Source organism: Miscanthus floridulus, chromosome 16 (assembly GCF_019320115.1).
Source record: "Miscanthus floridulus cultivar M001 chromosome 16, ASM1932011v1, whole genome shotgun sequence".
Lineage (NCBI taxonomy): Eukaryota > Viridiplantae > Streptophyta > Magnoliopsida > Poales > Poaceae > Miscanthus > Miscanthus floridulus.
The window spans coordinates 116,709,933-116,782,021 of NC_089595.1; the positions used below are offsets into that span (position 1 = coordinate 116,709,933).

Here is a 72,089-nt window from a genome sequence, read left to right on the forward strand (position 1 = left end):
GATTTGGAGCGATCAAGGCTGGGTATTCTTGTTGTAGTGGCGTCTTAAACCTTGGAGGTATCTGGCTGATTGAAGGGTAGCGTTTACTCTGACTTCTTCTATACTATCGAGTTCTAATCTTCGGGTGTGTTCTGCTTCTCCTTCGTCATATTGTTCTATCCTTGGTGATGTCCAGATCAAGTCGGCAGGTAGTACGGCTTCTGATCCGTAAACTAGGAAGAAAGGTGAGTATCCGGTGGCTCTGCTTATTTGAGTTCGTAGCCCCCATACTACTTTGGGTAATTCTTCAATCCATTTGGATCCATAGTCCACTAGTTCTTCATACAATCTTGGTTTTAATCCGGCTAGTATGAGTCTGTTAGCCCTTTCTACCTGTCCGTTGGCTTTTGGATGTGCGACTGATGCGTAATCTATGCCGAAGCCACAATCCTGTGCCCAACTTTGGAATTCTGTAGCTGTGAAGGGGGAACCCAAATCTATGATGATTCGATTAGACATGCCGAAGCGGTGCATAATGTCTTGGATGAACTCGACTGCTTTGGCTGCGCTGTATTTTGTGAGTGGTTTGTATTCAATTCACTTGGTGAACTTGTCAATTGCTACAAAGATGTACTCGAAACCGCCCTTTGCTTTCTTGAGAGGTCCTACTTGATCCAGCCCCCAGTAGGAGAAAGGCCAAGCGGGAGGGATGCAGATGAGATTATGAGCTGGTACATGAGCTTGTCTTGCGAACATTTGACAACCTTTGCATTTTCTGACGAGTTCTTCTGCGTCTTTCAAAATGGTTGGCTAGTAGAATCTAGTGTGGAATGCTTTGCCGACTAGTGTTCTTGAAGCGGCATGATTTCCACAGCAACCTGAGTGTATTTCGTCTAAGATCTCTTTGCCTTTTTCAAATGAGACACATTTTAGGAGTACTCCTGATGATGCGGCTCTTCTATACAGCTTGTCCCCTACTAGGATGTAGTTCTTGCTTCTGCGAACAATTTGGGTAGCCTCTGCTTTATCTGCTGGCAACTTGTTCTCTTTGATATAATTGATAAAAACCTGGGTTCATGAGGTGGTGATTACCAAAATCTGGGTGCCCTTAGCTGGGAGTTCAGGGGTTATCTCACCGGGTTGTTTGATAGAGGGAGCTGATAACTCCTCTATGAAAATGCTGGGTGGGACCTTTGCCCTGTCCGATCCGAGCTTGGCGAGGACGTCTGCTGCAATATTAGAATCACGCAGGACATGTAGAATTTCTAATCCTTGAAAATGTTTTTCGAGTTTTCGTATTTTAGCACAATAAGCGCCCATGTTTTCTTTGGTGCAGTCCCAATCTTTGTTGACTTGGTTGATGACTACTGCCGAATCGCCATATACGAGTAATCGCTTGATTCCAAGGGTAATTGCCACTCGGAGCCCGTGGATGAGGGCTTCGTATTCTGCATCATTGTTTGTAGCTTGCCATAATATCTTAAGGACATACTTGAGTTGTTTTCCATCTGGAGAGATGAAGAGAACGCCTGCACTAGCTCCGCCTAGCTTGAGTGATCCATCAAAGTACATCTTCCAATGGTCAAGGATGGTATTTGACATAGGTTGTTGAATTTCTATCCACTCGGCAACAAAATCGGCAAGGGCTTGAGATTTAATTGCCTTCCATGGGGTGAAATCGATATTGAGAGCACCAAGTTCAACTACCCACTTAGATATGCACCCTGTTGCGTCTCTATTGTGTAGGATGTCTCCGAGTGGGAAATCTGTCACCATGGTAATCTTGTGGCTTTCAAAATAGTGGTGAAGCTTGCGTGAAGTGATCAGGAGGGCGAAGAGTAGTTTTTGCACATGCGGGTACTGGATTTTTGATTCTGACAGTACTTCACTGATGTAGTATACTGGGCGTTGTACTTTATATACGCGCCCTTCTTCTTCTCTTTCTACGACTATCGCTGTGCTGATCACAGTAGAAGTTGCCATAATGTACAGCATCATGTCTTCGTATTTCTTTGGAGGTGTGAGAATGGGCGAGGAGGTGAGGTATGCCTTAAGTCTTTTGAAAGCTTCGTTGGCTTCTTTTGTCCACTCGAACTTGTCTGTCTTCTTTAGTAGTTTAAAGAAATGTAACCCTTTTTCACCGAGTCTTGATATGAAATGATTGAGGGCCACCATGCAGCCTGTTAGTTTCTACACATCTTTGACACTTCAAGGAGGGCCCATCTCTGTAATGGCTCGAATTTGCTTAGCGCTGGCTTCGATTCCACGATGACTGACCAAGAATCCGAGTAGTTGTCCTGAAGGAACTCCGAATACACACTTGTTTGGGTTCAATTTCCACCTCCACCTTTTCAGGTTTTCGAAGGTTTGCTTTAAGTCTTCAATTAGTGTGTCTGGGTTCTTTTTTTTTACTACTACGTCATCCATGTATGCCTCTATGTTTTCGCCGATCTGATCACCAAGTAATATTTGGATAGCTCTTTGGTATGTGGCACCAGCATTCTTAAGTCCAAACGACATGGTCTTGTAGCAGTAGGCACCGAACAGAGTAATGAAAGATGTCTTGCTCTGGTCTTGTTCCTTTAATGCGATCTGGTGATATCCTGAATAGCAATCAAGAAAGGATAATAGGGTAGATCCTGCTGTTGAATCAACTATCTGATCAATGCGTGGTAGCCCGAATGGATCTTTTAGGCAGTGTTTGTTGAGATCTGTGTAGTCGACGCACATGCGCCACTCGTCCATATTCTTTTTTTGTACTAGAACTGGGTTTGCTAGCCAATCTGGATGAATGATTTCTCTGATGAATCTGGCTACCATTAGCTTTGTGATTTCTTTTTTAATTGTTGCCTTCTTGTCGGGTGAGAATCATCGTAGCCGTTGCTTCACAGGCTTGGAGCCTTCATTGATATCGATTCTGTGCTCAACCAACTCTCTTGGGACACCTAGCATGTCGGCCGCCTTCCAAGCGAAGATATATTTGTTGTCCCAAAGAAAGTTGGTGAGCGCGAGTTCCTATTTTGCCGAGAGGTGGGCGCTGATGGTTGCCGTTTTGGAGGGATCACCGGTGCCCAGGTCGATTTGCTTAACATCGGCTTCTTTTGGTGGTGCGAGGATGCTGGGCTTTTTAGCCGGTATCTCTAGTTCTTCTGGGCTTATTTCTGTGGCAATAGTGGCTATTTCTTTTCTACCATTGGTGGCTTGTGCTTTGGCTGCAATTTGAATTGCCTGAACGTCACAGTCAAAAGCGCGCTTCAAATCACTTCGAAGGGAAAGGACACCGTTAGGCCCTGACATCTTAAGCAATAGGTACAGGTAATGCGGTATCGCTATGAATTTTGCTAGTGCTGGGCGCCCGAGGATTGCGTGATATGATGAATTGAAGTTTGCAACTTCAAACTTGATGAACTCTGTTCGGTAGTTTGAGGGAGTTCCAAAAGTAACCGGTAGAGTTATTTGTCCAAGTGGCATGACTGCCTTGCCGGGTACTATCCCATAAAAAGGGGTGCTCGTTGGTGTAATCATCCTAGCGAGTTTTAGTCCCATCTTCCTTAGCATTTCGGCGATAGTTGGATCTAGAACCAGTGGGTAATGGCCTACGTTTTCTACGCTAGTCCATTGGTCTTCTCTTGAAAACTGGATTGGATACTGTGACCAATTGAAATATCTTGGAGTAGCCGGTTCTGCTGCCATGATGGTTCGTAGAGCTAGCTTTTCTTGATGTTTGCTTCTGGAATCTAGGGCCCCAGCGAAGATCACTGCTACTGTCCCCCTAGATTTTTGGAATCCCTTGTCTTCGTGGTTGTCTTCATCTTTTTTCTGATTGACTTCTTTAGTGTTTACCTTATTATCTTTTCTTGTGTATCGATCGTTGAAGGTGTAGCAATTTCTGATGGTGTGATTTCCTTTAGGGTGTTAGATGCAATGCATGTTTTCAATGTTGTCATACCTTCTGTGTTTGGAAAACTTCCTTGATTTGTCAGCCACCGCTATGGTGTTGTCTGGTCTACGTTTTCTTTCCTAATGTCTGATGTTTCGATGATTTTGCTTGTCCGGGTTGTCTTGGTGAGAGTAGTTATGTGGGGCTATCTGAATAGGTACTTTGCTTCTGATCTTTCTTGGTTGTTCGACTCGGTAGTTTTGACTATGGTCCCTTCTACTTTCTCTATTGTGACTTCCACTTGGTCCAAGTCTCTTGAAAGCGTACTTCCTTTGATTTTGATCTTCCTGTCCATGAGATGTTGACCTGGCAGGTAGTCTTGAGCGGGTCCTTCCATTGTGTGTCCTTAGGTCTATTGACCAGAGAAGGTCCCGGAGCTGTTCCTGTCTTTCGCTGGGATGTGAGGTCGCTCCGATTTCTTCTAGTGCTTCTCGGATCCTATTGTAGGGTGTATTCGCCGCGTGTCTTTCTTTGACTTCTTGCTCTGATTTTCTTCTATTGTACTCGGCCAGATCTGATTCATATTTGATCCAAGCTTCCTTGCGCTGCCTAGCACGGCGTTGGCGTCCTTGTTTTAATTTATTTCTTCTTTCTCTGGCTTGCTTCTGATTCTCGGTCTCACCATCGTGCCCCTGGATAAAGGGTGATATGTTGGACTCAGATTCATCCGATGACCTGATGTCGGGTGCTTCTGGGGGGACCAATGGTGATCGAGGACGTCGAACCATGAATACTTCTCATGCGTGAATTGTTCTGTTATCGGCGTCGATTTCCACACTGTCGTAGTCGTTGATAACTTTAGTAGAGGCTTCAAGGTCACGGATCGAGTCTCCTTCTTGGTAGGGTAGAATTGCTGTTGTCGTCGTGCCGACTAGTCGGGTACCGCTATCCTCAGGAACAGAACCTGGCCAGTGGACGATGCAGTCTTGAGATGTTATAGTTAGTATGAGACCTTCCTGAGCTCCTTTCAGTGGCATTCTAAGCACCGGATCGAGGGATCCTTTGGGCCATGCCTGATAAGATTTTGCCATGTTGTGGAGTCCGAACGGAAAAGGACCCGACTTCTTGAAAGGATTCTGAGTGTACTCCAAGTTGTATTCTTGATAGGCCGAAGCCGCGTTCTAGAACCCTGCCAGAAAAGAACTTGGTATCTCGAAAGAGCTCGAGTAAGACTCCATCTCGAATGCGGAGCCTGAGTTTGAGTTGGATGCGCAAAGCCACGAAATCTGAGTTGGATCGGACATCACGAGCTACGCTAATCTTCCGGCGAGTTGATCTGTCGTAGTCGCCAAAATAGAAAGGTCTTCATGGTGATCCGAATCTTTGAGGAGATGGCTTTGGAGCTTGCCATCATTGCCTACCTTGCAGATCCATGAACCGAAGATGAAGGTTGATCCCGTCGAGAAGATCATGTTGTCGAGGTCCATCGAGCTCTCGGATGCAGATTCACCGAAAGCCCCTACCTGGCGCGCCAGCTATCGATGTTTCACCACCGATAGCCTGCCATGGGGGTACCTGGGGCAGTTTGTTCAGGCTTCAGCGTATGCAGAACTCGACGGTAAACACAAGAGACAGTTGATTTATCCTGGTTCGAGCCCTCGACCGTGATCGAGTAATAGCCCTACGTCTAGTCGGCATTAGCCTTTGCGTTAGATTGATTGTAAAGTGTTGTCTCTAATTCTCTTCTCCAGGAACTCCGCCCTCCTTTATATAGTTAGGAGGCCAGAGTCCTAGTCGGTTTATAATGAGAGTTCCTAGTAGGATTACAAAATAATACTACTACTAAGATTACATGGAAAGAATCCTAGTTAGACTAGATCTTCTCCCTTCCTTCAGGGGTATCCCATGGGTCCCGCATCGACAGTAATCTAAGGAACATTTGAGATGCTTAGTTGAAGCAAATCAAAAGTGTTGATCAAGAAAGCAAGCAACACCCAAAAGAGATCTAGTTATGAATATTCAAGTGTTATTCTCAAATAGTTCTCTCATGCAAACATTGATCAAAAGAAGAAGCAAGCCAACCACAACAAGAAGTGCACTTGATCATAAGTGGTTCTCATTTCATATGGATGAAGAATGGAATTCAAATATTGATATTGGTCTTCACCAAGTTATAAATTAGACTTCACATTGCTATTGGAAAAACGAATTATAATCTATATGACTATCCTCTTCTCCAACAAAGCAAAGGTGAAATTGTTTGACATATGCATACATATATTGTTAAGGACATGATAGTGCATATAGTCATATATAGGGTTCACTCATAAAAATCAAATGATGTTGATGCTTATATGGTACCACTATTGCTTCTATGCTTGATATGATCTAGTGGTGGCATATGACATGTTTGTGAGATTGTGAACCTAGTGTTTGATCTAGAAAATGAGCTATCAAGTGTTTAACTCAACATAGGCAAGATAACCATTGAAAGATGTGCGAAGAAGCCTGTCTTTGGATCAAACCGAGTTAAATGTCTTATGCAAGTTGACTAGATTAAACCATAAGGACCATTTGTGCTTTGCTTGACCCTTTATGGAGATAGATGACAAAGAGGGAGAGAAAGGATTAAAGCTTCAGGAGTGTAGCTTCATGTTTAGCTTTTGTTTGTGGACTTGAGAAATCCTTGTGATGAATGCTATGTGTGTGATATATATGTTGTATTTACTTTCATAAGGACCATGCATGTTTTAGAGTGACTTTGTATGGTGTGATGCTTTCTATTTATTCCTATGTGGTATATTATGTCATATGCATCATGGTTTTATTTTGTCACACACAGTTGCACCCCACGGATGCAATGATTTAGGGGGAGTCTCCTATATGTTTTAATATGTGCAAATTGACATTTGAGGTCATTTATGAATTCGATTCATATTGCACATATTAAGGGGGAGCCTCTCATAAATCATTGAACCCAAAAGCCTAATTTTCTTATATCTTTTTATAAGCTTTAATCGGGTTGTCGTCAATCACCAAAAAGGGGGAGTTTGTAAGTGCATCTAGCCCTTTAGTGGGTTTTGGATGATTGAATGACAACACGATTAAAGGTCTAACATATTTGCTAAGTGGGAAACAAAAAATTGAAAGTCTCACATACACTTGAGTTCAAATATAAAGCCAAAATAATGTGTTGTTGAAATAAGCAATCTAGTTCAAGCACAAGACAACAATGCAAATGTAATTCATGCAAGGATTATTTATTGTGGGATTTCTATGATTTATGTGAAAGCAAGCACGTTGAGATTGATCAATAAGACATGATGCATTGCATATGAAATGGTCTCGGTTGAAAAGCTTGCTACAATATCAATGATTGATGAAGATGGTGTTCTATGGAATTCATTGTATGAATCAAAACAAGATATGACTTGATGGCTTGAGATGGTGAAGATAGCAAGGAAAGGCTTCAAGGTACTAAGCAAGGGTGAAGGGCAAGTGATGGCTTGGCGGCCGAAGAACCTAGCTAGGGTGAAGAAGAAAGTACTTGCATTTAGTTGAGGTACTAATCAAGCTATGAAGGTCATGTTGATGTGGAGGATCAAATCACTATTGGATTGTTTGATGAAAGTGACTTGGTACCTTTGGAATTATCTACATTTGATGAATGGAATCAAGTCACGTGCTGAAGATGGCTATGCTCAAAAGGAAAGATCAAAGTTGACATGTTGGCACCCTCACTTGATGAAGATTGAAAGACACGGCACTGATTGAAAGAAATCAACTCAAGAGGTTTAAAATTTATTTTTCATTTAATCTTGAGTTTATAGGAACACCGTACTATAAAGAGGGATGCATCATGTTGATAGATAAATATTCATAAGTGCTCAAGCCAACCCATGGAAGTTTGAGATTGAGAGAGACCTAAATCGCTAACTTGTTGCGCACTGCCAGTACATACCGGACGTGTTCGGTATTAGCAAGGTGCATAATTTTGTGTCTGTGGTTTTGGGTGGTTGAGATAGTCGGAAGTTCTGACAACCATCGGGAGGTCCGGGGGTCGGAAGTTCCGACAAGCATCAGAAGTCCCGGACTTTACTCACTTGAGAATTAACTGTCCTGGTCATACCGGACGTGTCCGGTATAGTCGACCAGAGCCCAACGGCCAGTTTTTCAAAAGGGCTAAGGGTCAGAAGTTTCGACAAGAGTCAGGAGTTACGGGTGTCAGAAGTTCCAACAAGAGTCAGGAGTTACGACGCCTCGCACGCTTTTAACTCTCTAACCTTTGGTGCAATACAGGTCACACCAGACGTGTTCAGTGTCCCAACGGCTAGTTTTTCAAACAGGCTATAAATACCCCCAAGCCTCCACCTTTGGAGGCTGCTAATTCTGCTAATACACATACACATTTTTAAGCCTTGAGAACACTTTCCAACCCTCTCTTTGCGAGTGTGTGATCCAATTTCCAAATCCAATTGTGGGTTGAGTGAAATTTGTAAAAGAGAGCAAGCCATCCACTTGAGCACTTGTGCATATTATCGATCTCATGATTTGCATTTGTTACTCTTGGACTCTTTGGTCCTAGATGGCTAGGCGTCGCCGAAGAGCACCCAAGAGATTGTGGTGTGCCTCGAAAAGTTTGTAACGGTCGATCTCACCGCCACAAGGGAAGAGATCAAACTAGTGGAAGGAGGAAAAACAGTTAAAAAAGACCGCGGCTAGAGTTGACCTTTGTTGGGTCCTCTAGAGCTGACCTTCGCTGGGTCTCTCGCAGCCCTCTCAACGGAGAGTGGGACTCGACGGAGTCTGAACTTCGGTTAAACAAGCACGTTGAGATTGATCAATAAGACATGATGCATTGCATATGAAATGGTCTTGGTTGAAAAGCTTTCTACAATATCAATGATTGATGAAGATGGTGTTCTATGGAATTCATTGTATGATTCAAAACAAGATATGACTTGATGGCTTGAGATGGTGAAGATAGCAAGGAAAGGCTTCGAGGTACTAAGTAAGGGTGAAGGGCAAGCGATGGCTTGGCGGCCGAAGAACCTAGCTAGGGTGAAGAAGAAAGTACTTGCATTTAGTTGAGGTACTAATCAAGCTATGAAGGTCATGTTGATGTGGAGGATCAAATCACTATTGGATTGTTTGATGAAAGTGACTTGGTACCTTTGGAATTATCTACATTTGATGAATGGAATCAAGTCACATGCTGAAGATGGCTATGCTCAAAAGGAAAGATCAAAGTTGACATGTTGGCACCCTCACTTGATGAAGATTGAAAGACACGGCACTGATTGAAAGAAATCAACTCAAGAGGTTTAAAATTTATTTTTCATTTAATCTTGAGTTTATAGGAACACCGTACTATAAAGAGGGATGCATCATGTTGATAGATAAATATTCATAAGTGCTCAAGCCAACCCATGGAAGTTTGAGATTGAGAGAGACCTAAATCGCTAACTTGTTGCGCACTGCCAGTACATACCGGACGTGTTCGGTATTAGCAAGGTGCATAATTTTGTGTCTGTGGTTTTGGGTGGTTGAGATAGTCGGAAGTTCTGACAACCATCAGGAGGTCCGGGGGTCGGAAGTTCCGACAAGCATCAGAAGTCCCGGACTTTACTCACTTGAGAATTAACTGTCCTGGTCATACCGGACGTGTCCGGTATAGTCGACCAGAGCCCAACGGCCAGTTTTTCAAAAGGGCCGAGGGTCAGAAGTTTCGATAAGAGTCAGGAGTTACGGGTGTCAGAAGTTCCAACAAGAGTCAGGAGTTACGACGCCTCGCACGCTTTTAACTCTCTAACCTTTGGTGCAATACAGGTCACACCAGACGTGTGTTCAGTGTCCCAACGGCTAGTTTTTCAAACGGGCTATAAATACCCCCAAGCCTCCACCTTTGGAGGCTGCTAATTCTGCTAATACACATACACATTTTTAAGCCTTGAGAACACTTTCCAACCCTCTCTTTGCGAGTGTGTGATCCAATTTCCAAATCCAATTGTGGGTTGAGTGAAATTTGTAAAAGAGAGCAAGCCATCCACTTGAGCACTTGTGCATATTATCGATCTCATGATTTGCATTTGTTACTCTTGGACTCTTTGGTCCTAGATGGCTAGGCGTCGCCGAAGAGCACCCAAGAGATTGTGGTGTGCCTCGGAAAGTTTGTAACGGTCGATCTCACCGCCGCAAGGGAAGAGATCAAACTAGTGGAAGGAGGAAAAATAGTTGAAAAAGACCGCGGCTAGAGTTGACCTTTGTTGGGTCCTCTAGAGCTGACCTTCGCTGGGTCTCTCGCAGCCCTCTCAACAGAGAGTGGGACTCGATGGAGTCCGAACTTCGGTTAAACAAGCACGTTGAGATTGATCAATAAGACATGATGCATTGCATATGAAATGGTCTTGGTTGAAAAGCTTTCTACAATATCAATGATTGATGAAGATGGTGTTCTATGGAATTCATTGTATGATTCAAAACAAGATATGACTTGATGGCTTGAGATGGTGAAGATAGCAAGGAAAGGCTTCGAGGTACTAAGTAAGGGTGAAGGGCAAGCGATGGCTTGGCGGCCGAAGAACCTAGCTAGGGTGAAGAAGAAAGTACTTGCATTTAGTTGAGGTACTAATCAAGCTATGAAGGTCATGTTGATGTGGAGGATCAAATCACTATTGGATTGTTTGATGAAAGTGACTTGGTACATTTGGAATTATCTACATTTGATGAATGAAATCAAGTCACGTGCTGAAGATGGCTATGCTCAAAAGGAAAGATCAAAGTTGACATGTTGGCACCCTCACTTGATGAAGATTGAAAGACACGGCACTGATTGAAAGAAATCAACTCAAGAGGTTTAAAATTTATTTTTCATTTAATCTTGAGTTTATAGGAACACCGTACTATAAAGAGGGATGCATCATGTTGATAGATAAATATTCATAAGTGCTCAAGCCAACCCATGGAAGTTTGAGATTGAGAGAGACCTAAATCGCTAACTTGTTGCGCACTGCCAGTACATACCGGACGTGTTCGGTATTAGCAAGGTGCATAATTTTGTGTCTGTGGTTTTGGGTGGTTGAGATAGTCGGAAGTTCTGACAACCATCGGGAGGTCCGGGGGTCGGAAGTTCCGACAAGCATCAGAAGTCCCGGACTTTACTCACTTGAGAATTAACTATCCTGGTCATACCGGACGTGTCCGGTATAGTCGACCAGAGCCCAACGGCCAGTTTTTCAAAAGGGCCGAGGGTCAGAAGTTTCGACAAGAGTCAGGAGTTACGGGTGTCAGAAGTTCCAACAAGAGTCGGGAGTTACGATGCCTCGCACGCTTTTAACTCTCTAACCTTTGGTGCAATACAGGTCACACCAGACGTGTTCAGTGTCCCAACGGCTAGTTTTTCAAACGGGCTATAAATACCCCCAAGCCTCCACCTTTGGAGGCTGCTAATTCTGCTAATACACATACACATTTTTAAGCCTTGAGAACACTTTCCAACCCTCTCTTTGCGAGTGTGTGATCCAATTTCCAAATCCAATTGTGGGTTGAGTGAAATTTGTAAAAGAGAGCAAGCCATCCACTTGAGCACTTGTGCATATTGTCGATCTCATGATTTGCATTTGCTACTCTTGGACTCTTTGGTCCTAGATGGCTAGGCGTTGCCGAAGAGCACCCAAGAGATTGTGGTGTGCCTCGGAAAGTTTGTAACGGTCGATCTCACCGCCGCAAGGGAAGAGATCAAACTAGTGGAAGGAGGAAAAACAGTTGAAAAAGACCGCAACTAGAGTTGACCTTTGTTGGGTCCTCTAGAGCTGACCTTCGCTGGGTCTCTCGCAGCCCTCTCAACGGAGAGTGGGACTCGACAGAGTCCGAACTTCAGTTAAACAAGCACGTTGAGATTGATCAATAAGACATGATGCATTGCATATGAAATGGTCTTGGTTGAAAAGCTTTCTACAATATCAATGATTGATGAAGATGGTGTTCTATGGAATTCATTGTATGATTCAAAACAAGATATGACTTGATGGCTTGAGATGGTGAAGATAGCAAGGAAAGGCTTCGAGGTACTAAGTAAGGGTGAAGGGCAAGCGATGGCTTGGCGGCCAAAGAACCTAGCTAGGGTGAAGAAGAAAGTACTTGCATTTAGTTGAGGTACTAATCAAGCTATGAAGGTCATGTTGATGTGGAGGATCAAATTACTATTGGATTGTTTGATGAAAGTGACTTGGTACATTTGGAATTGTCTATATTTGATGAATGAAATCAAGTCACATGCTGAAGATGGCTATGCTCAAAAGGAAAGATCAAAGTTGACATGTTGGCACCCTCAGTTGATGAAGATTGAAAGACACGACACTGATTGAAAGAAATCAACTCAAGAGGTTTAAAATTTATTTTTCATTTAATCTTGAGTTTATAGGAACGCCGTACTATAAAGAGGGATGCATCATGTTGATAGATAAATATTCATAAGTGCTCAAGACAACCCATGGAAGTTTGAGAGTGAGAGAGACCTAAATTGCTAACATGTTGCGCACTGCCAGTAAATACCGGATGTGTCCGGTATACATATCGGACGTGTCCGATATTTGCAAGGTGCGTAATTTTGTCTCTATGGTTTTGGGTGGTTGAGATAGTCAGAAGTTCTGACAATCGTCGGGAGTTCCAGGGGTTGGAAGTTCCAACAAGCATCGGGAGTCCCGACACCTTACTGACTTGAGAGTTAACTGTCCTGGTCATACTGGACGTGTCCGGTATAGTCGACCAGAGCCCAACGGCTAGTTTTTCAAAAGGGCTAGGGTCGGAAGTTCCAGCAAGAGTCGGGAGTTCCGGGTGTCGGAAGTTTTGGCAAGAGTCGGGAGTTCCGACGCCTCACGCGCTTTTAACACTCTAACCTTTGGCGCAGTGCAGGTCACACCAAACGTGTACGGTATGCATACCGTGTCCGGTATGTCCCAATGATTAGTTTTTCAAAGGGGCTATAAATACCCCCAAGACTCCACCTTTGGAGGCTGCTAATTCTGCTGATACACATACACGTTTTTGAGCCTTGAGAACACTTTCCAACCCTCTATTTGTGAGTGTGTGATTCAATTTCCAAATCCAATTGTGGTTGAGTGAAATTTGAAAAAGAGAGCAAGCCATCCACTTGAGCACTTGTGCATATTGTTGATCTCATGATTTGCATTTGTTACTCTTGAATTCTTCGGTCCTAGACAGCTAGGCATCGTCGGAGAGTACCCGAGAGATTGTGGTGTGCCTCAGAAAGTTTGTAACGATCGATCTCACCGCCGCAAGGGAAGAGATTAAACTAGTGGAAGGAGGAAAAGCGGTTGGAAAAGACCACGGCTAGAGTCGACCTTTGTTGGGTCCTCTAGAGCTAGCCTTTGCTGGGTCGCTCGCAGCCCCCTCAATGGAGAGTAGGACTCGACGGACTCCGAACTTCGATAAAACAAATACCATGTGTCATTTCTATTCCTTTGGTATTTGTGATCCACTTGTGGTGGTTGAGCTTGTGTGAAGGTTCTTTGTGCATTACATATCATCTAGTAGGCACCTACAGCTTGTGTGGAAGTTTGGAATCAAAAGAAGCAAGATTGAAGTTTGGTGTTGTCTGCTCGTGTATACCGGACGTGTCCGGTATTGCCCCCGCGTTGAATTTGTTTAATCTCTATTCTAATATTTGTGGTGAAGGGTTGTAGCTCCCAGGCTCATTTAGTATCTTTCTTATACTTAGTGGCTTATTTGTGAGGGGTTGTATTACTCTGATTTAAAGTTTCCATTTTCATTCTAATCGTTTCCGCATTTTAAGGTGTTGAATTTTCAGAAACGCCTATTCACACCCCTCTCTAGGCGGCATCCTCAGTCCTTATAGGGTTGCATAGTACGACTGCCCAGTGCGATGTTGGGACTTGGGAGTGAATGGAGCCACGCATGGTAGATGGTGCCGAGGCAAACATCTGAATAAGTCATAGCTTCAACAGCTACCAGATAGTAAGCAAAATATAGAAAGTGTTAATCTAGTTCTAGTTTCACATAAATCATGGCAAATATATTTCATCAAGTTGCAAACATATGAATCTTTTGTAGTTTCATCATAGCAGTTAATGCTCTAATCGCCTGGGAGGGAAATTGTGACACTATAAAACAACTGGAAATATTCTAGGAGCTTCATTGCTGATGGAGCTACTGCAACACAGCAAGGCGTTTCTCCACCAGAAGGTTCACTTGTTTGCACAATCTGTGAAAATGTCAGCTATCAATACACTAATGGGCTAGCTATCACTGAACTAATTCTCATCACCGCTACTATCACTGAACTAATGGGTTAACTATAAGTATCACTCTACTAATTCTCACTATATAGCACACAAATAGCATTTCCTCTCACTGAACTAATAAATCCATATTAAATCAATTTATATCCCTCAAGATAAGTGTTGACAACCAAAAATGTTCATTTTGTGAAGTTGTCAAAATGTGAAACAGACTTCACCATTGTGTTCCTCTCGTCGAGACGGTCAAGAAACATATATGGAATGTCTAATTCGGAGTTCGGTTGAAGAAGTTATGCCCTTGGAAAGATGCCTCGGTGTCGGGAGTTTCGACGTGTGTCGGGACTTCTGGGAAGCCTAAAGAAATCTGCTCGGGTGTCTAGGGTTATCCCTACGTCGGGAGTTCCGACAAAAGTCGGAAGTTCCGACTATTGGGAGTTCCAACCTAAGTCGGGACTTCCGACTAGACTTCCGACATACCTGACATAAAATCATGTTTGGATCTGGCCTTTTGGATTCCGATCCGAACTGTTCCAAACTCATGGGAAACTTGGAAAATAAGGCTTGGAGAGGTTTCCTACTGGGATAAGACCACCCCCCTCTATATATATGAGAGGATCATGGCCGATTGAGTTACCCATCTATCCAATCATCAAACAAATTAATCTATTACCTCTACCCCAACCCTTTTACCCTCTTCTCCAACCCCTATGCTGTTCATCTCTTGATCCGACGACCAAGGATGGTGCCCTAGGCTTGCCGGCCGACCTAGGGCAACCCGACGACGTCCTTGCCCTGACGGGGTCCCTCCCGGGCGAGAGCTTCGATGGTTTCTTTGCTAGTTTGCCTGAAAACTAGACGGTTCTTCATCACGTAAGCACGTTGGTTATCCTTTAGTGGTTTGCTTGTAAACCTCTCCATTCTTCACCACGAAAGAGTGATATCCTCGCTGCGTTCTTTGGTCCGTAGCGACCCGGGCGTCCAAGGCCCTATTGGTGTTTGATTCGGATCACTTCCGACGTCAACACACTTTTTGGCGACTCCGCTAGGGACGATTGGTTCGGCTATCTCTTATAGCCGATCTCTCTGACCTAGCCTTACTCCTCGTTGATCTATCTTCTTGAGCTTGCCATTACCATTGCATCTGGCCCAAAAGGCTGATCGCATCTGGTTTTGACCCCTTGTGATCTTGTTTGCGATTTTGCAACAAGTTGCGCTGCTTATCGAAAAATTCAGCAAGGCGGTCAAGTTATAAATCATGAAGTACCAAGGTGTTGCATCATAATATTACTACAATCACCCTGAGGTACAACTTACAAATGCATCTTATGATCCTAATAGTTATTTTGCAAGTTCTATGAGCTCTCATGTTGGTGTTGCTAGCTGTAATGATACTAGATATGTTACATCGGCTAATACTTTTGTTAATGCTCCTCATCATACACATCATAATTATGAATATTATGGTCAAGAGCCGACGCATGTTGTAAATTCTTCAAGTTTTGATGCTACTAGCAACATACAACATGTAAATTGTTATTCATCGGCTATAAGTTCACAATATATGGTTCCACCACAAGACATGCCGATGAATGAGAGAATTGGCTATAACAATGCTAATTATTTAGCCAATTGCCCTAAAAATTTAGCACCATATGCCAATGCTCCTATTCATAATTCGGCTCCATATGTTACTCCCAACTCAAGCCGAATTAATGAAAATTCAGCAAGGTGTTTAAGTGCTAATACTTATGATTCGGCTTCACGTGTTACTAGTAACCATAGCCGAATCAATGAAAAATTCAGCACCTTATGCAAAGATCAATGCTCATAATTCGGCTTTGTATTTCGCTCATGACCATAGCCGAATTAGTGAAACTTCAACAAGGCATTCAAGTGCTAAAACTCATGATTCAGCTCCACATATTGATAATAATTGTAGCCGAATCAATGAAAATTCAGCAATGTGTGCACTTGCAAACAATTAAGATTCGGCTTTATTTGTTGCTCTCAAATCAAGCCGAATCGATGAAGATTTAGCCCATGCTAGGAATCCATATGGTTCCTCTAAATGGAAGGTGCCCACTTATCATAGACCGTACCCATTATGCTATGATTACTTGAAAACTCCTAATGGTTCGTGGGTACCTGATTTTTATGAATTTAGTGGTGAAGATGATAAAACCACTATGGAACATATTAGTATATATCTCTCACAGCTGGGTTTTGCCGGTAAAGAAGACTATATGAGTGCGAAATTTTCCTTTATCTCTCACCGGTATTGCCGTTGTATGGTTTACATCTTTGCCACAATGTACTATTGGTTCATGGTCTCAATTAGAGGAGCAATTCTATGAATATTTTGGAAAGACTAATGAGAAAAGGCCGATCACAGTTGAGTCATCGGTTCAAAGAGGATTGCTAGTGGGCATGAAAGAAATAATTGATTCGGATGTAAGCAAAGGTTCGGCTACAAAAGCCGAACAATACAATATCCTTTCGAATCAATCACATCTCAAAAAACAAGTCTTGCTATAGAAAAGCATGGGAAACGCCAGAAACTAGCTAGACTTGATTTTTTAGGAGCTGAAGGGGTTGTACACTTATCTAGTAATTACCGCATCATTGATGGAGATCAAGCCCCTACAAGCAACAAAGGAGGGCTGCCTGCCTACACAGAATCGGCTGAGCCGACTTCAAAGTTAGCTGAGCTTATTGCTGCCTGCCCTGAGTCAGCTAAGCCGACTGCCCCTGCTAGTGCCCAAGTCGGCCTAGCCGACTTCCAGTCGACTAAACTGACTTTCTCAGTCTCGGCAGCTGCCGATGCATCTTCAGATGATTCAGCACCTATTGTTGATCATTCTCTGGAGATGAAGAGCAACATCATGCAAATCAAGGACGTGCACTTTTCCAACATGATCAACAAGGTAGAAAACACAAATATTTTGCTCAAATTCCAATCTGGTCATACTATTTCAATTTCTGCATCTATTAGAGATATCCTTGCTAATTGTTATAATAGACCGATTGAGAATAGCAATTTATTTGTTGATAATAAAATAAATTCAGATTCTATCAGCCAAGACATTGTTCCATATGGCAAGGCCGATAGTGGTAATTCATCAAAGCTAAAGCTTCCTATAAGAAATTGCAAAGGTGTGGCCGAATGGATTGATAATAAATCCGATCCATTCGTTTGCCTAGCTTTAAAGCCGACTCCACAAAAGAACCGGCTAAAGAAATCAAAGTACACCTTTGACTTTACTTTTTGTGATCATGTCTTTGATGTCTTGCTCAAGAATAATTTTATTAGAATCATTGATCACAATGCTTTGCCATCTATTCAAAACATAGAAGAGCTTACATATTGCAAATGGCATAATTCATCTGATCATAATACTTCTGATTGCAACATGTTTCGTTGAGTCATCCAATCGGCCATTGATAAAGGATGATTGAGATTTTCTGAAGCTCAACACATAGACCAATTGAATTCAATTGGTCTTGATGGCAAACAGGTTTCGAATCGGCTTGCATTAGCCGATTCACTCAAAGCCCAAAGCTTGAACACCCAAGAGAGAGATGTGGAGCCCTCAAGTGAAGGCAAGGTTGTTGTTGATGAATTGCAAATAGAAGATATTCTAGAGGACAACAAAGTTATCACAGTTCCAGAAGACACTGGGGGGGCAGCTGAAATCTCTCCAACCAAAGCAAAAGCCGATTGATCTCGTTGAGCAAGGGGAATCGGCTAAGGATCCTTCTTTGGAGCATGTCTATCAAGATGGGGAGAAGGAGGATGCTCCTAAAGCTAATGGAGGTAAAGGCCGTGACAAACAAAGAAGTAGAAGGCCGAAGCTTAGCTTCAAGGAACTTCTAGCTAAATATGAGAAGATAGCAAAAACAAATGTCACCAATCGGCCAAAGAAAATCCAATTATCAAAATTGCCTCCAAAGCACAAGTCTCAAGAGTGGAATTGGCAAGGAGATAGATCTCACGCAGCAACAACATATTCTCCTTTTGAGCAGCCAATTACCATGTCATATGGACCACAACCCGTATATTTTCATCCTTATTCATCTTGGGGCTGGTTTGATCAAGAGGCACATGTTTCACCATATTTTAGGCCACAATATATAGAGTATGCAGCTCCTAGACATTCAGAGAGATCATCATCTTGTAAAGACCAGTTTGATCAAAACCGGTCTAGAGCTCAACCAAAGAAGAAAGTGGTAAAACAAGTTTACCGCGTGAAGTATGATGGCCGAAAGAAGAAAAGTTCAGATCTAAATTTAACTATCGAAAAGCCGATTACATTGCTGAAAAATCTGGCTATTGATGGCAAAGAAGTGGAGAAATCATCTATTGATATTGTAGGTGCCAAATCTGAACAAAAGAAGGTGGGAGTGCCCAAAATCAAGAAAGATTTGCCGCTGTCTAAAACAGAAATAAAACCGATATGCTCAATCGGTTTACCAAAGTGGCAAGAGAAGAAGTTACAGAAGCTTAGTGCAGAGAAGCAGAAAGGAAAAGTCTTGGCATGGGTTCCTAAGGGAAGTATTCAAGCTCGGAAGGATGATGTTCAAGCAAGTGGTGCAACAAAAGCAAAGGAGAGAAACAGATTCAAGAAACAATTGCCAAGTTGGAGGTTTGCACCAAATCATCAAAATCATTGGTCATGGCACCATCCATACTCTCTGCCTATGCCTATGTGGAATTCATCCCCTGGTATGCATGGTTATCCCTCAGTTCCTTATTTTGATCCTTGGTGTGGATCTTTATGTTATGGAGGGTTGCCAAATTATTTTACTTACCAATGATCGAGAGCCGAAATATTTTGTTTTGGCTATGCATATTTATGTGGATGAATTCATATGGCCGATATTTTGATATCGCCCTTAGTGTAAAATATAGTCGATGAATGCTTGCAACCATCGTGCTATTACAAAGCCCCCCATGGAATTTACTTTGGTGGCCTTAAGTCCCGGGGGGCATGATATATGCATTTTGATTTACTTCATGGATGTGACAATATGGTTAGTTGGCTTGCAAATAAGGCCAAAGTGTTGGCATAATCATTATTTCTCACAATGGTGCTATTGGAGACATCAAGCCGATTAAAATTATATCTGCACCACCATTTGAGCCGAATGTGAAGTTTTCTTATTCGGCTTGGCCATATTGCAATCCATGGGGTATAACATGTTGAAGCCTATGGTGATTCCTTGCTGGTAGTACAACAAGTTGCTGGTGAATTTCAATGTTTAGAAGGATCACTAAGAGCTTGTCTTGATGCTTGCCTTGATGTTATTGATTATTTTGCCGAATTTCAAATTCAGCATATTCCGAGGCATGAAAATCAAAAGGCCAACATGTTAGCTCAGCAAGCATCTGGCTATGATGTCAGTAGACATAATTTCCATATTCAAGAACAGCCGATGCATGAAGATTTCAATTTTTCCTGTGTAGGTACAGACCAGTCGGCTTAGCCAACTGACTAAGTTGGCTCAGCCGACTACTCTTCTGTTGTGGCCAAGTCGGCTAAGCCGACTACCCTAGTTGGCCAAGCCGACACCTCTAAATCGGCTAAGCCTACTGGCCCAGTTGGTTCAGCCGACTCCCCTGTGACCAACCCGGTCAATTCGCTTGAGAAGCTATCAAATCGACCCGATATAACTTCCAGTGATGTTGGGGCCAATTTAGAAGATTGGAGAACTCCCTTGTTGAGATATCTACGTGATCCAAGTGCCAAAATTGATAAAAGTGTTCGGCGGAGCGCTTTCAAGTATGTATTGCATAATGATGAGCTCTATCAAAGAACCGCCAAAGATTTGCTGCTTAAGTGCTTGGGATCAGATCAGGCAAGAGTGGCTATGGGAGAAGTCCATGAAGGCATCTGTGGTATGCATCAATCGGCCCCGAAGATGAAGTGATTATTGTGTAGAGCCGGTTTCTATTGGCCTACTATGATGGCCGATTGTTTTCGCTACTATAAAGGTTGCGAAGAGTGCCAGAAGTTTGGAAATATTTAGCTTGTGCCTGCTGCTGTGCTTCATCCTATCATCAAACCATGGCCTTTTCGTGGTTGGGGGTTAGACTTCATTGGCCAAATATATCCCTCATCTTCGAAGGGACACCGATTTGTGTTAGTTGCTACAGATTACTTTACTAAGTGGACCGAGGGAGTTCCTTTGAAGAATATGACACACAAGGAAGTAATTAAGTTCATTACTGAGCATATTATTCATAGATTCGGCATCCCTCAAACATTAACTACAGATCAAGAGACATCGTTTGTGTCTAAAGAGGTGAGGGAATTTGCCGAATTATATAATATCAAGTTACTCAATTCATCTCCATACTATGCTCAAGCCAATGGCCAAGCTGAGTCTAGTAATAAGACTTTGATCAAGCTCATCAAAAAGAAAATTGAGGAGAATCCAAGGAGATGGCATGAAGTTTTGTCTGAGGCTCTATGGGCACATCGCATTTCAAGGCATGGTGCTACAAAGGTTACTCCTTTTGAGTTAGTATATGGCCAAGAGGCCGTGTTGCCTGTCGAAGTGAATTTGGATGCATACAGGCTTGCTAAACAAAATGATTTATCAGCTATTGTGTATCATGATTTGATGATGGATAATATCGATGAGGTGACTGATGTGAGATTAAAAGCTCTCAAGGAAATAGAGAAAGATAAAGCTCGAGTTGCTAAAGCGTACAACAAGAAAGTCAGGAGCAAATCCTTCCAAGTGGGAGAATTGGTGTGGAAAACCATACTACCAATTGGATCGAAGAGCAATCAGTTTGGCAAGTGGTCATCGAATTGGGAAGGTCCTTACAAAGTGGTCAAAGTTATATTCGGAAATTCATATGTGCTAGAGACATTGCAAGGTGAACGTCTCACGAGAGCAATCAACGGGAGGTACTTGAAAAGGTACTTTCCAAGTGTTTGGCAAGAAGCCTAAGTGCTCACCAAACAATGGCCGATACATGTATCGCCCTTAGAAAAAATGGCCGATGTATACATCGCCCTTAGCCACTGAGCAGCCGATGAGATGGGAATCGTCGCTGTTTGGTTTTAATTTATTTGATTAAGTGTTTTCAGGTTTATGCATCATTCACCTGAAAACAGGGGGCATATGTTGACAACCAAAAATGTTCATTTTGTGAAGTTGTCAAAATGTGAAACGGACTTCACCATTGTGTTCCTCTCGTCGAGACGGTCAAGAAACATATATGGAATGTCTAATTCAGAGTTCAGTTGAAGAAGTTATGCCCTCGGAAAGATGCCTCGGTGTCGGGAGTTCCGACAAAAGTCGGAAGTTCCGACTGTCGGGAGTTCCGACCCAAGTCGGGACTTCCGACTGGACTTTCGACATACCTGACAGAAAATCCTGTTCGGATCTGGCCTTTTGGATTCCGATCCGAACTGTTCCAAACTCGTGAGAAACTTGGAAAATAAGGCTTGGAGAGGTTTCCTACTGGGATAAGACCACCCCCCTCTATATATATGAGAGGATCATGGCCGATTGAGTTACCCATCTATCCAATCGTCAAACAAATCAATCTATTACCTCTACCCCAACCCTTTTACCCTCTTCTCCAACCCCTATGTTGTTCATCTCTTGATCCGACGACCAAGGATGGCGCCCTAGGCTTGCCGGCCGACCTAGGGCAATCCGACGACGTCCTTGTCCTGACGGGGTCCCTCCCGGGCGAGAGCTTCGACGGTTTCTTTGCTAGTTTGCCTGAAAACTAGCCGGTTCTTCGTCACGTAAGCACGTTGGTTATCCTTTGGTGGTTTGCTTGTAAACCTCTCCGTTCTTCACCACGAAAGAGTGATATCCTCGCTGCGTTCTTTGGTCCGTAGCGGCCCGGGCATCCAAGGCCCTATTGGTGTTTGATTCGGATCACTTCCGACGTCAACAATAAGGCTTAGGGCCAGCCTTACCTCGTGATTAGAAGAGGGCAAAGGCAATCAACGATGCGCTTCTTGAGCATGTGCACAAGCTTGATAATGGGTTAGGCATAAAACTAGCATGGGATACATATTTCCTCAAACTGGCTTACGTATGTGGATTATTAGGCAAATAGATTAAGCCTGGCAAATAGGTTATGTATAGATATAGATGACCAAACAATAATTGGAACGTGCTGCAATGTTATGGGTATAATCATTAAGCTAAGGCGATAACAACTATTCCATAATTATGAACCATACTTTCAGAAACAATCATGCAAGGAAAGAGTCCATGCAGGTTCTTGTTAATAGAATACATGTAAACCAAAAAAAGCACCACGAGCAGCATAGGAAATTCACCAGGTTCCTATCCTGTGATATCCACGATTTTGTGTTGAACACCAACAGCAGAGCAACCCTTAACCTACAAATAATAGGAGTCAAGGGAAGACAGTGATATGATAACCATGGAATGGAAAAAAATAATAAAAGTTTCCTACAGAACTCACCCAAATGCCGCAGGATGTGTTTAGACTATTTCTGCCAGCAACACTCCCAACATGCTAGCCAACCTATGTGGGGAATTTGTTTCTTTAATCAATCAGCAAAGTACTGAAGGACAAAGCAGAAAAAAAGAAATATGAAAAATAGATGTTAAAATGCAGAAATAATAACAAATCATAGGAACATACAGGAACAGGGCGTGCTGCAACCGGGAGATTGTCTGAACCACAAGCGCCTCACGAAAAGGACATCAACTGAACATGTGAAGTAATGAAAAGCGTGAATATCAACGCAAAGAAATGAATCAAGTCAAGCAGACCACATGTGTGGTTTAGTGTGCTCCTCTGGATACTTAGTGTCTAATGGAAGACAAGTACTCTTGGGAGTGGATTAAATCAGGCGATTCTGCCACACCACACCACGGATAGCTAATAATTCAGTAGCAGATGATACATGGTTATGGAATCTGGTACCTTCAATAGTTGGGATACCCATGTTCGAGGTATGATTAGGAAAACAACTATAACTCTTTTTTGTTAATAGCCGAGAAAACAGAGCCAGATAGTAAAGTTGCTGAGCAAGGATTTTTCTAAAAATGATTGAGCAAACAAATATAAACTATTTGTTCCCCTTGTCTATAGCGAATAATAGAGAGCATGGTACATGATGAATTTAACATTTAATATAACTAAATGTAAACTACTATTCCAGCTAGCATGTAGGAACCAAAGAATTGTTTATGAATAGGAGCGACAAAGAATGCCAATTGAATCAGCATGCTTTATGGAAACCAAGCCATGTGGCTGTCCCACGAAAATATTCTCCTAGCGGTGCGTTTAGCAACTATAGCCTACAGGGAAGGAGGCAAGGAGCACATGAAAATGCGATACATATTATGTTTTTGTCAATAGAAACTTCAACCTCCATCTTGAGCATGGAATTGCCAATAATCTGAAAATGAATACCAAGTTTGTCAAATGAAAAAATGGTGCTTCCTTCCATACGGTACCCAACTTGCTCTTCTCTCCGTGGGGACTTGCTGATTTACTCGGCATTTTACCAATGGTATATTGGCTGTACAAAGTCTCTCTATTAACTCAGCTATATTATCTTTCGATCTTTGAACCTCTTTGTTGACTAGTTAACTCAACAATTTTAACTTTTGGAATCTATGAGACTGAAGCCAGAAGCAGGGAGGTAATGCCAAAGTACACGTACTCCATTCACCTTCGAGGTGTCAAGTAATGCAAAGTAAACCATTAAAGCATTCATGTAATCCATAACGATGTGTTCTAGATGGTAGCAGCTGTCAACATTCTACTCACGTGCAGCAAAGGATAGAAAGTAAGGAAAAAAAATGGATCGAATAGGTCTTTGGTTCTGTGATGTTTGACTTGGTTGCAATTAACTCATTTTGCAATGAATCAAATCAACTGACCAACTACACTGTAACTCCAAACACAAGCAGATAACTACATGCTAAAGAAGCACCAGCATCATCCAAACCCACTCGATGTCTACTTACCCAGCTTGGGACAACCAAGAAATGCTATTTCTGAGTGGGACAAGGAGAGTAACATGGGATTCTGCTTGGTCTTAATGTCAGCTGTATGTGTAAATTAAATAGCTTAGCAATTAACAGCTAGCGAAGATATGCCGGAACTATTGTGCGCAAACCTCCATTCTGATAAGTTAGTGTTGTTTTATGTTGGCCTGCCATATCTGTTTCATTTCTGTTCTAAGGTCATTGCTACTTTTGCTAGATTTCTCAGGTATTGTAACTGTTGCTACTGCTGCATAGAAATTTTGCTGTACAAAGACAGTGGGAAGAAGATAGTGAAGAACTGAGCAATTATGCATCCAATGGACAGATAGAGCACTCCCAGGAATTCTTTATCTGCAAAAAAAAAAAAAGATACACTTGATGCAGCCTTAGTGTTCTGACAGTTTTGTTATTGGCACGATTCAGAGAGTGCTTGGATCAAGTATCAATGGGCAGTTGAGAACTAAGATGTCCAGCCGGATTGATTGCCCATGCTTGAGATTCAACCAATATGCCCAGCCGGATTCATTGCCCATGCTTGAGATTTAGGCGCCGAGCCTCCGGTAACTATAGAGTGAATCTGGTGACTAATGATAGAAGCTAATGTAATGTTGACATTGATTTGTTTTTTTAAGGAATGTATCTCACAAGCTAAGAAGATTCAGTAATTAATGTCCTTTTCCCCCCTGTGTTTGAGTACTTCAGAGAATTACCATTGCTAAGACAGCTAGCCCCTAATGCCATGTTCTCTAGAAATCTAGAGAAACTGGTACATATTCTATTTATTTTGCATTGATCATTGTAGAATCAGACTATTTTGCTACTTTACGATGTTTTATTTTGGTAATGGGACAGAAGAAAAAATAATTAGTTAGGTTTTGTATTACAAAAGTTATACACAGTTTGCAATTGGCAGTGCAATTTTTAAAAAACTTATTTTCACGGGCTCGGACAATTTTAGTACAAATTTATGGCCTGTAGCAACACGCTGGCCAATACCTAGTAGTGTAATACAGATGTGTGGTGGTTACATTGATGGGTCATAACTTTATAAGTGAATATCACAGAATTTCCCAGGTACATCAAAACAAAGAAATTGAGTTTACAACATAAATAGTTACTTCATGTATTTCAGAATTTATAATATAACAAGGCAATTCTTCTGTATTAGCCTTCTCATATGGTCACACTGTTCAGCTGTTTGATTTACTGCATAACAATGGACAATGTGCAATTGTGCATGTGTTGTGCAGGTGGCAGATGATAATGCCTAAATTTGGTTATAAAGGTATCTGCAGACAGCAGATGCCATAACAAAAACATTCCATTCATTGATTCAATAGTATGCAAGCAGCAGCAAATGGATCAGATGAGTTGAACCCTGTCTGGAAAATGTAAAAAACGAAAAATTTACATTTAACTCTGAGTTCCCTTTGACATCTACGGTCAAGTTCTTGTTCTGTCAATGGATCTCACCAAAGAAGAGGTCAGGTTTCTTTGTGCTAGTAGCGGAGACAGCCTGCATGAAAAAGTAACAGAGAGCATGAAAACTATAAGGAACAATATGATAGCCATGAATTCATGCAAATTATTCCAACATACTAACAATTTTCAGTACAAGCATGTAGGCAGCATTAGGAGAACACCACACACAAATACACACTATTCTAACGTACTCACAATTTTCAGTACAAGCATGTAGGCAGCATTAAGGGAACAATCAAATACCAAACGATTAATTGTTCCATCACACAAGGCTTACCATTTAGACCCCAGCATACATAATACCAGATTCCGACACATCAATGAAAAAATGCAAGTTGCAAAAGTTATCATGAGTTGAGAAACACAATTATGGTAACAGCACAACTGGGGAACAACACAGGGAACACAACTGAAGTGGCCAAATACATCAGATTCCTCCTCGTATACCTTCCTCACCCGACCAGACTTTAGATCAAAACTGAACAATCGAGCATCATACGTCAACACGAAAAAGACACCAACACCATGAGCAAAGCCAAGGGCACTACAGGAGATGGAGTCGTCATTGACAGGAAGCAGCTTCTCAAGCTCAATGACTCTAGTCTGTGTCCATCCCATGTCTCCGTTCGGATTCGCCTCCATTGACCAGAGGGAGAGTCTGGCGGCCATATCCACTCTTGCAAATCCCAGTTCACCATCCTCCGTCGCCATGAGCACAGCAGCACACTCAGAAGCTTTTGGTGGTAGGCGAATCACAGATGTTTCCCGTGTGGCCAAGTCAAAACTAAGAACCCCTATGCCAGAATTAGTCATGAAGTAGAGTGTGTTCCCCACAAGGGCAGTGGGCGCGTTGTCGACTCTGCACTTGGGGAGCAGAGTCTCCTCGCTCCAGGAGGCATCCTCCGATGAGTAGACGCGCAAGCACCAGCGCTGCCACTCAGTGACCACGCGAACGACGACGAAGGGCATGTCTTGGCAGTCGAGGTGGCCGTTGGCTTTGGACGCGCAGAGCACAGTAGCGTACCACTCGTAGCGGTCGCAGTAGCAGATGTCCGGGACCGATATCTTCCACCGCTCGTCGGTTGTTGGGTCCCAGACGACGAGGAAGACGTCGTCCAGGTGCTCACCCACTTGGAAGTAGAGGAGGATGAGGCCGTGGCGGGCGTCGAGCGCGACGCAGTCCCAGCCCCAGACCTCCTCCTTCTCCACCCCCTCGCAGTCGTGGAGCGCGATCAGGTCGTCGGCGTGCGGCGGGCGGAACGAGGAGGTGGGGACGAATCGGGCCTTGCAGCAGTTGTTAGAGAGTAAGCCGAGCAGTGGAGCTACGCGGTGGAATTCCATGAAACGGCGGCGGAAGCTGCGGCCGCAGACGATGCGGCACCAGGGCTTGCAGACGAGTGCGGCGCGGACGAGGCTCGCGGGGTCGGTCGGTGGGAAGCGGAGGAGGATCTCTCCAACGATGTGATCCGGCACCTCCTCCATAGTGCTTGGCCACCCAGCTCCGGGAGGCCACAGCGGCGGAGGTACAGGAGGCGCAAGCACGGGGCGGAGAGGGGAAGGGTTTCTGCGCTGCCTGCCTGCCTTGGACCCTTCCTGCTGCGCGACGCGAGCGTGAGATGAGGGCCCTCTCGTACAGCCAGCAGGGTAGGCCTTCCGTTCCATTTTGCCAGCAGGCCCAGGCACAGCCCACAGCGGAATGAGGCGGCGGGTAGTTCCATTTTGCTGCGGGCTTTGCTAGCAGGCCCAGGCCAAGGCACAGGCACAGCCCACGGCCCTTGTGTTGCTTTCTCCTCTCTCTCTCTCTAGAGGCCTAGAGGAGGAGGCCTAGCAACATTGCCCTTTTGTAGACAGGACAACAGAGCTTCAGATTCGGTGTGTTTAACAGAGCGAATCTGAAGCAATAATTCGATGAGAGAAAACGTGAACAGATTCAATGCTAGTAGTATTTGGGTCCACCACAAAATTCCACCAGTAGTTTGCAGCAACCATTTGCATGTGTAATGAAACAGTCAAAATTTTATCACCGGAAGAAAAAGACAGGCTAAATTTTTCAACAAAGAAGGATCCATTTTCTGATTCTATTCATTCATCAATAGCTTCCTTAGCCTCATAAAAAACATCACTCAACGGTTCCACTGGGGCAGGGACCTCCATCATTTCGAACAAAAATCCGTTCACGGGACTTGCTGTTAGAGCTTGTTGAGGAGAGATATTTATGGACCAAAATGTTCACCGGCTAATATACACTAGTCTGTTGTAAAAGTCTAGATGAGAGCATATGCATTGGGATGCGACATTACAGTTACAGCGTAGAAGAGCAAGCAGTGCACAAACATAACCTTTATTTGTTATTCAGAGAACTCTAGCAATTCAGGCAAGGTATTTGAGACAAGAAAGCGTGTAGGTATACTCGTTACACAACAAGAAGCCGTGTCTACATCTTCATTCATCAAGGCTCGGCAGATAGACAAACAATAGATTTATCTGTCAGAGGACGTCGATTGGATCTCGATATTGTTAATTAGCCTGACCTTTCCGAACCATGCTGCGACACAAATTACACAAGGGTGCATTGACACCAAATAAAGGTCGATTTTGAATCAATAAATATGGAACCGCTTGATTATAACATGTTGGTAGAAATGAATGTGCTACAACAGATGCCCTATCTCCTGTACTTTTCTACAAAAGATCTAATAAAAGAAGCATGTTCTTCTAAACATAGGAAAAACAATCTTCTTTCCCTAAATCCTGTCATATAGGGGAATGAGGTGAAAACAACAGCTCCAACAGACCCCTTTTCTCAATCTCTTTTCCTATATTTTTTTCTCAGCCCCGTCGACTTATAAAAAAAAATTCTTAATCCCTCAAAACCTTCTCTCAATCCCTCAGATAGAGGGAAGCAAGCAACCTTTTTTTCTGAATGCCCTTTCTCTCCCTTTCTGTCACTGCCATATCGGGCTCACACTGGTCATCTCTCACCGTTGCCACACCAAGTGAGAGTGCGGACAGCCGCCGCGCCGCCGCGGGGGCGAGCGCGGGCCACACCGCCTCCGTGCCGAGCGAGTATGGGCCACGCCGCTGCCATCGTGCCAGGCGAGCGCGCGGGCCATGCCGCCGTCGTTGTGTTGGGCGGGCATGCCGCAAACGAGAGAGATTGAGAGAGGAGACCAAGAAAGAAGAAGATGGTTTTAGAACATATCTGATGCAAATCAACCACCTTGTGTAACCTTGGAAACTGCGAATCTGAACCACAAGATGTTAATCCAATGGACAGGGTTAGAGGGAGCAGAGGTATTAGAAAAATGGCCGGCTGGTGGAGGGGCTTAAGCGCAAAATCTCACCTTTAACCCTGTCCATTGGATTGGCATCTTGTGTCCCAGATTCGTAGTTTTCAAGATTGCACGGGGTGGTTGGTTTGCACTAGATATATTCCCGACAGACATGGATAGGTGGGTCCCACTCAATATTCGCACCCTGCAATTTTCAGAGCTGACCAGATCGTCTATTCTTCTGTGTTCACAACTTCACATACAGTGACAGGTGATGCGGTCTGAATGTTTCAAATCAACATGCTAATCTGCCCTTTATTATACAACCCACGCTGGCTAACCAATAGCTCAGCCTATTTTGCACAAAACATCATTTCTAGGCACATCTTCAGCATCCACTGAGGTAGTGTTTGGATGGAGGGACGAGGTGGGATGGAACGGGACGGTCCTGGGACGACCGATGTTTGGTTGGGAGTCTCCCGGGAGCTAGGACGTCCCACTCGGGAATATTCACATGAGATTCGGGTTCACTCCGTCCCCTCAGATTTTTCGGACGGGCGCCGTCCCAAGTGGGACGAGGCGCTCGCTGGCCGGCGTGGAAGAAGAGAGGAGGGGCAAGGTCTGGCCGCGGCCAGCCTCAGGCGCCGCCGCCGCTGCGCGGGTGAGCTCCGGCCTCGCGGCAGCGCGGGCGAGTTACGGCCCCGCGCGGTGCTGAAGAAGAGGTCGAGGGTTTCCACGAGAGCGGCCACCGGTGCTGAAGAAGAGGGCGGCGGTGGCGACGTGAGGCTCACGAACGGCGCGCGGGAGAGGATGGGAGGAAGAAGGACGGGCGCGCGGGAGCTTTAAGATGGAGGAACCCAGCAGGGCGAGCACGTTGCCTCGTGGGCCGCCGCGCGGGCGAGAGGCACCGCCTCGCGGGCCTCCTCGTGGGTGAGCGCAAGCACGCCGCCTCGCCGGCCACCGAGCGCCGGCGCCTCGTGGGTGAGCGCCGCCGCCTCGCGGGCCGCCTCGTGGGCGAGCGCCTCCGCCTCGCGGGCCGCCTCGTGGGCGCGGGGCGAGCTCGGAGGAAGGAGGCACGGGGCGAGCTCGGGGGAAGGAGGCGCGGGGCAAGCTCGCTGGGGAAGCCAGGCGCCGGCGGAGGAGACGAGGTGCGCCGTGCCCATGTGCGAGACTCGAGTCCAGGCGGTTGGGATCGAAGAGATAAGGAGAGGAAAGAGAAAAGAAGAAAAAATTAAAAAAAACTGACAATTGGGTCCCACCTGTCAGTAGCTAATCCCACTTTTGTTGTCTCTGGTCCAAACAGAAAACGGGTTGGTCCCATCCCTCCTTAACCAAACAGAAAATGGAGCCGTCCCATCCCACGAATCAGAGTCAGGACCGTTCCACCCCACTTTGACTCTCAACCAAACGCTACGTAACTCTACGTCTCTGAACACCCTGCTTACTTCAAACATTTTACAAGGGGCACGCGTGACAAACAGAGCCATCATCTCCTAATCTTCAAAGATACTTCGGAAATAGGTGGGCTACCTCTAAAATACCATTAAATGCCCTGCTGCCCAATCTTTCCGCACTTGGAAAATTAGGCCCGATAACGCGGAACTATACGTGGACGTATCAATCAGCCAATCTAGGGGTGGAAGGATGTGGGGAAGAATAAGGAGTAGGAATACAAATGCACAAGAGAGAGAAAGTATAAACGCAGTTAGGGTGGTTTGAAAATAGCCCATGATTCCTCATGCAAAATTGTCTTCTATATTTTAGGAACGAGATTTTAGAAAGCACTCCCAACTTTTTTTAGTCACTTGGAAAACTCATTGATTTTACCAACTTGTTTTTTTTGGAACTATTAGAGATGCTTTTATATTGCAAGAGATGTCAGTAAACATAGTAGAAAATGGATTAAACTCCGCTCTTAAGACTTTCATGACAACCAAATGTCCTCAAAGAGTATGGTAAGATACATGAGTCTTCAGTGTCACCACATAAGTGGTAGAGCCAAAACTAAGATAACGCAGTCAGATTGTACAATTGCAAAAGACAATATCACCATACATATAGCACTAAACACACAAAAAAAAAGACTTTCATGACAAGGTAAAGTAAGTTCTCAAGCTATGAAGAGATACCGAGTTGTCTCTTCTTGCATACAAATCGAAGCCCCGAAATTATTCAGACGCAAGATAGTAGTGATGGATAAGATATAACACACAACCACACAGGGGGTCTGCAACCAACGAGCCAAACTTATACATTCAGAACACTACTTCAATGTTACCATCACTGCCATAAGACATGTGGCATCTTGAATTGTGCTTGATCATTTGGAGCTCCAATTTCCCCTTGCTGCCATTGCCACCGCTAATGGTGTCACTGGCAGTCCCGTGGGCGTCATGGACACATGGCACCACATCCACACCAGTCAAGACCGTGAAATATTCCTCCCCAACCGGATCGAATAATCATAGAAGGCCATGGGATTCAGTAAGAAGGCCAAAGGATTCGGTAGGGCACGGAAGAAGAACCTTGTGATGCAGAACCTGCCAGAGCCCAGGCTGACAAGCTGAGGAGGCTTTGGCTGCAGCTCCCTCCAGTCTCCAGGTGCCTCGAGCTCCTTCCAAGTGCCTACTAGCTGTGGCTGGGAGTCGTCCATGGTGGACAGGTCAGCAGCGCCCAGTTGCAGGCCCTCGGTGCAAATGCCAAACCACAGCTTCAGCTCCGGCACATATTCGACCTTGCCTGTGAAGCAGTCACCAACATGGCTCCAAGTGTGCGTCACCGTGTCCAAGCAGTAGGTGCCAGCGCCATCCGCCGATACGAAGATGACATGGGAGCCGCCTCGTTCGACCACTGCGTAACAGGTGATGTCGGGGCCCCTCCTGTGCTCGTAGTGCTTAGGGTCACAGACGAATGGCGGCGGTGGGAGGAGCTGCCTCTTCCAGGACTTGGACTCGCTGTTGTAGACAAAAGCCTCAAACTGATTGATCAGCTGCTGTCTGGCGTCGCCGTCTCCCTGCAGCTCCTCCTGATAGGGAGAACCCTCTAGGATGTAGAAGCTGCCATTGCCGTCGTCGTCGGTGGCATCAGCAGTGGATGGGAACGGGACAAAGCAGGGCAAGGGGGAATGCTTGGGCACGTGGAAGTAGGGAATGGTCTCCACTTGGCGCATGTTCACGTCGAAGAGGACAGTACGGTAAGATGGGTCCAAGCACAGCAGCTTTCGACCTGCGAGCGGCAAACTGTCCATATACCAGTAGCAGTCTACGATTGAGCATCGGAAGTTCATGATTGGTTGAGGAAGCTGAATCTCCCGGATCTTTCTTCTAAGCAATGATGAAGCTGCTGCCTGCCTGTGGTTCTTGCGATCGTCTTGCGGCGGCCATTCTGATTCAGACCTTTTTCCTTCCAGGGGCGGCAGTACATGTGTTCTTGTGCTGAACAGCTTGTGGCGCCTCGGGTCGATGCAATTCAGCGATTTGAATCCATCGATGCGGTTGTCCACGATCAGATTCAGAAACCGACGCGAGAGGCCCATCGCCGGTCGATTACAAGTTTCAAACCGATGCAGCGCAGCTCTGGAGAATGGAGGCGACGGGGCGGAGCTTCTGAATGGCAGCGGGGTGGTCTGGAAACGTTCGGATGGACCTCGCCCACCCTCCCGCCCCGCCCCCTGCCCATGGCGACGCCGGCGGCGCCGCAACCCCTCCACCGTCGATCCGCCTCCCAGAAGCAAGCCCGCCCCTTCCAGACTCAGATCCGAGCTCCCCACATCCTGATCTGCCGTTCCATGGGGTTGGAGTGGCCGTCCTGGCGCTCCATGGCGAGCCCGTGGTTCCCTCCGACTCTCGCTGCTCTCCCAATCAGCTCAGCCCGCCGGCCGCCACCCCGGCACCGGCGGCCACCCACAGCGTCGCTGCCACCCGGGCTGGTAAGACCTCCCCCCTCTGGCCCCACCCTTCTTCCCTGCGTGCGGCTCCGAGGGCCGCTCCAAGGCGCAGCGTTGGGCGGGAGGAAGCTGTTAGGTTTGATCTCTCACCAGTTAGGCGAACGGCCTTTTTGGGCCTTATTCTCGTGTTCTGATCGGGGGCGTCCAACCCTACATGGTTGGTGGGCCTCCGTCGCACAGCGCTATAAAGGAAAGGTGGGGGCCGGGGCTAGCAGTACGAGGTTCACCGCACCATCAGTCACCCCACCGACATCCTAACCCTAAACCCGATCAAAAGAAGGGATGCTGCCAGCGACGGGAAGCACCACCGACGCCGGCAACGCCACCTCGACGCACACGCCGCCGCCGAGAACGCCACAGCGCCGACTCCTCCCTCTCCACCGAACGTCGCTGCCGGCGCGCAGATGGCGTCCGTCAACGAGACCGCGGCCGGAGCTTCGACCACTACGGCTTTCGACGGTTTGCTACATCTCACTCCCCTTCTCTCTGCCTCTCATGTAAATCCCGAACACCTATTGTATTCCTATGCAATACATCCCGATCTGAAACGAAAGATACAACAATGGTACCGGAGCTAGGTTCCGAAAAGAAACTGGATCTGAAAAGAAAATAGAAAGCCGAACCCTAAGACCTAACCCTAATTCCCCAAATCAAATCCGATGAGGGGAAAGGGAATAATCTTGGAGAACTTGAATCAAACAAAAAAAACACGAATCGGGTTCAACCGAACCCTAACCCTAGATCCCCTTTTCGGGTGAACGAGTGAAAAGAAAAGAAAGAAGATAGAAATCGAATCAGAAAAGGGGAAGAAGAAAGAAAGAAGGGTCGAAACCCTAACCCTAACCCCAGTTTTTCATTCGGATGAACGAAAAGAAAGAAATCGAAAGCAAAGAAAACCGAATCGGCAAGAACGAATCCTAACCCTAACCCTAGTTTTTCCATTCGGATAAACCCGAAAAGAACAACTCAAATCAGAAAAGGGGAAAGTGGGGCTAGGGTTAGGGCGCGTGCTCCCCAACGGGAGAAGAAGCCGAGCCGGGGGGGCGCTGGCTCGCCGGGCTCGGCCAAGGAAGCGTCGTGGCCTAGCCGCTCGACGGCGGCGTGCTCACCCGTTGGGGAGCATGCGCGCCGGCGAGGGGGCTGGCGACGGCGCAAAGGCCTGCTCGCTCGTCGCGCTCGCTCTCGGCTGCGCTGCGCTGAAGAGAGAAGAGAGAGAGCGGCGAAGAAGAAGAAGAAGAGAGAGAGAGAGAGAGAGCAAGCGCGAATGCGCTAGGGTTTCCACGGCACCGGCGCGGCGTTGGGTTTTGATCCGGCCGAAGACGGCGCGCGACCGTCCGATCAGATCCAACGGCCGCGGATCCTCGGGCCGTCGCCGGCCCAGGCGGGCGTGAGCGCACGCGGCGCTTTGCCGGCCCAAGCCTAGGTTGCGGCCTGGGTGCGGCCTGTGCGCGCGAGGACAGCTGGGCCGAGCCGGCTTTCAGCGCGTCTTGGGCCGCGCTGGGCTGAAATGAAAGAAGAAGAAAAAATTTTAAGAAGAAAATTTTTTTATTATTTTCCAGGAGCAATTTTAATGCATATTTTGATGAATTTGAATGATTTTGATACAATTTTCTGTGCAAATTTTATCCAACGATATTTTGCTCAGAAAACAGTGAATTTTTTAGTGCTTCTAGAAAATAATAATATGAAAAGATTATTAATGTTTCCGCTGTGCATGATAATTATTGTTCTCTTTGATTAAATTTGAACCAACGGGATAATTTAATTTTAAGAGAAATGAATTTCTGATAATTTTGATGCGATTATGATATTGTTATTTTTTGATCAACGTTGTTAATAACAATATTATAATTTTTGATCCATGAGAAATTGTGCATTAATTTACTTCTGTCCAACGGTGATGTAAAATGTTTGCATGGATGAATTATAAGTTTTAATTTGACCAACGTTGAGTTAAAGCATGAAATTTTATGTATAAATGTTTCTTACTTACTCTGGTGTGATTTCAGGAGGCAAATGCATTGTGAACATTGCCAACATCCCGACACTCAATGGAACCAATCACCGTGTGTGGCGGGAGAAGTATGAATTGGAACTTGCGTTGGGAGAGGTCGATTTTGCCATCACCTCACCGTGTCCTACTGAGCCAGAGGACCCGATGAGAGGTGACAATGAATCTGACGCTGATTTCGCTGCTCGAAAGCGTGATCATGCTGAAATAAGAATGAAATATGACCTTGAACATAGGCAATGGACTCTCTCCAACCGCAAGTGCCTGTTGGTAGCCAAAGCCACCATAGAAGAACAGATAAGGGGCTCAATCCCTGAATGTGCTACTGCCAAAGAATATCTTAAGAAAATCAAGAGTCAGTTTACTGGGTCTACCAAGGCCACAGCAAGTTCACTGATTAAGAAGCTTGTGAATGAGAAATTCACTGGTGGTAGCATAAGAGAGCATATTTTGAAGATGAACACTACGTCATCTAAGCTAAAGGAAATGAATTTAAAGGAGGAGGATTTCCTGATTCATTTGATTTTCGCTTCTTTGCCAAAAGAATATGACACCTTCATTGTGAACTACAATATGCAGCCTGAAAGATGGGGCATAGAAAGACGCATCTCAATGTGTGCTCAAGAAGAGGAGAGGATAAAGTCCTCACAAGGTGAATCTGCTCATTTTGTAAAGGATAACAAAAGAAAGAACTTTAATGGCAAGAATTCTAAACCACAAGGGAAACCTAAGTGGGATAAGGCCTCTTCCTCCAATTCACAGGAAAAGAAACCCCAGGATTCTGAGAATCAGCAGTATGGTGGAGCTGAAAAGGATCAGTGTAAGCACTGCTTCAAGAAGGGACACTACAAGAGGGATTGTCCAGACTTCCTAAAATCTCTGCTAAAGGAAGGTGATGAATTTATTATATTTGTAGATGAATCCCTGTATTTATGTTATGATAAATCCACTTGGTGGGTTGATTCAGGAGCAACTACTCATGTTGCAAATTCCTTACAAGGGTTAAGTGGGACGAGAACCTTGCAAAGAGGAGAAAGAACGATTAAAGTTGCAAATGGAGTGCAAGCCAATGTTGAAGCCATTGGAGTTTTTTCTTTAGAATTGAATAATGGTTTTGTACTTAGACTTAAAGAAGTACTTTATGTTCCCTCTTTGCGTAGAAATTTGATAAGTGTTTCGAAACTTGATGATGATGGAATTGATTGCCATTTTGGTGATGGCAAGTGTAAGATACTGGTTAATAATAAATGTGTTGGTCTTGCCTTCTGACAAGACAAGCTTTATTTATTATCTCTTGCTGAGAATGCGAACAATGTATGTGATGAGAATGTGAATGATTCCCCATCTACGGATGTAACTAAGAAGCGGAAGAGAATTGATACTGTCTCTTCGAAATTATGGCATTATCGCTTGGGCCATATTTCGAGGGGGAGAATGGAACGATTGGTTAAGGAATCAATTCTCCCGCACTTAGAATTTTCAGATTTAGAACAATGTATTGATTGCATCAAAGGAAAGTATGTCAAAAAAATTAAGAAAGATGCCAAACGAAACACATAAATTTTAGAAATAATCCACACAGATATATGTGGTCCTTTTCCTGTGAAAAGTGTGGATGGTTATGACTCGTTTATAACATTCACAGACGACTACTCTCGTTATGGTAATATTTATCCAATTAAGGAAAGATCGGAAGCATTGGATAAATTCAAAATATTTAAAGCTGAAGTTGAAAATCAGCACAATAAGAAAATCAAGATAGTACGATCAGATCGAGGTGGAGAGTACTATGGGCGACATACCCCATATGGCCAAATTCCTGGACCATTTGCAAGGTTCCTACAGGAAAATGGCATAGTTGTTCAGTACTCCACACCGGGGGAGCCCCAGCAGAATGGAGTGGCTGAAAGACGTAACCGTACCTTAATGGATATGGTAAGAAGCATGATGAGTTACTCCACATTACCGATTAGTTTATGGATGGAGGCACTGAAAACCACCATTCACATACTTAATCGAGTACCAAGTAAATCGATGCCTAAAACACTGTATGAATTATGGACAGGAAGGGAACCCTCACTTAACCATTTGCGTGTGTGGGGCTGTCCAGCTGAGGCAAAAGTGTTTAACCCAAACATAGGAAAGTTAGACTCCAAGACAGTCAGCTACCATTTTATTGGCTATCCAGAAAGATCGAAAGGATATCGCTTCTATTGTCCTGACAGACATACGAAGATTGTAGAAACAAGACACGCTGTGTTCTTGGAGGATAACATGATCAGGGGGAGCATGGTAGCACGAGAAATTAGCCTACAGGAGAAGCGGGTACATGTACCCACTCCGATGGTTGAAGAACCATTCTTCACGCTACCTGCTGCTGTTGCACCGACAGTGCAGGACACTGTAGTGCCAACACCTGTTGCAAGTTCTCCCGTGACGACAATGAATGAACATGAGGAACCTGTCCTTGAGGGACCTATCCTTGAGAAACCTATAGAATCAAATGTTGCACATGAGGAAGAACAACAACAGCCCAATGTGGAACAAGTGCCGGAGGCACCTAGAAGGTCTCAAATAATAAGAAGATCAGCTATTACTGATGACTATGAAGTTTATGAAACATAAGAATGTCAGATGGGGGATGATCCCACCTCATTTGAAGAAGCCATGAGAAGCGACCACTCATCAAAGTGGCTTAAGGCCATGGAAGATGAATTGAAATCAATGAGTACCAATAAAGTTTGGGACTTAGAAAATATTCCTAAAGGAGCCAAAACAGTAGGCTGTAAATGGGTCTACAAAACGAAATATGACTCCCAAGGGAATATAGAAAGATTTAAAGCGCGACTTGTGGCGAAAGGCTTCACGCAAAGAGAAGGGATTGATTACAATAAGACGTTTTCTCCAGTCTCATGTAAAGATTCCTTCAGAATTATAATGACACTTGTAGCCCACTATGATTTGGAGTTGCATCAAATGGATGTAAAGACGGCTTTCCTAAACAGGGATTTGGAAGAAAATGTTTATATGGCACAACCGAAAGGTTTTGTCGTAAAAGGAAAGGAAAATATGGGATGTCGCCTGAAGAAATCAATCTACGGATTGAAGCAAGCTTCAAGACAGTGGTATTTGAAGTTTGATAGAACGATAAAATGTTTTGGGTTTGAAGAAAATATTGAGAACAATTGCGTTTATGCAAAGTTCAAGAATAGAAAGTACATATTCCTAATTTTGTATGTGGATGATATCTTGCTTGCTAGTAGTGATATCAATCTACTAATGGAAACGAAGAAATTCTTGAACTCAAACTTTGATATGAAAGATCTCGGTGAGGCCTCGTTCGTTTTGGGAATAGAGATTCACCGAGACAGGAGAAAAGGGGTTCTAGGATTATCGCAAAAGGCATACATAGAAAAGGTCCTGAAGAAATTTAGTATGCATGCGTGCAGTCCTTCACCTGCTCCTATAGTCAAGGGCGATAGATTTGGGGAACATCAGTGTCCCAAGAACCAATATGAAATTGACCGAATGAAAGCGGTACCGTATGCTTCAGTTGTTGGAAGTTTACAATATGCTCAAGTGTGTACACGCCCTGACTTAGCTTTTGTTACCGGGTTACTTGGCAGATATCAAAAGAATCCAGGAATTGAACATTAGAAATTAGTGAAGAAAGTCCTGCGTTATTTGCAGGGTACGAAATATCTCATGCTTACGTATAGAAGATCTGACTCCCTGCAGATAGAGGGGTATTCAGATTCTGATTATGCGGGAGATGAAAGAAAATCCACGTCAGGATATGTATTTACTCTCGCAGGAGGGGCTATATCGTGGAAAAGCTCTAAACAAACCGTAACTACATCCTCGATAATGTATGCCGAGTTTGTAGCATGCTATGAGGCAACGGGGCAGGTGAATTGGCTGAAGAAATTCATACCCGGATTGAAAGTGATTGATGATATAAATGAACCACTGAGATTGTATTGTGATAACAATCCAGCGGTACAGTACGCTCAGAACAATAGGTCAAGTGGTGCTGCCAAACACATTGACATAAAGTACTATGTTGTGAAAGATAAAGTTCGGGATCATATAATAAATCTTGAGCATATAAGTACAGAGAAAATGCTCGCGGATCCGCTCACAAAGGGCTTACCACCCAACGTGTTCAGAGAACACGTAGCCGGCATGGGTTTAAGGGAAAGCCTATGATTCCCGAACATACGAAGGGCCCAAAGAAAATTTACATTTCAAAACGGAAAAGTATATTGTGGCTGTTAGTCTAACGGCACTAATTGCTGTGACGATGGAACAGTTCTATGCACTAATCTGTGATGAAATAGGATGGAAGCAAGAAAAATATGAATTGAAAGTTTTGAGTATGAAATTAAAGAACGAAGAATAGATGAGAGATCAAGGGGGAGAATGTTAGGTTTGATCTCCCACCAGTTAGGCCCAACGGCCTTTTTGGGCCTTGTTCTCGCGCCCTGATCGGGGGCGCCCAACCCTACATGGTTGGTGGGCCCCCGTCGTACAGCGCTATAAAGGAAAGGTGGGGGGCCAGGGCTCGCAGTACGAGGTTCACCGCGCCGCCAGTCACCCCATCGACATCCTAACCCTAAACCCAATCAAGAGAAGGGGCGCTGCCAGCGACGGAAAGCACCACCGACGCCGGCAACGCCACCTCGACGCACACGCCGCCGCCGAGAACGCCACAGCGCCGACTCCTCCCTCTCCACCGAACGTCGCTACCGGTGCGCAGATGGCGTCCGTCAACGAGACCGCGGCCGGAGCTTCGACCACTACGGCTTTCGACGGTTTGCTACATCTCACTCCCCTTCTCTCTGCCTCTCATGTAAATCCCGAACACCTATTCTATTCCTATGCAATACATCCCGATCTGAAACGAAAGATACAACAGAAGCCCCTCTGGTGACTCCGGTTCGTGCTGCTCGCCAATGGCGTCTCCATTCCCCTTGCTGGACGTCGCCACACGCCCGCTGCCGCCGCTCCACCAAGCATTGCCACCGTTGGAGCACGGGCCGAGGCCTAGGCGGGTGCTCTCCGTCGTTGTTGCTCAGGCCGCGACGACCGGGACGGGCGCTCGGGCCGGCGGCCTGGTCGGGGGTCGACGCCGACCCAGCCGCTGTCGGCCTAGGAGCGGAGGACAGCAGGTCGCCAGCGGTACCGGACGGCGCAGGCGGGTTGCGACTGATGCTGGCCGGCGTAAGCGGGGCGCGTGTGGTGCTGCCCGTCACGTGCCGGTGCACTAGAGGCTTGGTCCCGGCGTGCCGTCCACCTCCCGTCGTCGGATCTCGTCTCCCGACGCTGATGGGTGGCGCGAGGTACTTTCGGGAGCGCAGGTCCCTGGAGGTGGCGCTGGCGTTGTGCGAGCGTCTGCACCACCCTATCTCAATCTAGAGGAACAAGAAAGTGCTAGTGGAAAAAAAACGCAAGCAAAGTCAAATGGTGCCGGGATCCCTGCGCCGGACCCTCCCGAGATCCCGGCTGCCGTTGCTGCTAGCGTGCGAACAGGCTCTTGCGGGTTGGATAGCATCGACTTCCTGCCTTCACTCGAGCCTACCCACGCTGAAAGCTGGGATCCGATGCGGACGGAGGAGCAGCTCGCTTGCAAGGAGATCGTGGATCGGCGGAACGTTGTGGCGCTGAACCCTGTGCCAGAGGTGGGGGACGCGCAGGTCTCCTGGGTGTCGTCATGGGTGAGCACGCTTCACGATGGCGAGGCAAGCGCGCATGCTGACCAGATGTGCGCCCGATCTGAGCTCCCAGTTCCTTCCGACGTTGGGCCTCCGGGGCCCGACGATTGCTCTGCGGGCGAAGAGGTCGTTGTTGGAGACAGGCAACCGCTCGCATCCCCTATTTTGAAGACTCGGCCAAAGTTGCGCAAGGCAAGGACACCGGCCATGGCGTCGCCACGTCGAAGTGCACGACTCGCCAAAAAGAGCAAGTCCCGTGCTGCTAACCCCACGGTGCAGTGCAGACGCAGAACGTGATGATGAGGCGATGGGGATTGTCGGACACGCAGCAGCAGCTTGACCATGAGGCTTTTGACGCCCTCCAGAGCGTGTTCGCCGAGCCAATGTCTCATTCCAAACGTGACGCACTATCGGCTCTACTCTCCACTGATCTAGTGAACGTGGAGATGCTATCGGCACTCTCCACTGATCTAGTGAACGTGGATGTTTTTTGCTGATGAGATGTAGCCTTCACGACTAGACTGTGCGTGGCCTCTTTGGTCGCGTGCGTCGCAGCTCTGTTCAATAGTCTGTACTGCAGGGGCGTTCTTTGCGTCCGCTGCTTCCATGTGCTGCGTGCGTCCTTTAGACCATTTGTTGGGTGCGGTAACCCTTGGATTTCCGCTAGCTTTGTACTTTAAAAACTCTATTTTCTCTTAATGAAATACGTACCTCGTGGTACGGTCGAGAAAAAAAAATGGCAGTGGGGTGGCGGCGGGGCTGGGCGTCGCGAGATAGGTCTGGCCGGTCTTGGGTGGGCTAATTTCTCTGAGGAGGCCATGGGCCGCTTTTCAGGCTGGCTAGATTAAGTGGCGCTGGATTTGCGAATGGGTCAATCTCCTCAATCGGGGGGTGGTGAGATATTTTTGTTTTTTTTAGAACTACGTTGGCGACCCAAATTGGCACATATTTGCGTCTTATATCCGAGAGCATCTCCGAGAGTCTTTCTAAATGTCACTTTCTAAATCATTATTTGAAGAGTCATTTGCATAAACATCGTTTTCTATATCTTTTCACTTTTCAACATTTTTTTCTATATCTTGTGCGCACTCTAGAGAGCCATTCTCGTCTTCTATTTTTAGCTAGCGAAAAATTCGAAATAAAAGATGATTATATTTGCATAACCATTTAGAGAAGCTGTTAGAGGGTAGTTTTTCATCAAAATCTCTATTCCTAGCATTTACGAAGAAAATATAGAGAATCTCTTGGAGTTACCCTTATAAAATAATACCGAGTCATCTATAGTAGTCTCCTAAACCGGGTTTTAAAGATAGGCTCCAATGATTTAACGGACTTCACCGTTGCACAGCCCTCGTCGAGACGATCTCCCTCTGTCCGATGGAGCATTGATTTTTGTGTTTTCAATAAATATTAAATATTGTTGTACCCACTACATCAACCGTTGCAGTATGATGTTCATGAAGAATAAATGGGTACGCTGACCGCTGGAAACTTCAAGGAAATAAATTAGTCTGATGGACGATGAGAGTTAGAAGTTTATTCGAGGACAAATTTTCAGCCTAGAAATTATTCTTTCAGGGAAAGAGGGAGTACGTGGATAGTTTATTTTTTTTAAAAGATTAAGCTTTATATGATCGAAAAAGTTCATGGCCAGTCTTTGAATTCGTAGGAGTGCTATCCCGGTCCCTAAACTATACGTTATTCCGGTCTGTATACTCTTTTAATTTTATATTCATCAGAGCGGGTATGGAACTGTGCCCGTGTACCGAAATAAGACTTGATTGCTTAAAATAAAAGATTATCAAAGTTATATACGAAATCGTCCAGACACATAAATTAGAGAAAATTCTTTATTTGACACCGGAAAAACTTGTTCTTCCCAATTTAGCACTCAAAGTTCAAATCTTCCTTATCTGGCACCGTTTGAAATTTCGGTTCCCAAACTGACAGTACCGTGAGCTGAGATACATAACGGTGTTAAGTTCCATGTGAAAGACACTTTTGCCCCTCAAAGTGTTCCAACTTACTTTTTTTTGGCGAATTTTTTCTGGGCATTTGAACAACGTGCGTGTTCTGTTTTTTTTTTTTGGCACTTGAAGCCGGCAGCAGCTACGGTGACCTTGAAGCCAATGCTCCAATCTTTTTCTCCTTGAAGCCTTGAGCCCACGCGCCGGGGCTGTGCCTACTTGGGAAGGCAGCGGCGGCCTCGACGGGCCAGCTGGGGGTGGCCGCGCTGCAAGCGCGGGGGTGGCCCCCAGGGGGTTGCCTGCTAGGGGCTGAGCCGGGCTTGCTGGGGGCGGCTGCGCGGCATGGCTGCGGGGGCAGCGCAGGGGCCGCGCAGGCTGGCCGCGGAAGCCGTGCCGGGGCGAACGAGCAAGGGCTGCGCGGCCCGCGACAGCCACGCCAGGCACCGCGCCGCCGCCCTCCATGACCGTCGCCGTCGGCGTCGATCTAGGGTTAGAAGGTGCCGCGGCATTCTCTCGCGTGCAAATAGCGAAACAACGAAGAGAAGGCTACTCGATTTTCGTCGAAAAAAAAGGCTACTCGATTGGGGTATTCTTGTCTTTTTGCATGTAGCCCACGTGACAGTTCACGGTAGGAGATGGCCAAATGGACGGTAGTGTCAATTTGGGAAGAAAATTTTTAAGAGTAGACAGATAGAGAAGATTTGAAGTTTGGATGCTAAATTGGGAAGAGCAATTTTTTCTGATGTCAAATAAGAAATTTTCTCCATAAATTACATGAATATTTATAAATTTATTTACTAGCAACAACGTCGCATAAGCTCATGCCGCCCTCGCCTCTGCTTGGCAGGCGGGGCACTGCCACCGCCACGCATGAGCGTGGGTGAGGTGCCGCCGTGCGGGCGAGCAGCAGCCGCCGATATATGTGGACGGTCGACGAAGGACAGGTGTATAGGGAGCCCTTGTGCACCGTGCGCTAGCCACCGCTGCCGCTGCATGTGGACGATTGATGAAGGGCGGGTGCACGGGGAGCCTTCGTGCATGACGAGCTGGCCACCGCCGTGGCAGTCATAGGCCTCGCCGTGGCCCTACGCGCGTGCTCGGTGCCGCCAAGGTCGTGCTTGTCCTCGAGCCCAGTATCCACGGCCGTCGCCGACGTCACCCCTGTCGTCAGCTACTCGTCGGGGACGACGTGGCGGACCAAGACAATAGCAGTTGTCAGCATGGAGATGGCAGCAGCCGCAGCAGTGGCATATTAGCGAGCTGACCATGACCATGAGAGGTGAGAGATGAGAGATAGAGCTGACATGTGGACTCAGACTTGTACCCAAACAAAGTTTAAGGATTGGAATAAGAGGCTTTCTGAGTTTGGAGACCGGGATGACAAACCTCCCTCCTTAAATTCGAAAACTGGCCATGAACTTTACTCCATTAGAAGCATTAAGCCCTTAGAATTTGGGAGCCACAACCTCGGGATGCAACCCTACTACAGGCTGTAGTATCAGACAGGGGCAGGGGTAGGGATGAAATTAAAGAAGATAGGAAAATCACATCCTGTTTTCGTGCGGGATTCCAATATGAAAACGAGAGTTTGCAAGATCCCTTTTTCATCTAGGATGAATCCATATTTATCCCGTTTTCAATTTGTGGAATACGCTTAACAATTACATGTCCTTATGTTATGTTAATATACCTACTAATCACTAGTTATGTGTGATAATATGTTACCGCACATGGTATGCAAGTGAATATCAAACGAATCTTCATATGTGTATATTGTTGTAAGATTTTAGACATGCATACTTGAGAATATTAGATCATTAATCCTAACTTAATTTTATAGTTCTTCGTTCATATTCGTCTATTTCCGTATGTCAGCATATCCCGATTTCGTTTTTGATCCTAGCTTTTCTAGGCCTAATCCTATTTTCGTCCAAAAAAAACATATGAACAGAAATGGGAGAGGTGTTTTTTCACCCATTTTCATCTATTTTTATCCATGTCAAACTACGTCTTATAAACTAGACCGAAGAAAGTACTCATCAACATTTGGTTATAAACTAAACTGGAGAAAGTACTCAGGAGACAGGAAAATCACATCCTATTTTTGTGCGGGATTCCAATACGAAAACGAGAGTTTGCAAGATCCCTTTTTCATCTAGGATGAATCCATATTTATCCCGTTTTCAATTTGTGGAATACGCTTAACAATTGCATGTCCTTATGTTATGTTAATATACCTACTAATCACTAGTTAAGTGTGATAATATGTTACCGCACATGGTATGCAAGTGAATGTCAAACCAATCTTCATATGTGTATATTGTTGTAAGATTTTAGACATGCATACTTGAGAATATTAGATCATTAATCCTAACTTAATTTTTTAGTTCTTCGTTCATATTCGTCTATTTTTGTATGTCCGCATATCCCGATTTCGTTTTTTATCCTAGCTTTTCTAGACCTAATCATATTTCCGTAAAAAACATATGAACAGAAATGGGAGAGGTGTTTTTTCACCCATTTTAATTTGTTTTTATCCATGTCAAACTGCGTCTTATAAACTAGACCGAAGAAAGTACTTGTAACACCCTCGGTGTTACACTGTAAATTATTTACTAAAACATGTCATGAGCATCATGTTTATGTGTTAATGCATGTAATAAAGTGTGTAGATCAATTTCTATAACTCGAAACGATCAACTTGAATGCGAAACGAAAGTAATTCAATAGTCATGTTATGTCACTTAAGGTTGAAAACCAATTTTTATTAAGCAAAAATGCTATGAACACATGTATGTGACACTTAAAGAAAGTTGAAAGTACAAACTTTGTAGATGACAATGAAATACTTGTTGTTGAAAAATATTATTGTTAGATAGTATTTCTAATAGCTTAGAAATGGAACTTGGACTAAAATTCAGCCAAAGACTTAGCAAATTTTCAATGTTGAAAGCAGTGTGACAATGCTATATTAGTGAATTAATTCTGAAAAATTTAGCTAAAGGCTTGGGCTATATTTTTGCTTGGTGGGTTGCATCCAAGTAAGTACTTGTCAATGATATAGGGGTTGGTTTAGTTAGTATGTGCTTTGATCATCAATTAATTGCTACAAAAGCTAGAAAATGTTGTTTTGGCGCCGGTTGACAGCATCCACTTGGCATGCTCATATTTTCTTTTCTAGTCTACCTTGGTCCAAGTATGTTGCTCCATTCAGTAGCCCTAGGTATCATCTTCAGCTCGGCTGAGTTGGTTGGGTCATAACGGAGCTAGATGGGTCATGGTTAACGCTTTAAAAAGCATGCACAACGTGTTTTGGGCTGGTTAGCCGAGTGTGCGTGGTCACCGCGTGCCTAGGGAGCCGCTGGCCACCCTGACTGCACGCTGCTGCTGGCGCCACTGCCGGTGCCACTATGGCTGCACACGCCACCCTATTGCGCTGCCCAGCTCCGTTGGCCACTGGTGCCGCTGCCGTCGCGTCACCGCTGCAGCGCGCACCGCCCTTCACTAGCCTCGCTGTCCCATCGTCACATCTCCGCATGGCTGCACGGTTTTCTGTTGTCGCTACCGGTGCGAGGCCACGTTGTTGCTGCCGTTTGCCACCGTGTGCACGTGGGGTGCCACAGCCGCGCTCATGCCGTCGCCTCGCCTTAATGGTGCTGTGGCCGCACAGGCTACTCCCACCTGCCCTCCCCGCCCGCGCATGTGGTCCGGCCGTGTGTCGCGTAGTTTGGTCACAGGCGCAGACACATGTTCGGTCGGCCGCTTGCCGCGAAGGCCAACCGAGCAGTGCCCTATCACATCTATCTCTCCCTCTTCCTCTGTTCTCGCCGTCGGGTCGCACCCACGAGTGTGCCAGTGGGTGAAAGCTCTAGTTTGGTTTTGGTTAATTGATGAAACCCTAAGTGTCAACCTAGTTTATCAAAGTGATTATGAGATAGGTAGCACTACTCCAAGTGATGAAGCAATGGCGAAGATCATGACGATGGTGATGTCATGGTGATGATCAAATGCTTAAACTTGGAAAAGAAGAAAGAGAAAAACAAAAGGCTCAAGGCAAAGGTAAAATTGTAGGAGCCATTTTGTTTTAGTGATCGAGACACTTAGCAAGTTTGATCACATTTAGGATCGATAGCCGTACTATTAAGAGGGGTGGAACTCGTATCGAAATACGGTTATCAAAGTGCCACTAGATGCTCTAACTCATTGCATATGCATTTATGATCTAGTGGAGTGCTAACACCCTTGAAAATATTTGTGAAAATAAGCTAACACATGTGCACAAGGTGATACACTTCGTGGTTAGCACATTTGAGCAAGGGTAGGAAACTTCACCGGCGGAGTGTCCGCCCGTAGAGTGTGGACAGTCCGACGGTGCCACCGGCGCCCTAGACAGAAAAGACGGAGGTCACTGTAAGTGACTGGACGCTGGTCTCTGTTGGACCGGCGCGTCCGGTCAGTAGCAGCAGTGAGCGCGTGTTTCGGTCTTTGACCGGACGCTGGCGCTAAAAGTGATCGGACGCTGGCAGGGTGCGTCCGGTCAGTGCTGACGTACGCTGACGTGGGGCGCATAGAAGAAACATTGAGTGACCAGACGCTGGGTGAGTCCGGTCGGGCATGACTGGACGCGTCTGGTCGTGAAAATTCATGTTTGGAACCTTACTGGAAACGACCGGACGCTGAGGTCCAGCGTCCGGTCACTTTCTAACTAACGCGTCCAGTCATCACTTGACCGTTGAAATCGGGTGATCGGCATTTGAAGCCGATGACGCGTGGCGCACATCGCATGACCGAACGCTGAGGTCCAGCGTCCGATCAATCTGACCGGAGCGTCCGGTCGGCCCGTGTTCAGTGTAGTGAGGAGCCCAACGGCTCTATTTCGTGGGGGCTTCTATTTAAGCCCCATGGCTAGCTCAAGCTCACTCTCTTGGCCATTTGTATTGACATAGCAACCTTGTGAGCTTAGCCAAAGCCCTCCCACTCATCTCCATCATTAATTCATCATCATTGTGAGATTGAGAGAGAATCCAAGTGCATTGCTTGAGTGATTGCATCTAGAGGCACTTGGTATTCGTGTTTCGCTGTGGGATTCGCTTGTTGCTCTTGGTGGTTGCCACCACCTAGATGGCTTGGTGCAGCGGTGGAGGATTGACACGAGTCGGTGTTTGTTCGTGGCCATCTCCGGTGATTGTGAGGGGATTTGTACCTTCCCCGGCGGAGCGCCGAAAGGTAACTCTAGTGGATTGCTCGTGTCATTGAGTTATCTCACTTGTGGGTAGGTTCTTACGATGTCCAATTATGTGGACGAGGTTTGTGCAACACCTCTTAGCCGTCGAACCACCAAGTGTTGGTCGACACAACGGAGATGTAGCGTGTTGGCAAGCACGTGAACCTCGGGAGAAAATCGGTTGTCTCTTGCTATTTGGCATTCTCTCGGTGATTGATTTCATCTTCATCTTGTGATTGGTTCATCCCTCTACACGGCGGTATAATCACCCTACTCACTCTTTTATATTCTTGCAAACTAGTTGTGGCAAGCTCTTTAGTGTAATTAGAATTGAGAGCTTGATTTGTTATTTAAGTTCATCTAGTGGAGCTCTTTAGTGTAGCAAGATTGAGAGCTCTTAGTGAGTAGTATCATAGCAAGTTGTGTGTCTAGTAATCAATGCAACTAGAAATGTTGGATAGGTGGCTTGCAATCCTCGTAGAGCTAGAGTAAGTTTGCATTTCGCTATTTGTCTTACTAATCAAATTGCTCTAGTTGGTTTGTAGAATTTAAATAGGCTATTCACCCCCCCCTCTAGCCATATTAGGACCTTTCAGTGGGGCGGTCACCTCATCAATCATTGGTGCCTGTAGCTTTGCCCTTTCGTCTTCTCGACGCCCGACCCCGCATAGCCTTAACGGTGGCCTGGACAAGCGCCAATTTTGGCGTCTCCCTCCGGCGAGCCGTTAAGGCCGCACCTCGGCCGTGACCGAGTGTAGACTTCAATTCCCCGCCCTAAGCCCAATTGCTTGCGCCATTACACTCGCATGACCCTCCTTCTCACCGTGCGCATCTAAGCCTCACCTTTACTGCCACCCTCACGGCGCTGACGTGGCTGCGCCACCATAGTCCATCGCTGAGCTTGCCGTGCGCACGTGGCCAGACGCGCCCGGTCCGTCCCCGACCAAGACACCACCACGGGTAGCTACGGGGTGAGTTGCTGATGCTCACCCATGGTTTCTATCACCTCTGTTGTGCCAAGGCTCACCGGAACGTGGCTACCGCCGCCACAGGGTGTCCGCCACCGCGGAGGGAGCTCCTGGACGCGTCCCCACCCATTCTACCTCCGCCCGGTGACTCACGTCAACCCCTAGGTGAGCGTCGGCCTCCTATTTTGGGCAAGGAAGGTCCCGGGTGGCCGACGGGCGCGCCAATTCCACCGCCGCTGTGCTAGTGCTCATGGGGGTGCCCGGGGGACCTGGCCGATGCAAAGAGGGAAGAGTGAAAGAGCCTTGTTGCAAAGTTTCGCTCTTTAGGAATAGCCATGTGGAGTGCGGATTGATTTGCCGGTAGCTCAAGGGTGTTTTTGCAAGAGTACAAGCGCGCGCGTGCTTCCCCGTCGCGGGCCGCCTCGCGCGTGGGCTAGCTTCGCGTGGGCCGCGCGGATGGGCTGCGCGAGAAGTGGTTTTTCCTTTTTCCAGCAAATTAGCAAATGTTTTTCTAATTTAGTTTTGAGCTGATCTTTAGAAAATTATAGCAAATTCGGTAGATGTCCAAAAATTATGAAACTATTTTTGTTAGGTTCCTAAAATTATGCTCTATCTGTTAGTGTATTTAGTTCATATATATATATATATATTTGTTGATACCAGCGGCTATTAAATCATTTGCGAGTGTTTAGTGTTATTTAGATTAGTATCTGTAGGAATTTTTGTGGCAAATTGGTAATATGTTTGACCATGAAATTTTTACAGTAGATTCATTGTATTATTATGTGCTCACTGTAATTTTTGTAGCCTTATAATAGGTTGAGAAATATGGTAGCTAAGTACTCCTTGTTGTAGTATATAAGAAATTGTTAATAAGAGTAAGAATATATTTTAGTTGCTAAGTAGCACTTGTAGGTGAAACCCTGCTGGTTTGATGGGAATGATGATTAGCTCGGTATCTTAGTCATTACAGCTAGCTTAGTGGCTTAGTAGATGTATTCTTATTTTAAGAATTGTTGTTGCCTTAATATTGAGTGTTGCATCGTCATTGCATTCATGTAGAGAACGAGTTGGTGGAGTTCGTGACCGTGGGCGAGCAGGAGTACGAGGAGGTGATTGAAGAGTACGAGGAGGAGATCCTCATGTAGGAGGAGGTCCTAGAGCCACCAACGACTGACTTTGCTGACACCCCGTCTGCCCAAGGCAAGCCCCGGTGCATAACCCTTATTTTGAATAATCACTGGATATATATATGTGATGTGCATTTACGTTACATGCATTTTATGGAAACTACATGCATAGATAACCTACCTATGAGTCCTACTAGCATATGTCGAGTAGTTGCTATGCTTAGGCTATCGGTAGCGTGAGTAACCTACCGTTACTCAAAATAGGTGATTATTATTATCACTCTCATGATAAAATGGTGAAAGGAAATGGAGACGGGGCAGGGATATGGTACGGGTATTGGTGGGTGTAAGAGGTTGTGTCCCCACGGCCAATAGGGCATAGCTTAGTTACACTGTTTTCTCTGTCCGTGTCGGTTAAGGACTGACCGTTGCATTGGGTTCTAGTCAAGTCACAGACTTATTATCCTGAGCACATACTTGTTTATGGGAGCAGGGAAGGCTCGTTGCTCTCTTGTTGTGGGTTCTGGCTCTTTCTGGACCGATTGATTGGAGGCGGGGATGATGGAGGTCTAAGCACCACACTGAGTCCGGGACTCAGGTGTGGGGGCTTGAAGTCTAAGTTTGGACGGGGACCTGGACCCCTTGACAGGAGAGTGATGTGTTGGTCCTGCTTGTGCCTAGGGTACAAGCGGGGCATGTGTTTCGGGGTACCTAGCTGGGCACATTGATTCGCGAATCGCCGGGTAATCCGGTACGACTTGTCTACAGTCTAGCACTATAGTAAGAACTAGAAGATGAAAGATGGTGAAATAGATCTGTTTGCTCAACTCTTGCTTGAAAGTAGAACAGGTGCTTACATAGAATGGTTAGGTAATGAACTAATCATGACTGCTAATAAGAAACATACATAAGAATTCACTACTAGTATTGCTTTCCGCAAAAAGGAAACCCAGCAAACCATAAAGCTTATCATATCCTTTGGAGTCGGGAAGTTATTCCCACTAGTCGGGTAAGTCTTGCGAGTACATTGTGTACTCAGGGTTTATTTACCCCTGTTGCAGGTGCAGCTTGAAGAGTAGCTGTTGTGTGGAGGATTCTTCTGGTTGGCACAGACGGATCCTTGGATTCTACCATTAGATATTTATTGTAATTCCGTTGTTTAAATTCCGCACTCTGAACTTGGTACTGTAATAATGTATTTCTAAGAACTCTAGTTGTATGAAATGAACTAAGTATTGTAAATTGGTTCTCATTGTTGGATCCTGAAGAAAAAACGTGGATTATTCGAGTTCTCCCTTGGGGTGTGCTCGACGGACCCGTTCGATGTAGCTTGTTTTCAGGGCGCTTAGCGTCTGGTGGAAGACGAGAGCCTCCGGAAGCGTGCTATTTCGGGCGTATCTGCCACAATACTCATCAACATTTGGTTATAAACTAAACTAGAGAAAGTACTCATTGATATTTAGCCCATTTTAGGAGATTTTCTATCCAATCTTTTATATCTAAAAAGTACTATTTTAAAGAGATGAATGTGCTACAACATATGTTCTATCTCCTGTACTTATACTTCTATAAAAGATCTAATAAAAGAAGCATCTTCTTCTAAATATAGGAAACAAACCCCTCTCTCTATTATCCCTAAGAGCAACTCCACCGAATCGAGAAAAACAATCTCCTTTCCCTACAATCTGTCATATAGGGGCATGAGATGAGAGAACAGCTCCAACAGATCCCCTTTTCTCAGTCTCTTTCCCTATATTTTTTCTCGATCCCTCAAAACCTACTACCAATCCATCAAATAGAGGGAAGCAAGCAGCATTTTTTTCTTAATCCCCTTTGTGTCACTGGCATTTCGGGCCCATACTGGCCATCTCTCACCGTCGCCAAACCAGGCGAGCGTGTGCGCAGCCACCGCCCTACCGCGCAGGGTGAGCGCGGGCCACACCGCCTCTTGTATCGAGTGAGTGCGGGCCACGTCGCTGCCGTCGTGCCAAACGAGCGTGTGGGCCACGCCATCGGCGTGTTGGGCGAGCATGCCGCAAACGAGAGAGATTGAGAGAGGAGACGGAGAAAGAAGATGATTTTAGACATTGACAGGTGGATCCTACTCAAATGAAAGGGATGAGTTTTCTCAATCTGCGGCAGCAATAGTTCCCCTAAAAGCACAAACTCAGTTTTCTCTCTCCCCTATAAATGGTTTTAAGCAGGGACGAAGGTAGGAAAAAATTTAGGAGGGGCTAAACAACGGCAATTAGCAAGAAAAGAGGTTCAGCAAATCTCAGCCCCTCCTACCTGTACATCTACAACTGAAATTTCAGACGGCGGCTCTACGGGGCTTCACTTGCCCGCGAGCGGTAGGGGGGGCTGGAGCCCCCCTAGCCCCATCGCTGGCTCCGTGCCTGGTTTTAAGGGAAAGAAGATCCGGTACAGTTGCTCTAAAGAAATTAATTTAAGGTGGTGTCCTAAAAAAATATAAAAGATGCAATAAGAAATCTAATGGAGATGCTCTCAATATTCGTACCTTTCAATTTTCTGAGCTGGCCAGATCGTCTATTCTTCAGTGTTCACAACTTCGCATACAGTGACAAGTGATGCGTCTGAATGTTTCAAATCAACATGCTAACCTGCCCTTTATTATACAACCCACGCTGGCTAACCGATAGTTTAGCCTATTTTGCACAAAACATCATTTCTAGGCACATCTTCAGCATCCACTAACTCTACATCTCTGAACACCCTGCTTACTTCGGGCAGGCGTGACAAACAGAGCCACCATCTCCTAATCTTCAAAGATATTTCTGAACCAGATGGGCTATCTCTAAAATACAGATCGTTACATATGCCCTGCTGCCCGATCTTTTGTACTTGGGAAAACAGGCCTGATCACGCGGAAAAATATGTAGACGTATCGATCTGCCAATCTAGAGGTGAAAGGATATAAGGAAGAATAAAAAATACGACATGGTTTACAATGCAAATGTAGAAGAGAGAAAATAAGTATAAACACGGTTAGGATGATTTGGAAATAGTCCAAAATTTCTGATGCAAAATTGTTTTCTACTCACTCCGTTCCAAATTATAAGTCGCTTTGACTTTTTTTTGGTACATCAATTTTTGCTTAGATATAACGTATGTCTAATACATAGCAAAATCTATGTATCAAAACAGTCAAAGCTACTTATAATTTGGAACAGAGGGAGTATATTTTAGGAACGAGAATTTAGAAACTGCTAGAGAAGCTTAACAAATATACTCCCAACTTTTTTTAGTCACTTGGAAAACTCATTGATTACCAACTGTTTTTTTGGAAACCACTGGGGATGCTCTTATATTGCAAGAGATGTCAGTAAACATAGTAGAAAAATAGATTAAACTCCGCTCTTAAGACTTCCATGCAATCAAAAGCCCTCAATGAGTATTGTAAGATACATGAGTCTTCAGTGTCACCACATAAATGGTAGAGCCAAAACTAAGATAACTCGGTCGGATTGTACAATTGCAAAAGACAATATCACCATAAATATAGCACTGAACACACACACACACAAACTAGACTTTCATGAAAAATTAAAGTAAGTCCTCAAACTACAAAGAGTTACCCAGTTGTCTCTTGCAGACAAATCGAAGCCCTAAAATTATTCAGACGCATGATAGTGATGGATAAGATAACACACAGGGACAGGGGTTCTGGAAGCAACAAACCAAACTTATTCAGATTTCAGAACACTACTTCAATGTTACCATCGCTGCCATAAGACATGTGGCGTCTTGAATTGTGCTTGATCATTTGGAGCTCCACTTTCCCCTTGCTGCCATTGCCACCGCTAAAGGTGTCACTGGAAGTGCCGTGGGCGTCATGAACACATGGCACCACATCGATACCAGTCAAGACGGTGAAATATTCCGCTTCAACAGGATCATAATATTCAGAATCACAGAAGGCCATGGGATTCACAGAGAAGGCCATGGGATTCAGTAGAGCACGGAAGAACCTTGTGATGCAGAACCTGCCAGAGCCCAGGTTGACAAGCTGAGGAGGCTTCAGCTCCGTCCAGCCTCCAGGTGCCTTGAGCTCCTTCCAAGTGCCTACTATCTGTGGCTGGGAGTCCATGGTGGACAGGTCAGCAGCGCCCAGTTGCAGGCCCTCGTTACAAATGCCAAACCACAGCTTCAGCTCCGGCACATATTCGACCTTGCCTTTGAAGGGTAGCACCCAGTTACCAACATAGCTCCAAGTGTGTGTCACCGTGTCCAAGCAGTAGGTGCCAGCGCAATCCACTGATACGAAGATGACATGGGAGCCGCCTCGTTCAACCACTGCGTAAGAGGTGATGTCGGGGTGCCTATAGTGCTCGTAGTGCTTAGGGTCACAGATGAATGGCGGCGGTGGGAGGAGCTGCCTCTGCCAGGACTTGGACTCGTTGTGGTAGACAAAAGCCTCAAACTGATTCGTCGGCTGCTGTCTTGTGCCCTGCAGCTCGTGATTGGGAGAACCCTCCAGGATGTAGAAGCTGCCATTGCCGTCGTCGGTGGCATCAGCACTGGATGGGAGGGGGACCCAGCAGGGCAACGGCGAACGCTTGCGCAAGTTGAAGTAGGGAATGGTCTCCAGCTGGCGCGTGACCACATCGAAGAGGACAGTATGGGCAGATGGGTCCACACACAGCACCTTCCGACCTGCAAGCGGCAGACAATCCAGATACCAATGGCAGTCATCGAATGAGCAATGGAAGTTCATGATTGGTTGGGGAAGTTGAATCGTCCGGATCTTTCTTATAATTGAAGCTGCTGCCTGGTTATAGTTCTTGCGATCGTTGGCATGAGATGCAGAAGACTCAGGTGAAAACACAGGTGTTTCCCTAGGCTTCAGGACACATGTTTCCATTGAGTAGCCCATGGTGGAGGCTCCGAGGTTGATGCTTGGGGCCGGAAGGGGATTCTTTGCGGAGGCTCCGAGGTTGGTGCTTGGGGCCGGAAGCGGGCTCGTCCCTATCTTGCTCTTGTGATTGTCAGCCAAAGGCGTGGCGTCTTGCGGCAATTCTGATTCAGACCTGTGTCCTTTCCGTTGCACTACAGGTATTGTTGTGTTGAACAACTTGTGTCGCCTCAGGTCAATGCAGCGCAGCGATTTGGCTCCCGGGATGCGGTTGTCCACGATCAGATTCAGAAACCGACGCGAGAGGCCCATCGCCGGTGGATTCAGTCGTCGACTTCACAAAAAAAAAAAAAAAATCGAAAAAAAACAAATCATTACGGATAAGAGGTGGGAGAAGAAAAGATTGTTTCCCCCGTTTCGAGAGGAAATCTCGTCTGCTTGACTATTAGCTGCCTAGCCTAGATCTAGCTCTTGTGAGGAACGAAGGAAGAGTACCTACCACCACCAGCAGGCAGCAGCAACCAAGCACCTTCCTTCTCCTGTCTTTCCTTGCAATCGATCCAGCCAGACAGCAGCAGCCCGCAGAGATACCTTCACAGAAGATAACAAAGATAAGGAGAAAAGGGACCGATTCTGATCACAGAGGATGAAGATGAGGCAGATATGCAGGCTGCTGCTGACCTGAGGCGCACTGGAGAACGAGGCGACGGCGGAGCTTCTAGAACCAGATCGTAGCAGAATGGCAGCGGGGCGGCGGCGGGGGTCATGGGTGGGGGGTTGTTCCGATGTTTTACAGGAACCTTGTGGGCTGTTCGTGGGTTGTTTTCTCCGAGGAGGCCATGGGCCGCTTCTCAGGAGCCAGCCTATGACTAGGCCGTCTAAATTAAGCGCGCACAAAATGGGCTGCACTGTTTCTAAAAAAATTCCTTATTTGACGCTAAAAGAACTTGTCGTTCTCAATTTAGTACTCGAACTTAAAATCTTCATTATCTAGTCTCGTTAGAAATTTTTATTCCCAAAATGACACAAGCATGTAACGGTGTTAACTCAACGCGAAAGGACAATTTTGCTCCTCCTTCAATTTGGACTAGGGCGCCATTCTCTCTAGCAGACATGTTTAGGCGCCATTTTTTTTTCTTCTTTTTAACATGGTTGCTGTTCCCTGCAGTACAGAAGTTTTTTTTAGTCTGAACATTTTAGTTTCCTGATGGACTGAAACCGTGGTTGACCCATCAGGACAGCACGCAACAGGCGCAGCGCAGACCCGTAGATCACCATCTATTGTGGCGTTGAGGCAAGGTCCCGTCCTCATCCATGGATGCCAAGCACCGCGCCTGCCGGCCAAGTTTTGACAAATCGATTCGAAGGAGTTGGGTCTCCAGTCTCGACCGAGCTTCCGATGAGGAGGACAGCGGCAAGTCCGCTGAGGATGGTCTTCGTCTCCGACACAGACGGCTTGGACGACGACGACTAGGACGGCGGCGCATTCTGCATCTATCAGCGCGGACGTGTGGCTGTGCTGGCTGAGAAGAAGGGCCGAATACAGCAGCTCCGACATGCCCTCAACACCTCGTCAGCGCGCACCTTCAGATCAGTGGCCTCCGCATCATCCGCGAACTTCGGATTAGGCCTCGCCGGGCGGCGAGGGGCCGCGACGGGGCTGGTACCTGCCGCGACAGACGCGCCGGTGCCGGGAGGGGCCACGCCCGGCCCGGCGGGGCCGCGACGGCCGCGCCAGGGCCGTGCGGGGTCGCGATGGGGCGGGGAGGGGCTTCGCCGGGGCCAGGAGGAGCCACGCCGGGGCCGCGTGTGGTGCCCGCGGCGGCCGCGCCGCCACGCACAGGTCGCAGGCACTCGCACGCAAGCATCAAGCGTGGACGAAGAGTTTTTCTTTTTCTGTATTGATGAATTGAGAAGACAGAGGCATTCTCGTCTTTTGTACGTGGCCCCCACATGACAGTTCACGATAGATGTGCTCTAAGTGGACGGTAGTGTCGTTTTGGGAACAAAAATTTCAAGAGAGGCCACATAAGGAAGATTTGAAGTTAAGTGCTAAATTAGGAACGACAAGTTTTTTCCAATATCAAATAAGAAATTTTCTAAAAAAAAGAGGTTTTACTAGATTGGCAAATGGGTCAATATCGTCAATTGGCGGTGGTGAGATGTTTTCGTTTCTGGAAGGGACAAATACAGGCCGCGTTCGGCTGGTTCCAAACGGGCACTGTGCCCGGCTTGTTTCTACTGTGCATGGGCCACGCTCACGACCCAAATTGCTTTAAAAAAACTACCCAAATTGCTAGATGCTTGGGGTCTGTTCGGCTCGAAAAAAAAAAAAGAAGTCGCTGCTGATGCACGCTATGGCTACAACTACAGTGTTCACCAAGCTACTAAACATTGTAGCTGCAGCCGCAACCCACAGCAACCGTTGTTTTTTTTCCTGCCGAGCACCCCTTAATTTATAGACTAAATTCAAGTAGTTTAAATATTTTTTATCTATATTTATATATCTACATCATAAAAGATTGAAGAAATTAGAAAATATACTCACCATAAATCCTTCTACTCATCTAAGATTTTCACCCTTAGATTTTACATTTATGAAGGGATTATGCAAGTGAAAGCCTTAGTTTGTTTTTGGTAATTGAGACAGCTAATGGACTTACCTTTTGCTCAGTGCTGATTAAGCTAGGTGAAGTCCACAAAAGGCTGTGAGCAGGGCTTAGAGATTTTGCAAGTAACAATTAAGAGTGTGGGTACCAAAGATCAATTAGCTGACATATGCACCAAGCCACTTGATGAAGCTAGATTTTGTAAGTTGAAAGATGAATTGACATCCTAAACTTATCCAACATGAGTTGGTTGCACAACCACAACATATGCCTCTCCTTCAACTTAAGCAAAGATAAATTTGACTATGTATGTGTATTCCTCCCTTACCATTATATGGTTAGTGCAGATAGACATATAAGTGGATACTAAGGGCATGTATAGCTCAAAGACCGGGGGTTGTCTCTGAGCGTCTCGAATCTATCGTACAGACAGGTCATACAAACCATAGTGTATTTCACTGTTTGCAAGCTATTTAATGCTTTGCATGTAGCCAAGATCAACGATAAATAAATTTTTGTATACCATTGTGTTGCTATTTGATCGAAAATGTATCAAGTATAAATAAGAGCAACATGATTACAATATATTTTTAGAAACCATCAAATATAATAATTATATTATATATAATTGCAACGCCTTTTGTCTAATTTCATTTATTTCCATAGCGTTGCCTTATGTGCTCGATTAGATCCTTCTTGAGTTTCTTATGTGTTAGCCTAGCTGTGATAGCGGAATTTCTGTGAAGCACCTCTACTGTTTGGGCTCTGTTGTGCCAGGGAAGGTTGCAGGGTACTGCCTGGTAGGTGCGCAGGGTATGGTCCCTGTATTGTGGTTTGACTTGTGCACCCTGTCTTACTTTCTCCGGAGGTTTCTTGATCCTTACCGAGCGGGCATCCCCAGTCGGTTGGTCCCAGTCGGCTCTGATCGCGCCAGTCAGAGAAGAGCAGTGAGCAGGGGCTTGGCGTATCCCCGGTCGGAGAGCGCGGTCGGAGTCGGAAGCAGTGCTTTTGGCCAGGCCTTCCGGTCGGAGAGGCCGTTCGGAGGTGGGCCTGAGACCAAAGCGAGCGCTCCGATCGTAGAGGTGGGCCAGAGTCGGAAACGAACACTGCTCCTCTTCGGCCTGGCCTTCCAATCGGTGGTTGGATCACCTTTCTGTCCTATCGTTTAGGTACTTGGGACGGCCCATGAGTTGCGCGTTGTTCGCAACGTTGCCTGCTAGGTCGAGCCTTGGTTGGGAAGCCGGTCTACGAGGGACCCGAGTTTATGAACCCAACACATATTGTGAAGGATAACACAAGCTTTCATTTTGTTGATAACGTCCCCCTACTTCCATAACCTTGCCGGTCGATGAACAATATCAAAGCATGATTGTAATACACCAAATGTGTACTCGACATCTTTCCTCGCTCCTTCTTGCATCAATGCAAATTGACAGCAAGTCTCATCACCATTGAGAGTGAATAGGTCGTGGCCATTTTGTTACTGATAGTAAGATTAAAACAATAGGACTAAACAAAGTCCAGAACAGAATCAAGGATGACAAGGTTCTCCATAATAATACTGTTAGTGCTCATCCAACACAAATTTACATATCGATGTGCAAATCCAGAGAAGTTATTAGATGGCATAAGGCAGTCAAACACTCGGTGAAACACACAAAAGAGTTGTGTCCAGTAATGAAAGCTAGGAACATAAATAAGTCAACAGGAGAGGAGGCTCATAAGGTACCTCACATCTTCGTAAAAATCACTATCGAATTTGTCACCATCATCCTGCTCCTCCTAGTGTTGTCATTACATCAACAACTAAGCCGCACAACAGTAAGTACATGGTAGGAGCAAATCTCAAAAGTGCAGAAATCAATAGTAGTGACACTTGGCATTGATGATTTCATATGTGACTCCAGCACTTAGCATTGATGATTTCATTGTATCAATCACCAGACCGCTGTCTCCCCCACTGATTTAGCAACTTCCTAGTTTAAATTTAGAAGCTCAAGACTCAAATGTTTTTAACTCTAGCACTATGCAATCTTCTCAACACCAGCTACCCTCCTTTGTTCCTGAAGAGGGGGGGCCTGATCAGTCACCTTGTACTCCTTTTTGCAAGCGGAGCAAATTCAGTCCTCAACTCAAAAGTAGTAGACTTGCTAACAAAGCCAAAAGCAAAACTAGAAAAGGGACAATTCAAGTAGCGCATGAGCTTCTAGTTAAGAAACCTAGTGAATTATCTCCTAAGTTGGAACCATCTGCTGCTGATTAGTTTGAACAATTTGCACAACACCTTGATTGTCGGCTCACTAAAGCAAATATGGAAGCCCTCGAAGCACTGGTCGAGCATGGACAACAATCAAAAAAGAAGAAGGCAACAAAGACCCACTCGAAGCAGATCATTAGCGATGGTCAAATGGCTTGAGTTCTTTTTCTTTTAGGCCTTCCAAAAAGGTGAATGCATCATGTGCTAAGTTGTTGCTCCCCTTCTAGACTAGAGAAAACAAGCTACTGGGTTAGTTGCTATGTCTTTGGAGCAAGGGTAGCTGGCGGGTCCTATCTTCCAGGGGTCAAATTCAGTTGGTGAAAGCTCTAGTTTGGTTTTGGTTAATTGATGAAACCCTAAAGTGCTAACCTAGTTTATCAAAGTGATTATGAGATAGGTAGCACTACTCCAAGTAAGGAAGCAATGATGAAGATCATGACAATTGTGATGGAATGGTGATGATCAAATGCTTAAACTTGGAAAAGAAGAAAGAGAAAAACAAAAGGCAAAAGGCAAAGGTATAAATGATATGAGCCATTTTGTTTTAGTGATCAAGACACTTAGAGAGTATGATCACATTTAGGATTGATAACCGTACTATTAAGAGGAGTGAAACCCATATCGAAATGCGGTTGTCAAAGTGCCACTAGATGCTCTAACTCATTGCATATGCATTTAGGATCTAGTGGATCACTAACACCCTTGAAATGTTTGTGAAAATATGCTAACACACGTGCACAAGGTGATACACTTGGTGGTTAGCACATTTGAGCAAGGATGAAGAAGATAGAGGAGATAGGAAGTCAGTCTCGCTGTTTACACTGTGACCGGACGCTGGTCATGGATGGATCAGCGCGTCCGGTCAGGCGTGGCAGTGAAGACGCCAGCGTCGATCTACTGATCGAACGCTAGGTCTCGTACTGACCGAACACTGGCGCATGCGTCCGGTCGGACTAACATGTCGGCACAGTACCTAGGGTATTGTATCGGACGCTGGGCTGTGTCTGGTCAAGGTGGACCGGACGCGTCCGGTCGTGAAAACCCGCCTCAGAGAGCTTACTATAAATGACCAGACGCTGGGGCTTCAGCGTCTGGTCAGTCTTGCCGGAGCGTCCGGTCAGTTAATAGCCGTTGAGATCTGGTGGCTCAGGTTTAACTCAGGATGACACGTGGCTTAAATCGCGTGACCGGACGCTGGGTCTAGCGTCCGGTCAACATGACCGGAGCATCCGGTCAGCGCGTGTTGTGCCCAGTGAAGGGCTACAACGGCTCTATTTCATGGGGGCTTCTATTTAAGCCCCATGGCCGGTTCAAGCTTACACTCTTGGCCATTTGCATTGATATAGCAACCTTGTGAGCTTAGCCAAAGCCCTCCCACTCATCTCCATCATTGATCCATCATCATTGTGAGATTGGGAGAGAATCCAAGTGCATTGTTTGAGTGATTGCATCTAGATGCACTTGGCATTCGTGTTGCGTTGCGGATTTCGCTTGTTTCTCTTGGTGGTTGCCACCACCTAGATGGTTGGAGCAGTGGTGAAGGATCGGCACGAGTTGGTGATTATTCGTGGCCATCTCCGGTGATTGTGAGGGGACTTGTACCTTCCCCGACGGAGTGCCGAAAGGTAACCCTAGTAAATTGCTCATGTCATTGAGTTACCTCACTTGTTGGTAGGTTCTTGCGGCATCCAATCGTGTGGATGAGGTTTGTGAAACACCTCTTAGCCACCGAATCACCAAGTATTGGTCGACACAACAGGGACATAACGTGTTGGCAAGCACGTGAACCTTGGGAGAAAATTGGTTGTCTCTTGCCACTTGGTATTCTTCCGGTATTTGATATTGTATTCATCTTATGATTGGTTCACTCCACTACGCGGCAGTATAATCACTCTACTCACTCATTTACATTCTTGCAAACTAGTTGATACAAGCTCTTTAGTGTAATTAGAATTGAGAGCTTGCTTTATTATTTACATTCATCTAGTTGAGCTCTATAGAGTAGCAAGATTGAGAGCTCTCAGTGAGTAGTAGCATAGCAAGTTGTGTGCCTAAGTAATCATTGCAACTAGAATTGTTGGATAGGTGGCTTGCAACCCTTGTAGAGCTAGAGCAAGTTTGCATTACGCTATTTGTCATACTAATCAAATTGCTCTAGTTGATTTATAGATTTTTAAATAGGCTATTCACACCCCCTCTAGCCATATTAGGACCTTTCAAGTGGTATCAGAGCCGTGGTCACCGTTTGATTAAAGGTTTAACAACCTCGGTGTCAAATTATGGCTCAAGTTGTGTTCAACCATGTGGGGGGCAAACCACCATTCTTTGATGGCACAAGCTATGATTATTGGAAGAGAAAAATGAAGATGTATTTGGGTTCAATCAATGATCAAGTATGGGAAGTGATCGAGAATGATTATGCTATCATTGATCCCGACAATCCCACCAACCAAGACAAGACCAACAAGCAATGCAACACAATGGCGCTCAACACCATATACAATGCCATTGATTCAAAGGTGTTTGAGCAAATCAAGGATTGTGAAAGAGCAAATGAAGTGTGGAGGAGATTAGAGAAAACATATGAGGGCACACCGGTGGTGAAGAGTGCCAAGTTATATATCCTCAAGGATAAATTGACAAGCTTCAAGATGAAAGATGATGAGAGCATTCTAGAGATGTTCCATCGCTTGCAAGTCATTGTCAATGATTTGAAGGCATTGGGAGAGAAGATCAAGGATGATGATGTCTCCCATCGATTTTTGATGTGCCTACCTCCAAGGTTTGAGATGTTAAGATTGCTAATCATAAGAGGAGGATTGAAGGAGATCACCCCTAACCAAGTACTAGGTGATGTCATGACACAAGAGACATACCGTGTGGAAAGGGAAGGGGATGACAAGGAAGATAAGAAGGAAGAAGAAGACAAGAAGAAGAAAAGCATAGCATTCAAGGCTAGCTCATCATCATACAAGAACAAGGGCAAGTCCAAGAAAGAATCAAGTGATGATGAGGATCTTAGTGATATAGATGATGAAGCTTTGGCTCTCTTTGTGCGTAAGATGGGCAAGTTCATGAAGAAAAGGGGCTATGGTGCAAGAAAGAGAAGAGATCACACCAAGAGCAAAGAATATGTGAGAAGATACTACAATTGCAAGAGCCTGGATCATGTTGTAGCTAATTGTCCCTACAATAGTGACAATGATGAGGATGAGAAGAACAAACATAAGAAGGACAAGAAAGACAAGAAGGAGAAGAAGGAGAAGAGAATGACCTTCCAAAAGAAGAAGAAGGATGGAGGCTATGTAGTCACTTGGGATAGTGATGGCTCATCGGATAGTGACGACTCTAGTGATGATGGCAAGAAATCAATCAAGAAAGCACTAGCAAGCATCGCCATCAACAACAAGCCCTCCATCTTCGACACTCCATCGACATGTCTCATGGCAAAGCCTACTAAGGTAAAATATGATGAGAGTGATGATGATGAATGTGAAAGTTATTCTTGTAGGGATGATGATAATGATGATGATGATAATGATGATGATGATGAGTACACCAAGGAGGAGCTATTGGACATGTGTGAGCAAGTGCATGCTTGCAATGAGATGAAGAGAAAGGAGTGCAAAGAATTACGCAAGAAAGTAAAATTTCTTGAGCAATCCTTTAATGAGCTCAATGACACTCATGAGAGGCTAAAGGATGCCCATGAGAAGCTTGGCAAAGCTCACTCTAAGCTTGAAAAAGCTCACTCCTCTCTCATTGAGCAAGTCAAGAAGGAGGAAGCCAAGAAGGAGCAAGTGATAGTATCATGTGATGTGGGACTAACATGTGATCTTATTGATAAATCTTCTTATAAGCCTATTGCTATTGATCCCACTAACACTTCTTGTAGCACTACCACTTCCACTCTACCTATAAATGATGCCTCATTAAAGGTGGAAAATAAGACCCTCAAGAAGGAGGTGAATGAGCTCACTCGTGCCTTAGGCAATGCCTATGGTGGAGATGCCCGCTTGCTAAAGTGCTTGGGTAGCTAAAGATTTTCTCTCAATAAAGAGGGATTAGGCTATATCTCCAAGAAAGGCAAGGCGGCCTTTGTCACTCCCAAAGCTAGCTTTGTGAAGGGCAATGGTCAGTTTTGTAATAGATGCAAGCAAGTTGGGCATGTAGAGCAATATTGCAAGACTAACAAGAACAAGCTATCTAATGTATCCTCAATTAAATTTGATTCTTGTTACATGCTTTATAATGGTGCCAATGATGTGACGGCTAAGTTCATTGGTACACCAATTGTGGGCCCAAAGAAGAAGGCCATTTGGATACCAAAGACCTTGGTAACTAACCTACAAGGACCCAAGCAAGTTTGGATACCTAAAAAGAATTGATCTTCTTTTGTAGGTCAATTATAAAGCTAGAGAAAGGCATTGGGTGCTTGATAGTGGGTGCACACAACACATGACCGGTGATTCAAGAATGTTCAATTCAATCAATGAGAACAAGAGCAATGGGATTGATAGTATCACATTTGGTGACAATGGCAAAGGCAAGGTCAAAGGGCTTGGTAAGATTGCAATATCCAATGACTTGAGCATTTCTAATGTGCTACTAGTAGAGAGCTTGAACTTCAACCTATTATCCGTAGCTCAATTGTGTGATCTTGGTTTCAAGTGCATATTTGGTGTGGATGATGTAGAAATCATAAGTGTAGATGGCTCAAACTTGATATTCAAAGGATTTAGATATGAGAATCTATACTTAGTTGATTTCAATGCTAGAGAAGCTCAATTGTCAACATGTTTGATTACTAAGTCTAGCTTGGGTTGGTTATGGCATAGAAGGCTTGGTCATGTTGGAATGAAACAATTGAATAAGTTGATCAAGCATGACTTAGTTAGAGGCTTGAACGATGTCACATTTGAAAAGGATAAGCTATGTAGTGCATGTCAAGCCGGAAAGCAAGTTGGTAACACACATCCTAAGAAGAGCAAGATGAGCACATCTAAAGCATTTGAGTTGATGCATATGGACTTATTTGGACCAACCACATACACTAGCATTGGTGGAAATAAATATGGATTTGTGATTGTGGATGATTTCACTAGATATACATGGGTATTCTTTCTTGTTGACAAGAGTGATGTGTTTGCAACTTTCAAATCTTTTGTCAAGAGCATTCACAATGAGTTTGAAACAACAATCAAGAAAGTTAGAAGTGACAATGGTAGTGAATTCAAGAACACTACAATTGATGAGTTGTGTGATGAATTTGGAATTAGACATCAATTCTTGGCCAAGTATACTCCTCAATCAAATGGCTTAGTTGAAAGGAAGAATAGAACTTTGATTGATATGGCAAGATCAATGGTGAGTGAGTACAATGTGAGTCATTCATTTTGGGCCAAAGCAATCAACACGGCTTGCTATTATAGCAACCGACTCTATTGTCACCCCATGATGGAGAAGACACCATATGAGCTATTGAGTGGAAGAAAGCCAAACATAGCATACTTTCGAGTCTTTGGATGCAAATGTTACATATTGAAGAAAGGTACTAGATTGAGCAAGTTTGAAAAGAAATGTGATGAAGGTTTCTTGCTTGGTTACTCCACTACTAGCAAGGCTTATAGAGTTTGGAATTTGGCTAGTGGTACTCTTGAGGAGGTTCATGATGTGGAGTTTGATGAAACAAATGGTTCTCAAGAGTAAGATGAGAATCTAGATGATGTGAGAGGCACTCAATTGGTCAATGCAATGAAGAAGATGGACATTGGTGAAATAAGGCCTAGAGAGGTGATTGACATTGAAGATGACAAAGATCAAGTGCTCTCTAACTCAAATGTGCAAGCTAGTGGTTCTCATGATCATATTCAAGCAAGTACTAGTGATGGCAACATGCAAGATCAACAAGTGGCTAGTTCATCATCTCAACCAAATGATCAATCAAATGCAAGCAATCAAGTGCAAATGCTTCAATCAACCAATGTGGCAAGATATCATCCATTGGACACTATCATTGGTGATATTTCAAGAGGTGTGCAAACTAGATCAAGATTGACATCTTTTTGTGAGCACTTCTCATTCGTGTCATCCATTGAACCTAAGAAGATAGATGAAGCTTTGAATGATGTTGATTGGATCAATGCTATGCATGAAGAGCTAAACAACTTCACAAGAAACCAAGTATGGGAGTTAGTTGAGAGGCCTAAGGATCATAATGTGATTGGAACTAAGTGGTTCTTTCGGAACAAGCAAGATCAAGATGGGATAGTTATAAGGAACAAAGCAAGATTAGTAGCTCAAGGTTACACTCAAGTTGAAGGTCTTGACTTTAGAGAAACATATGCCCCGGTTGCAAGATTGGAAGCAATTAGGATCTTGTTAGCCTATGCTTGTGCCCACAACATCAAGTTGTACCAAATGGATGTGAAGAGTGCATTTCTCAATGGGTACATCAATGAGCTTGTGTATGTTGAGCAACCTCCTGGTTTTGAAGATGAAAAGAAACCCAACCATGTTTACATGTTGAGAAAGGCTTTGTATGGATTGAAATAAGCACCTAGAGCATGGTATGAGAGATTGAGAGATTTCCTACTCTCTAAGGAATTTAAGATGGGAAAGGTTGACACCACTCTCTTCACCAAAAAGCTTGTAAATGACTTGTTTGTGATGCAAATCTATGTTGATGATATCATATTTGGATCAACAAATCAAGAATTTTGTGAAGAGTTTGGCAAGATGATGGCAAGTGAGTTTGAGATGTCTATGATTAGAGAGCTTAGCTACTTTCTTGGTCTTCAAATCAAGCAAATGAAAAATGGCACATTTGTGAGTCAAGGCAAGTATATCAAGGACATGCTCAAGAAGTTTGGAATGGATGATAGTAAAGCTATTAGTACACCAATGGGGACAAGTGGAAGCTTGGATTGTGATGCTAGTGGCAATATGGTGGATCAAAAGATGTATCGATCTATGATTGGAAGCCTACTCTATGTGACCGCATCAAGGCCGGATGTGATGTTTAGTGTATGCATGTGTGCTAGATTTCAAGCCTCACCAAGAGAAAGTCACTTGAAAGCAACAAAGAGAATATTGAGGTACTTGAAGCATACACAACATGTTGGATTGTGGTATCCCAAAGGAGCAAGATTTGAGTTGATTGGATATTTGGACTCCGATTATGCGGGATGCAAAGTTGAGAGAAAGAGCACATCGAGCACATGTCAACTATTGGAAAGATCACTTGTGTCTTGGTCATCAAAGAAGCAAAATAGTGTAGCACTTTCAACCGCCGAAGCGGAGTATATTTCGGCGGGTAGTTGTTGTGCTCAATTACTTTGGATGAAGGCTACTTTGAATGATTTTGGAATCAAGTTCAAGCAAGTGCCATTGCTATGTGACAATGAAAGTGCCGTCAAACTCACCAACAACCCAATTCAACACTCAAGAACAAAGCATATAGATGTCCGCCATCATTTCATAAGAGATCACCAACAAAAAGAGGACATTTACATACAGAGTGTGGGCACCGAAGATCAACTTGCTGATATATTCACCAAGCCACTTGATGAGAAGAGGTTTTGCAAGCTAAGAAATGAATTGAACATACTTGACTTCTCCAATATGTGTTGATGCACCCCCACTATATGACATGCCTCTCCTTCGAGCAATTCAAGGTATAAATTGATTGGCATGGCACACACATACTTACTAAGGACATGATTAGTGCATCTAGGCATATTATGCAGTTAAATAGGCCCATTCATGAAAATCAAATGAATTTGATGCTTGTATGGTACCACTATTGCTTGTATGTTTAACATGATCTAGTGGTAGCATATGACATGTTTGTGGGCTTGTAAACCTAGTGTTTAATCTAGAAAATAAGCTATAAGTGTTTAGCTCAACATGGTACAAGATAACCCTTATTTGGAGGTGTGAAGAAGCTTGTCCTTGGATCAAACCGAGTTGAATATCTTTTGCAAGTAATCTAGATTGAACCATTTCACATGGTTTCACCCCAACCTATCTATAATTTGAGCTCACCTTTTGTGCTAATTGTTGACAAAGGGGGAGAGAAATTCACAAAGATAGTAAGATAGGGGTATTAGTGATATTAGTACATGGGGAGATATGACAAAGAAAGGGGATCAATTAAAATTTTGAGCACACAAGTAGGGGGAGCAAGCTCATAAACTTGTATGTTGCATTTGAATGTGCATTTCATATATTTGCTTGCATGGTACAAATTTTTAGATTTAAACATCCATGCTTGTGTGATGTATGCTAGTCATAGGCTTGTATGATGAAATAAAAAAATAGCATGCATAGGATATCCAAATGTTTTCATGTTCAAAGCATTTCCAAGTGGTATCAAGCTATAGTAACTAGACTCATGATCATTTTATGGAAACTAGACCCTTGCTTATAATGTTGATCTCATGGGGTATTCTAGTTTTTGTGTATGTCTAGTTACTAATGATGCTAAGGATGGTATAATGGTGCACTCCGATTGGTATCACACTTCAAAGGTCCATCTCTTATACCTTAGCATCATTTGGTAGAAATTGACTCCTATATTTCCTATCTAAGCATATGTGCAAGCTACAATCCAAACTCTTAGCACATATGTAGGGGGAGCAATTGCTACCATTTAGAATTCATGAAACTTGTTCATATTCTTTTACACACGGTAAATATGCTTGGGCAAGCAACATGGATTCAATTAAAATTCAATTCATATCTTTATGTAAGGGTTGTCATCAATTACCAAAAATGGGGAGATTGAAAGCTCTAGTTTGGTTTTGGTTAATTGATGAAACCCTAAAGTGCTAACCTAGTTTATTAAAGTGATTATGAGATAGGTAGCACTACTCCAAGTAAGGAAGCAATGATGAAGATCATGACAATGGTGATGGCATGGTGATGATCAAATGCTTAAACTTGGAAAAGAAGAAAGAGAAAAACAAAAGGCAAAAGGCAAAGGTATAAATGATAGGAGCTATTTTGTTTTAGTGATCAAGACACTTAGAGAGTGTGATCACATTTAGGATTGATAACCGTACTATTAAGAGGAGTGAAACTCGTATCGAAATGCGGTTGTCAAAGTGCCACTAGATGCTCTAACTCATTGCATATGCATTTAGGATCTAGTGGATCACTAACACCCTTGAAATGTTTGTGAAAATATGCTAACACACATGCACAAGGTAATACACATGGTGGTTAGCACATTTGAGCAATGTTGAAGAAGATAGAGGAGATAGGAAGTCAGTCTCGCTGTTTACACTGTGACCGGACACTGGTCATGGATGGATCGGCGTGTCCGGTTAGGCGTGGCAGTGAAGACGCCAGCGTCGGTCTACTAACCAGACACTGGGTCTCGTACTGACCGAACGCTGGCGCCTGCGTCCGGTCGGATTGACGTGTCGGCACAGTACCTAGGGTATTGCATCGGACGCTGGGCTATGTCCGGTCAAGGTGGACCGGACGTGTTCGGTCGTGAAAAATTGCCTCGGGGAGCTTACTGTAAATGACCGGACGCTAGGGCTTCAGCGTCCGGTCAGTCTTGCCGGAGCGTTCGGTCAGTTAATAGCCGTTGAGATCTGGCGGCTCAGGTTTAACTCAGGATGACACGTGGCTTAAATCGCATGACCGGAGCATCCGGTCAGCGCGTGTTGTGCCCAGTGAAGGGGTATAACGGCTCTATTTTGTGGGGGCTTCTATTTAAGCCCCATGGCCGGTTCAAGCTTACACTCTTGGCCATTTGCATTGACATAGCAACCTTGTGAGCTTAGCCAAAGCCCTCCCACTCATCTCCATCATTGATCCATCATCATTATGAGATTAGGAGAGAATCCAAGTGCATTGCTTGAGTGATTGCATCTAGAGGCACTTGGCATTCGTGTTGCGCTGCGGATTTCACTTGTTTCTCTTGGTGGTTGCCACCACCTAGACGGTTGGAGCAGCGGTGGAGGATCGGCACGAGTTGGTGATTGTTCGTGGCCATCTCTGGTGATTGTGAGGGGACTTGTACCTTCCCCGGCGGAGTGCCAAAAGGTAACCCTAGTAAATTACTCGTGTCATTGAGTTACCTCACTTGTTGGTAGGTTCTTGTGGCGTCCAATCGTGTGGACGAGGTTTGTGAAACACCACTTAGCCGCTAAACCACCAAGTGTTGGTCGACACAATGGGGACGTAACGTGTTGGCAAGCACGTGAACCTCGGGAGAAAATCGGTTGTCTCTTGCCACTTGGTATTCTTCCGGTATTTGATATTGTATTCATCTTGTGATTGGTTCACTCCACTACGCGGCAGTATAATCACTCTACTCACTCATTTACATTCTTGCAAACTAGTTGATACAAGCTCTTTAGTGTAATTAGAATTGAGAGCTTGCTTTATTATTTACATTCATCTAGTTGAGCTCTTTAGAGTAGCAAGATTGAGAGCTCTTAGTGAGTAGTAGCATAGCAAGTTGTGTGCCTAAGTAATCATTGCAACTAGAATTGTTGGATAGGTGGCTTGCAACCCTTGTAGAGCTAGAGCAAGTTTGCATTACGCTATTTGTCATACTAATCAAATTGCTCTAGTTGATTTGTAGATTTTTAAATAGGCTATTCACCCCCCTCTAGCCATATTAGGACCTTTCAGTTGGCTTCCTTGTTCTTTTAGCTTTAGTTACCAGAGGTTCTTAGTTTGTCTCTAGTCATGCTATTGTTAGTACAGTCAGTGTTATAGTGAGTGGAGCTGGTAGTTTGGTTTTGTTGTTTTTGAGTTGTTTTTAGTGTTGCCTCGTGCACTAAAAGTTGGTTTAGTTTTAGTAGTTGGTCTTCGTGCTTGAGTTGTTGGTCGTTGTATTTAGTCTGGTGGTTTTTGGGCCCAGTTTCCACTCAAAAAATTGGTCCATCATCTTTTTTTTGTTCTTCTTCTAATAAAAATTGCAGCGACACCAAACCGGTGTTGCAAGAGAAAGGATGAAATGGGTACCACAATCTACGACCTATATCTTGAGGGCGTCAGGATTCCATAAATCCCCATCCTTCTCAGCCTCATCTTGTAGGAGCATGAGAAATCGATCAATCCCAGTGAGCCAGGTGGGTCAGGGCAACCAATGAACTAAGCATTGAGGTCGTGGAGGGAGATGCAAGAAGCAAGGTGGGAAGCAAAACCTCCTGCCCATTGGTGGCGTGGGCGACATGGTCGGGGAGGACGGGTGAAAGGTCCTAAATGGCTAGAGGGGGGGGGGTGAATAGCCTAATAAAATTTCTACAAAACATTTAGAGCAACTAATTAGTCAATTAGAAAGTGAAGCTTTTTTGCTCTAGCTCTACTAAGTGTTGCAAGCCACCTATCCAAGTAATTCTAGTATGTTATGATCTCTATGTCAATCAATGTCTAAGTCACTACTCTCTAAACTAGTGAGGAAGCAAGAGCTAATTACTTCTATCTAGAAAGCTACCACTAGCAACTACAACTACCACTACACAAAAATATATAGAAGTAATGCAAGTGATAGAGATAGTTACCAACGCCGGCAAGAGACAATCAATCACAATATGAATACCAAATGAACACCAGGAGATATCCAATGAGACAAGAGACACACGATTTTTCTCCCGAGGTTCACGTGCTTGTCGGCATGCTAGTCCCCATTGTGTCTACCACACACTAAAAGCCCTAGTTTGGTTTTGGTTAATTGATGGAACCCATTGGACTAATCTTTCACTAAGTGTGTAGATAAGAAAGGTGGTCCAATCCAAGTGGTGAAGCTAGATGGTGATCATGGAGATGGTGATGACCACAAGATGTTGATCAAGTGCTTCACATTTGGAAAAGAAGAAAGAGAAAAAGAAAAATGGGCTCAAGGCAAAGGTATAACCATAGGAGCCATTTTTGGTTTGGTGATCAAGACACTATAGAGAGTGTGATCACATTTAGGATTGATAGCCGTACTATTAAGAGGGGAGAATCTCAGTTAAGACGGTTATCAAGTGCCACTAGGTGAATTCATACATGCATTTGCATTAGGAACTAGTGTGCTAACTTAATACCCTTGAAAAATGATTGTGAAAATGCTAACTCACTCACACATATGGATGTACACTTGTGGAGTTGGCACATTTGCAAAGGGGTTGAAGAAATTGCGAGGAGATGCTCACTGAAGAGCACCGGATGCTGGCCCCCGTGGGACCGGATGCATCCGATGGCTAACCCTAGCCTCGGTCTCGCTAGCCAGGGCGACCAGACGCTGCCTTCTGGAAGTGACCAGACACGCCTAGGTCCTCGCACTTACGCTAACAGAGAGCGACCGGACGCTGGTGGAGTCCGGTGAAGACGACCGGACGCGTCCGATCGGCAAAAATGCGTTTTGGAACCTCTCTGAGTTGGACCGGATGCTGAGGCATTGCGAGTCCGGTCATGTGACTGGACGCATCCTGTGAGAGCACTGTGTGCACAAGCGAAGGAGCCATTGTGCGCCAACGGTAACAT

General features: G+C 45.0%; 2 protein-coding genes and 2 pseudogenes across 2 annotated transcripts; 1 reads left to right on the plus strand and 3 right to left on the minus strand.

Annotated features, from left to right (window-relative positions):
- Nucleotides 1-25,849: 25,849 nt before the first annotated feature.
- LOC136514101 (uncharacterized) lies at nucleotides 25,850-27,206 on the minus strand (annotated as a pseudogene).
- A 3,920-nt stretch (nucleotides 27,207-31,126) lies between these two features.
- LOC136514460 (uncharacterized) lies at nucleotides 31,127-32,526 on the minus strand (annotated as a pseudogene).
- Nucleotides 32,527-32,537: 11 nt separating this feature from the next.
- LOC136511354 (lysine-rich arabinogalactan protein 19-like) lies at nucleotides 32,538-32,978 on the plus strand. Its single transcript, XM_066505446.1, has one exon. It carries the CDS (start codon nucleotides 32,538-32,540, stop codon nucleotides 32,976-32,978), a length of 441 nt encoding a protein of 146 aa, XP_066361543.1.
- Nucleotides 32,979-53,219: 20,241 nt separating this feature from the next.
- On the minus strand, nucleotides 53,220-55,526 carry LOC136512538 (uncharacterized). The gene is made up of 3 exons (XM_066506506.1): nucleotides 55,413-55,526; nucleotides 55,231-55,322; nucleotides 53,220-55,065 (listed from the first exon to the last, which is right to left on the minus strand). The coding sequence occupies exon 3, from the start codon at nucleotides 55,041-55,043 to the stop codon at nucleotides 53,574-53,576; it is 1,470 nt and encodes a 489-aa protein (XP_066362603.1). The 5' UTR covers nucleotides 55,044-55,065; nucleotides 55,231-55,322; nucleotides 55,413-55,526; the 3' UTR covers nucleotides 53,220-53,573.
- Nucleotides 55,527-72,089: the final 16,563 nt, after the last annotated feature.

Coding starts and splice junctions, on each gene's coding strand:
- LOC136511354 (XM_066505446.1), top strand. CDS start 32,538: ATGGACCTCGCCCACCCTCCCGCCCCGCCCCCTGCCCATGGCGACGCC.
- LOC136512538 (XM_066506506.1), bottom strand. CDS start 55,043: ATGGGCCTCTCGCGTCGGTTTCTGAATCTGATCGTGGACAACCGCATC.